Source organism: Vipera ursinii, assembly GCF_947247035.1.
Source record: "Vipera ursinii genome assembly, chromosome: 1".
Taxonomy (NCBI): Eukaryota; Metazoa; Chordata; class Lepidosauria; order Squamata; family Viperidae; genus Vipera; species Vipera ursinii.
In genome coordinates, this window is record NC_139512.1 from 283,561,286 (window position 1) to 283,628,038 (window position 66,753).

Here is a 66,753-nt window from a genome sequence, read left to right on the forward strand (position 1 = left end):
CCTCTCCCTGTTTATAGTCATGTTCTACTTGTGATTAGCACCATGTGAGGCTGTCAAAGTCCCTTGTAAATCTTTGGGTGCAATTCACACATTTGAGTTGAGAATTAGCTTGTCGGTGAAATATTACCAATTCCGTGGATAGCAGTTTCTACGGAAGCTTCTCATATTCATCAAACCAATGAAAGTAGTGTCATGTCACAAGTCCCACCCCTTGGGAATGTGCTAGCAATGTTGTGATACACGTTTTTTTTTTAAAAAAATGGGGCTTGTATGATAGCACCAGTGTTGCTTTCATCATTCTTATCCCCTTTTCCCAGTGGACACCGCTAACTATAGAAACATTTTTGTATTGTCTTGTTAATGGTGGGTAAGATTGAGTTAAAGTTAATTAGAAACACTGTCTTACTATATTTTTTTATAGAAAATGATCTGATTATTGAATATGAAATATAATATGTAGAAGACATAGTAATTTTTAGTGGTAAAACTTCAGCATGTGTTCCCTTTTTTGTAGACCCTTGTGCTGCTTCTACATAAAGGTCACAGCTAGAACTGTTTTCATGCCACACTGTGCTGTATGTTATCACATACATATGGACATACCCATGTAAACACATCAAATACCCAAGTAATGATATAACCAAATATATTTATTTATTATTATTTATTAATTTTATTTGTATACCGCCCTTCTCCCGAAGGACTCAGGGCGGTGAACAGGGCAATACATGTTAAAAGACAAAAGACAAAAATTAAAAGAGAATAAACAAAATGCCCACAACTCTTACAATAGGTTAAAACACATTAAAAGTAATAAAAACCCAACCCCATCCCATCAGGCCAGGCCAGCTTGTTTGAAGAGATACGTCTTTAGATCGTGCCGGAAGAAGCGCAGGTTGGGCGCCATCCGGAGCTCAACCGGAAGACAGTTCCATAAATCTGGCGCGCCCACAGAGAACGCCCTCCCCCTGGGGGCCACCAGTCGGCATTCTTTGACCGGTGGCACCCTGAGGAGGCCCTCTCTGTGCGAGCGTACTGGGTGGAGGGAAGTTGATGCCGGCCGCAGGTGCTCCCCAAGGTATTCCAGACCCATGCCATGTAGGGCTTTGTAGGTCAATACTAGCACCTTGAACCTTCACATTTAAAAATATTTAGCATATCTCTGGGATCTCAATAATTGAAATATATAATTTACTTTCAGTGCAGTCTTTACCTAGAGATCCTACCTTGTATGGAAGAGCATGAGTATGCTTGAAGAGAAACTTGGCTTCGATTGAGCTTATGGCATACATCCCAAAATGTGCCTGACTGTGTGTTTTCAGTACCATGAGGATGTTATTGCAGGTAGCACAATTACAGGTAAGCTTGTCTACACCACTCTTGCTCAAAAGAATTATATGAAAGCCTCAACAAATTAAAGCCATGACAACTTCATGGTCCAAGTCAAACAATACTGAAAGGGACTATTAAATGCTGGACAAGAGAGTGAAGGAATAGGGCTACATTACAAGTACATCACATTACAAGTTATGGACGCGGTGGCTCAGTGGGTTAGGATGCTGAGCTTATCGATCAGAAAGGTCGGCAGTTTGGCGGGTTGAATCCCAAGTGCCGCGTAACAGAGTGAGCGCCTGTTACTTGTCCCAGCTTCTGCCAACCTAGCAGTTCGAAAGCACGTAAAAATGCAAGTAGAAAAATAGGGACCACTACGGTGGGAAGGTAACAGCGTTCCGTGCGCCTTTGGCATCTAGTCATGCCGGCCACATGACCACGGAGACGTCCTCAGACAAGCACTGGCTCTTCGGCTTTGAAACGGAGATGAGCACCGGCCCCTAGAGTCGGAAACGACTAGCACGCATGTGCAGGGGAACCTTTACCTTTTTACAAGTATTGTAGTGGTTCCTTTTCTGAAGGATGTCCTGAGAAAGCAAAGAATTGGCTACCCATACGGGATCCATGGATATGGCTTGGATTCCTGGATATGTGTCTTGAGGTATTCCCAGCAAAAAACCAGGCTGCACCCTACAAGCCTTGGGAAGAATAGAAAGCCAGTTTGGTACAGTGCCGGACTAGAAATGAGAAGACTTTGGGCCAGGGCTTGCTCAGCCCAAATCACCTCATAGGACTATTGTGGGGAAAATAGAATGTGTTGGCATTAGATATGTATGTTGCCTTGATAAAATATAAAGACATGATGTTTGGAAGGTGCCTGGTAAACTCAATGCTAAGGGGTTAAATAAAACGCTGGAGGGAGGAGGTGGAAGAACCCAGAAAATAGAACAAGGTCAAGTATTGAAAATGGGATTGGGAGGAGTAAACAAGATGGAGAGGCACCCAGTGATTAACATGCAAATCCAGGAACATAGATCAAGCTGCACTATTCAAGGGTATACAATGTAGAGAATATGGGAAAGAAAACAGGAAGGAAAGAATGATATAATAGCAGATATTAGTGAAACCTGGGGAAATAAAACTCACAAATGGAATGAAAAGTTTGAAGGAGAAAAAACATTTAAAAAGCAGGGAGGCCTAACATTGTACATACAAGAAGCAGCACATTTATTGGGATCTAATAATTTGAGCATGAATATCCAATAGCATTTGTTTAAAAAGGGAAATAGGCAGAAACTGGGCAGTTTCAAGGGACACATGGCTATGAGTAATCACAGGCACGTCATGATACCATTACCCAAATAATGCAAACTTACTTCATTTGTGCAATGATGTCATAACACATGGCATCACTGTGACTTCGAACAACAGCTATGCATGTTTTGGTACATATTATGCATGTTTCAGTCCATACATAGACTGTACATCAGTGGTTCCAAGCAGAGAACTGCATGTGCATGAAACATTTTGGACATCCTTAATAACCATTTGTGGTGCAGGTAGAATGGAGAGAAGAAAAGAAAAACAAGCAGAGGTGTTTTATTTGAATCTTTTCAATATTAGTATACATGCTGCTGAAGTGAGCATGCAAAGGTGATTTATTTAACTATATGTCATTTGTGTATTTTCCAAGAAAAAGCTACATAGCCTCATGGGCCCATAGATACTGGCCATGCACACAATCAATAGTTTGTAGATCTATGCTTTGCCCATCTCTTTCCACAGACCTAGATAATATATGTAATCTGCTATCCATCCATGGATCATATCCGCCCGTGATCATATCTGGGTGAGCCCTCATGACCTATCTCAGGGGTCTTCAAGCGTGTCCCTTTTATGACTTGTGGACTTCAACTCCCAGAATTCCTCAGCCAGCGTGCCTGGCTGAGGAATTCTGGGAGTTGAAGTCCACCAGTCATAAAAGGGCCATGTTTGAAGACCCCTGACCTATCTCTTCAGGGTTGGACTGATTCATGGAAGTTACAGAGACCAATGACTATTAGCCACAACAACTGTGATATTGTTTCTGAAGGCCATATGTTGGGAGACTGGTGGGCTTCTTTGTGCAGTTAGTTGGCCACTATGAGAACAGTCAGTTGAACTGGATGGGGCAAGAGTAGAAGGGCCTGATCTGGTAGGACACTGTTTATGTTGTGTCCTCCTTTCTACCTAGCAACAGCTAATTTTAAAAGGAAAATACATTACCAACCTTCAGATAGCAAGCATTTACATTCCCCTACAATCCATATTGACTTCTGATTATTTTAATTTATGTAGGTCCAGAGGGAGATTAAAGGTAAACCAGAATTGTGAGGAAAACAAGGTAGGGGAAGAGGTAGTCTCTGCAAAGATTAATGACTTAACTGTGAAGAAGCTTACAAGTAAAAACAAAATTGTTGCCAAGAAGACAAATTGGGAGTCAGAACAAATATTGAAGTTAGCACACAACTAAACTTTCTTAAAAGATGGATTCTGGAATTAAGGTTCTGACTAATGGCAACCATCTGTTCTTTTCAACAGATGGGGCCATCCTTTGAATTAATAAGAATACAGATCCACATATGTAGTCAGCAAACCTCACATCAAAATATGCAGAGTTCTCCTCTAGTGCCTATAAATAGACTGGGCTCCCTTTGTTCTGAGTTTCAATAGAAGCATCCATCTATGAATTTAGCACATTACCAATCATGAAAATAACATTGCTGGTAATGGTCAAACTAATTAAACTCAAGTGGAGAAAATCCAGACAGACTTTTGCTGACATTATGAGAAGACAAGGTTGATTTTATCTTGTCAAGTTAAATTTCTTGGCAACTTTTTAGCTCTCAACAGTGAAAACAGAATTTCCAGCTTAGAGAATAACCTTATTACATTTCTTTTGTGTCCACAATTAGAATGGAAATTTCCATGGCTCCCTGGGAAAGCAGAGACTGCCTAATATTGCAGAAAGTTCTGTATTTGATCACTGGTATGTCTGGGCAGCCAATCAGACTGGTGATAGGTAAGACAACCTCCACTGAGATTTTGAAGATCTAATGCCTATCATATTAAGCAACACTAACCTGAATTCACAATCTAAGCCGTTATAAAGCATTTGCCTTTTATTCCTTATTAAGTATTCTTGGCTTGTATTGATTCAAATCTGTCAATATTTTGCTAATACCTGATTATCTTGAGGACTTTTCTCAACTTCAAACTGAATTTTGCCTCTCTAATGCACAACAGTCTCAATATAGTCATGTCAGGCACATTTTGATGGCTCAATATGGACCAGATGCTTTGGCTATTTCAAAGAAATCTGAGATACTTCCATCTCTAATACAGCTGATATCCCACACTGTATATCAAAAACAAAAGAATGTTTGTCAAATTGTTATTAATAATAATACTTACAATTGATGGACTAAAGAACTGAAACATCCAGCAATGACAATTGCAGGTCTTAAAAGTTCTCAAATTAATTTCCTCAAATTTAAGATTTAAATTTATTCATCAAAAGATTCAATTTTGAGTTCACTGGACATCTCAAAAATGCATTCAAAAGAATGGTCATCAGATTTTCTTTGACGGTGATGTAAAAAAATATGGAGTCATTGAGTCATAGGACTTGGTAAGCCAAACATTCTAGATGGAGATTTACAGCCAAACTTAGATGAGACCACACAGACTCTGAAAGAGCAAGTGCTCTTTGTTAGGGACTCTGTGTTAAATGGAGAAATTCAGGATAAATTTTCCAGCCGGCTAAGGCAGCAAAGCAGCCATACCTCTATTTAGAGACAAGACAGCTAAATGTATTTTACTTTTTCATATATCGGTATGTCTAGGTCAGGGGTCAGCAACCGGAAACAGTGAAAGAGCCACTAGGAACCGGTTCCCTCCGAAAAGGAAAAACTGGGAGCCGCAAAAAATGTGTGCGCATGCGCATATATGCGTGCATGCACAGAACAGGGTTTGACTGAAGAGTGGAGCCAAGGCGAGATATGCACCTACCCTGCATATTTGAATTGATTGGTTGAACTTTTTTAGTCCCTCCTTTTTTTTTTTTTGGACTACACATAGCAGAGGACTGGGAGCCACAGGAGACGGCTGAAAGAGCCGTATGCGGCTCCGGAGCCACGGGTTGCAGACCTGTGGTCTAGGTTCTACTATATCCAGACTTTGTACTCATGTATGTGAGACAAAGAAAAAGAGAGATCTGCCATTACTAGTTTTCCCCATAGCAATAATAATCCTGTTGCCCAGAAAAATCAATGGAGTTTGTAATTCTAAATGTCTTATGTAACTTGGATCTCAGTCATCCAGGTCCTGGTTGTCCCACAGGTGCTTTTTCGAAAGGCAGATGGACTTTCTTGGTTATTTTCTTTGAAAACATTTCATTTTTCAGTTCTGACTGAATGCTGGGAGAGTCATTGAGGCCACAGATAACCCCCCAAGTGATTCTCAGAGAGAGTGCAAACAACCAGATGACCGCAAGGAATATACTGTAAAAGCTTCTATTCCCCACCATTTCATCAGTACTAAAGAAACTTCTTGGAAACCTCTTCCTCTTCAAAGAAAAAAAACAAAGAAAGTCCAGTTGCTTTTCGAAAAAGCACCTGTGGGATAATTCTGGACCTCATAAACTGGACTCCTTTGTATTTGTTCCAGTTTTATACAAAGTAGGAGAGAAGTAAAAGCCAATTTCTTTAGTGGGCAATGTGGTGGAGTGCCAAAAATATAAACACACTAATCTTTTAGGATGTGAATCAGATTAGTTTGCAAATCTAATACTTTTAGGTACCAGACAATGAATTGTCAAGTTTAAATGGAATTTGAAAGGACAATCAGATATCTGTGTTTCAGGGTTAATCAAGAGTAAAGCAATCAAGGTCAATCAAGAGTAAAGAAGAAATGAGGAACTTCATTCTCATCTCCTGGAGCATTATTAGAGCAACGTAGATAATATTAGTAAGTCATAGGCACCAACTTCTCTGCATTGTAAGCTCTCAATAATTTTGTAAATGGATATTTTTTTTTTGCCACTCTGCAAGCAAGTCATACACAAAATCTTCTTCCACGTTGTATTTGCTATTTTTGTCCCTGGAAAAGGAGTGGATTGGGCTATATGTAGTAGATTACGGTAGTCCTCGACTTACGACCACAATCGACTCCAAAATTTATTTTGCTAACTGAGACGGTTGTTAAATGAGTCTTGCCCATTTTACGACCTTTCTTCCCACAGTTCACTGCCGTTGCTACGTTAGTAACAAGGTTGTTAAGTGAATCTGGTTCCCCCATTGCCTTTGCTTGTCAGAAGGTCGCAGAAGCTGATCACGTGACCTCAAGGCATTGCAACCGTCACAAATACGAGTCAGCTGCCAAGTGTCTGAATTTTGATCATATGATCATGGGGATGCTACAACGGTTGTAAGTGTGAAAAACACTCATAAGCCACTTTGTTCAGTGCGACTGTAATTTCAAATGGTCACTAAATGAACTGTTATAAGTCGAGGACTACCTGTATTACACGTAGTAATAATCCCCTTTTATTGCTAAGCTGTGATGATTGCAGCAGAACTCTAGAAAGGAGAAAGGCTTGAAACCTGAGCATTGAGACAAGACGTTCCTCTCTCCACAACTTTAAGGTACAATTGAACTTGCATTCTTCATTTGGATGGAATCCAAGGAAACCTGAGTGATTGCACTGAACGTTTAATGCTCTTGCTACATAGATGTGGAGTCAAACAAGGTTCGTGTATGGTCTCCATAAAGAAACACAAAACATCTAGCAGTGCCAGATGGAGATTCTTTCTCTGTTTAGAAAAAGCAATAGCCAAGCCACTAGGGCTGAAATGATGAGTGAAAGCAGATGAGCTAAAAAGAGCTCCAGATGTACAAAATGTCATATTTAATACTTCTGGAATTAAGGACCTCTCTCAGAACTCAGCAGTCATCTACAGAAGTTAAATGAAGCAAGATGAAAAGCCAGTGAAAAGATGTGCTTCTTTGTAATATACATAAACTCTGGAATTCTCTGGCAATGCCATCATATGAGAAATTGGCCCAGTTTAGATGATTTTAAAGACTAGCTAGAGACAAATAAATAGAAACAAAATGTTTATTGGGAGCCAACTTAATTATGTTAAATCAAAAGACAGTAATTGCTGAGGGCTATTCCCTTATGTCATCTAAACAGTAATTCATTACAGCATGTATTCACATGTGTTGTGCAATATATTCATATACAAATAGAAGTAAATGCAACTGCCTCAGCTTACTGCCCTCCAGATGTTTAGGACTTCAGATCCCATTATCCTTCCATTATCAAGTACTGGCTGGAATAATAGGACTTTAAATCTAGAAAATACTTATTTGTATTTGAGTTCTAAAAGCACATATTCGTGATAGGTGAGTATAAGAAAAAGTTGACAATAGAAACATTCCCTGTAATTTTCAGCAATTTGGGGGAAAGTGTGAACTCGGCTCAGCTCTGAAGCATGTTGGAAGATTGGCTGAAATTCATGTTCAAGGCCTTCAGATGTTCATAGACAAACAGATAAACTAATGAGAAGAGAGAAAGAGAGAAACCAAATGTTACAATTGATACCTTCCAGTTTATCAGGAATTGGAAAACTTCTGCCAATTCATATTTTGAATGAATGACATCTGTGAATGTCTGTTCATGAGAAGCACTGTTGTTATGCAAAGCATTCTCTAGTTGAGGGGTAGGCAACCTTGGCTCTTTTATGACTCATGGACTTCAACGCCCAGAATTCCTGAGCCACAGCTGGCTCAGGAATTCTGGGAGTTGAAGTCCACGAGTCATAAAAGAGCCAAGGTTGGCTACCCCTGCTCTAGTTGAATAGGAAAATAAGTTAGTGCTCTGTCTCAAAATTATATTTATAGGGCACTTTTTTTTCCAGAGAAGCACAAAACTGCATGTATTCCTCCCTAATTTTGTCTTCACATCAAGTTTGTAAGGTAAACTAACAGGTAGTATCAGACCTAAAGTTAGCCTGAAAAACATCATGATCAAGTCGATATTTGAAAATGAGACTTCCAATCCTAGTACAATCCCAAGGCTATTAATACAGCTATTAATAGATTAAATCATTTATTACAAAAATTAAAAAAAAATAATTATGGGAAAATGTTTTTCATTTTGTCATTTATATGTTACTTATATGTAAGGGTGTAGGTCTATACCTATGTTGTATATAGTATGTTTAAATGTGTGTTATGTAGGTGTACACTTTGAAAGCAAGCAACTAAATTTCATTTTTAATGTGCCATTCTGCCCACAGTAAAAAATGACAATAAATGTTATCTATCTATCTATCTATCTATCTATCTTTTTAGTCTGAGAAATGTGAACTCTTTATACATTTTATCACAAACAATCAAGTTTAAAAACTAGATGCAGTGAAATATATCTAATAGACTTTAGTGTCACATTCCTAGTGAAGGAGAAATGACAAGGTGGTGTTCCAGTACCCTACTTGCTTCTATCCCTTCCCATCTAGCTGTGTATATGTGAAGTGTTATAAGATAACTCACACAGCATTGCAGAGGTTCCCAAAGCAAAGTATTAGAATCTAGTTTAAATGCACGCACAAAAAGCAAATATGAGGGGTGACATGATAGCAGTGTTCCAATATCTCAGGGGCTGCCACAAAGAAGAGGGAGCCAGGCTGTTCTCCAGAGCACCTGAGAGCAGGACAAGAAGCAACGGATGGAAACTAGTCAAGGAGAGAAGCAATGTAGAACTAAGGAGAAACTTCCTGACAGTTAGAACAATTAACCGGTGGAACAACCTGCCTCCAGAAGTGGTGAATGCTCCAACACTGGAAGTTTTTAAGAAGAGACTGGACAGCCATTTGTCTGAAATGGTATAGGGTTTCCTGCCTTAGCAGGGGGTTGGACTAGATGACCTCCAAGGTCCCTTCCAACTTTATTATTATTATTATTATTATTATTATTATTATTATTATTATTATTATTATTATTATTATTATTTATGAAAGAGAGGCAAGTGAAGTGGATCAGCCACGGAGGAAACACTGCCAACAGGAGAAACACATGGGGAGTGACCTCCTGAAAGATTGCTAAACATGAGTAGCACCTTCTGCAATGCTGTTTTGGATTCCAGAAGACTGTTGGATGTTGATTTCGTGTGTGTCAAGCATACACCCAGAAGGCTGCTGGACACAGGTTAAAATGCATATCCAGTTTTCAGAAGACTGCATAAAACAAGTGGGAATAAAAGCCTTTGGGGCATGTCAGTGGAAGTTGGGGGAGTGAAGCAGGCAATTTAACTCCTGATTTAATCCCATATATTAAAGAAACAAGCAACTAGGCAATAGAGCACTTGCCCCTTCCTCCTCAATGTCTCCCATGTACTGAGAGTGACTGGTGGGCCTGCAATTGAGGCAGAGTGAGAAGGGAAAAATAAGTTGGACATTCCACTTATCACTGTGCTCAAACTGTCCACAATATAGTTATGTAGACAATACCACTTCATGGCTGCATTGTGGAGGCAGATTATAGCTCAGCTTCAGAGGCCATCTTGCATTTCATGTGACCCTGCTTTTAAGAGACCTCAGGAACCGAACGAATGCACAATAACATATCAAGACATGAAGAACAATCTTAAGGAACCATCTGAAAGAGATTCAGGAAGTCATCTTTTCAGTTGGCTCCATTATGTCCCCGCTATAATATTCCAGTAAAAAGGGAATTGAGGAAAGTAGAAGAGACAAAAGAAAAACTGAAAAATCCTATTCTCAAACTATCTCTACAGACAATGTTTTCCTTTCATTACCTCATTTATTTGGAGGGTAATGAAATCTCTGTTTTCCACACATAATGCCTGGAATACTCCTGCAAGAAGAATTTTAGTGTTATTTTCAGCCACTGAAATATTCAAAACCTCTTTTTTAACAAAATGTCAAACTTAAAGCAAATGTTAATATTTATAGGTAAAATTCCAGAGGTCCCAGTGGGAAACTTTGATGATGTCTGAAAAACTAAAGATTATTTCAGACATTTCTTTATGCCAGGATAAATATTCTTTGTTGCTCAGTGACAAAAATGAAGGTGACATTTGGACATTTTTGAAACAACCTAACATGACTTTCAGTTACCTTGATTAGTGTCAGAATTTTCAAACATTTATCACTGGAACTCTTCTGAACTTATGAATGACAGGTCATCTCACCATTCATCAGGTTTCTATTACTAATTGCAAACATTCTATAAATGGTTCTATAGAACTTGCCTTTCATGAAATGATCTCATATGGATATAAAGTCACATGACATGCACAATGGTTTCTAACTTGTATTTAATATATGTAGACCATCAACGCTATAATCTTGTAGATATTTACTTAAATATATTCATTCTAAATTTACAGAATTGAGGTCCTTTATTTTTTTTATGTAACTTACATTTTTAATTAAGTCCCAAAGAATGCAGGAGGGCTTATTTCTGAGAAGACATGTACAAGATTATATCATTGTTAGGTTTAACTGATTCAACCTCTGATTGATTTTTTTATGAGAAACAGGAAAAAAAACGAAGTCATGATAAATGGTTTTAAAAGATAAGAATAAAAATAAGAGATTATAAGCGAAAACGTAAATGATGCTGTAACCAAAGTAAGAGGTCAACTTATATTTATACTTATAACTGCTGTAAAAGAAAATTGGGAGAAATTTCTTTATAATCCTGTTTTTTCTGCTCTTTGATTTCTCTACTTTTGTCTTTCCCTTTTTCCTTTTTCTTTCAGTGTAAAGTTCTTGTTAGTTTTTATTTCACTAAAATTTTATTTAAATAAAAATGTTTTTTTAAAAAAAGGATTTGATTCATTCCAAAACCAAATTATGAGTGAAGTTACAATAGTTAGAATGATTGTTCATGGTGCATCTACTACTACTACTAAAAATGCCGTCAGAAAAGAAACAAATGGTACTAGCCAGAGATACTCACTGCTTGCATTTTCTAAGCGAATTAGGCAGTTTAAGAAGTCATCAAATTCGATCTGTTGCTGATCATCTGAATATCTTAGCACAATCAGCTGCAGCAGATGGTTATTGAGCTGAAATCCTTAAAGAAAGGTAAATACGAGGTTTTATTTTTTTTTAAAAAAAACTGTTTCAAGTTGGCTAGTCTTCAACCCACTAATCTGAAAACATTCTTTTTAAATGTTATTGTCATAATCCATACAAAGTTTGGCAATCTGAGAAAAATAATTATATTTAAAACATACTTTTGGTCTTATAAGTGAGTGATACAGACCAGCAAGTCAGCCATCTTTTTATCTCACTTAATGCCTGGAGCCATGTTTCTCACCCTTGGAAGTTTTCAGTTGTGTGGACTCCAACTTCCAGTTTTCCCTGGCCACCAAGGTTGAGAAATACTGGCACAGAGAATTATAGGTAAAGGTAAAGGTTCCCCTGCACATGTGTGCTAGTCGTTTCCGACTCTAGGGGCCGGTGCTCATCTCCGTTTCAAAGCCGAAGAGCCAGCGCTTGTCTGAGGACGTCTCCGTGGTCATGTGGCTGGCATGACTAGACGCCAAAGGCGCACAGAACGCTGTTACCTTCCCACCGTAGTGGTCCCTATTTTTCTACTTGCATTTTTACGTGCTTTCGAACTGCTAGGTTGGCAGAAGCTGGGACGAGTAACAGGCGCTCACTCTGTTACGCGGCACTAGGGATTTGACCCACCAAACTGCCGACCTCTTCTGATCGACAAGCTCAGCGTCCTAACCCACTGAGCCACCGCGTCCCCGGGGAGAATTATACATACACACAAATATATTATTTTGAGAAGAGAGAGACAAACGGAGGGGATCCTCTATACTTTCACCATTCTCTCCTATTGTGCATCCTGGTTGATGACCTTTTCATTGCTGGATCAGAAATATGTTAAAAATAATTGACCTTATTCTGGACTTCTTAAGGCCCAAGTCTGAAAGGGATAGCTGAACTGAAGGTACTCCCTTCTCTTCTAATCTCCACCACCGAGATAGGATGCAAGGGTAACTTCTGCAATTGGGGCTGTGGCTGTGTTCAGTATGTGGTCTTTTTATTTTTCTTTGCCTCATTCACAAGGATAGTTGTATTTGTGAAATACATAGTAAAGGGATGTGGAAAAGTCCCCATATTGTCCCTCCAATCTTAATTAGGCCACAGATTGATTTTTCTTTCTCAAGATGTCAAAAATGAAACCAAAACAAATGGTGGGTTTTATAGCCATGATAGCCTTCAAGATGGCTGCACCCCACTGGAGTTGATATAGCTTCCATTGGCTGGCTGTAATAAGCCCCAAGAGATGTTCACCAAGCTATAGGAATGATTATTAAAATGGCAAATGTGGAATGCTTTCCTGCGTCAGCATATGTATGTGTGTAATAAATATAATAGTAATTAACTTCGTCTTCCACCTTCGTATCTCTTCTACAGAACAATGCACAGGATGACTGCAGCCTGGTGGGGAAATTACCCTACTCATTCCATTGAAATCCATTTGTCAGTTGGACAACTTCATTGGATAACTCCATCTGTGACTTCATTGGGCTGTGCCAATGAAGCTGAAGGAGAGGAGATTCAGGACAGAAAAGAAGAAGGGAAGAAGTAAAGAGTAAAAATGTTTGCTCATGCCATAACTGTTATGGGAATTATAGTCCAGTTAAATTGCCTTTAGGGGCCTCAGCAAGTGGCTAAAGTTAATATCTTTCTTCTAAAACCACTATCCCATCTTAATATCAGTGAACATAAGTTTCTATGTTTGAAAACGCAGAAACTTTATTAAATGATTTCAGACTTAATTAATGTAAGGCGGCCAACTGTGCTAGCCTTTTAGTCTGATACTTAGATACCGTATTTGGTTCACTTACACATCATAGAATTTATTCATTGGCATACTCCTGTTGTAGTTTCTCCTTCATTCCGAATTAACTTGAAGGAGAAGGAAGGCGTACTACTGTATGTGGCGTATATTTGCCACCTTGTGGAACTTATAAAGTAATAAAGGTGGGATAAAAATCAAACAAATAATAAATATTCTCCCAGTTTGAGCATCAGAGTGGGTCTTATGCTGTATACGGCGCGCACAAACTGTAGTTTAGAACCAACTTTACTACACAGTTGCCACAAACCCTTCATTTTCATAAAGCAATCTGAAAAGGTGCAGTGACCTTACATTTCTGCTATAATGCTATATCTGGAGATTTGATTTTAATATACAGTAAGTGTACTGTATATGATAAATAAAGTATAGGTGACTTTGTAAAGCTCTGCCTACTTCTCCTGCAGTTATAGCAACATGCATTGGTATAAAATAGCAGATTTGGACTCTATTTTTTACTATATGTCTCAAACAGTGATTATCCTTGAAAAACAAATATTGGCATAGCTGTGTCTTAGTAAAGAAGGGAGGCTTGATACAAAATCTGCCTTAGGGAGAGCAATCTTGGGACACTGGGCCTCACAACCCTCTTTTCCTTATACAGGATATTGTCCTAAATTGTCCAAAATGGCGACCTATTGCAAAAGCCAGTGAGAAAAATTGGTACCTGCTGCTTTTAAAGCAAGACGAAGTTCGTGGGAAGACATTGTGCCACACTGATCAGAATCAAAGTGAAGGTAGAGGCTCTGAATCAAAGACAGAACAATTGAAAGCAAATAATAAAGGGCCAGGATAAATTAAATGAATCATTGAGCTAAACAGATTTTCTTTTGAAGTTGTGAACAAAAACAAGACTTCAGCTTTTTAATAAAACTTGTTAATCTGAAAAACGTACAACTAGATTCTTTCTGATTTTTGAATAAATAGACTAATGTACGTAGCTCTCTGCCTACAATTTCTTTTGAAGTAGTGTTTTTGCCACTTCTTGCAAGTTGGTCTGAACCGCTCTTTATAAGAATCTATGAATATGCAGACTGTTAGATAAAAATATCTAGTATTGGATTTCTATTCAGCATTACACTTTTTAGTAGACTATAACCTTGTTCTCATCCTGCTTATGCATTCAGGTAAGAATACTAATTTAGATTGGAATAATATGGTACAATAAGCCAACTGCATACAATATTTAACCCTTAACAATATTTAACCCTCAACCCCATTGCTTTGATTGAATCTGGAGTAAAAGATGGCAATTAGCAGACAGCACATATTCAGTCAACAGGGATGTAACAGGAACCCAATTATTGCAATTTCCTTAAAAACATGCCCGGAGTTAAAAGAGAAAAACAATGATTTATCATGGTAACCTATTGTTCCTTCAGATTTTAGGGTTAATCTTCCTGTGGATCTAATGGGCCATTTCAAATTACATGTGTTGATAATTGGAGGAGACAGGCATCAAAATCACCAGTATAAATTGAGACACTAAGAAAGTCCTCCCCCCCCTTCTGCTCATGAATCAGCAGGGTTTCTTTTTACAATGTGTCAACAACAAGAGATATTTCACTTGGCCTCATCCAGAGGAACATTTCTGGCATTTATTACTTCAAAAATAGAGTTTTTTATTTAGTCAAAAGTACTGTTAATGTTTCTGCAAGTGGTATGAATAACAGAAAAGAAACACTATTCTGTAGAATGATTGTTTTTTTCTTTTAGAACATTCTCACTAAATTATAGATGTAATGGTAGTTAATCATTTCTCCTCTAAAATACCTTCCCAAACACCTAGTGAAACAGTAGGTTTTGCATCAGTTGTCTGTGCATCAACTTACAATCCACTTTTTCAGACTGTCCCAGAAAATTTTGAATTCATTGAATTCCAGTTTTCCATTCCCACTGGACTGATGCAGTTCCCATTAAGGAAAACAGTAATGGCAGATTAAATCTCATATATAATCTCAGTCTCCTATTTCATGAATTGTTTTTATTTTATACAATTTAACCTGTTCAATTAATAGGCTGTTTCCATAGATAAGCCTTAAGCTGTTCTTTTGTATTAAAGACTCTACCTGTAGAATCATCTTTCCAGTCCAGGGGTCTTCAAACTTGGCCCTTTTATGACTCATGGACTTCAACTCCCAGAATTTCTGAACCAGCATAGCTGACTCAGGAATTCTGGTAGTTGAAGTCCACGAGTCATAAAAGAGCCAAGGTTGCCTACTCCTGTTCTAGTCTTTCTTTTCTTTTCTTCCAAAGCCAGTGTTCTACCACAGAGAAACATTGGATTAAAATTGAGGTGTGGCTCCCAACTCTGGATTCGAGAAATGCCCTACACAATGGAGTGCAATAGGCTATGACTAGACTAGATCAACTTGGGCAGAAGGAAATGCTGAGACTCTTGTGCCATAACTGGGGGCCTCAAGGAATATAAGAGTTTGGAAGCTTGTTGAACTTTGATCCAAAACATCTGCCTAGCATCTTCTCTTGTTCTACCACCCTCTTAAATCTGTTATTTGTCTCAAGGACCTTGGAATCTGTTGAAACACACTCTGCTTCCCCTTATGTTCTGCCTCTATTTTCTCTGGCTCACTACTTCTTTCCCCCTTTTTATACTATATACTGAATATGGTTGACCATGAAAGAAAACGGTGATGAATATGTATCTGTGTATGCTTTGTACTTTACTGTAAAATAGTACCTACTGACTTTAATAATCTGTACTTAGTGAGGAGGAGGAGGAGGCTAGGTCTGTGTTCAGAAAAGGTGCTTATATCTAGCCATGTCCTTTCACCAAATAGCACTGGTGGAATTGATTCCTTCCCCTCTGCATAATCTTCCAAATCTGTTCCAGAAAATCTGGAAACTTTGAAAGAAGATTTAGAAGGGAAATGGAAGATTGCCTTTGGGACAAGTGAAAGAATAAAGGGCGATCATGCAATTGAGTAAAATACCTTACAAGACTTTGGATGAAAACTGTTGGTTCCACCTTCCTTGACCATAATTTCACAAGTGATCTGTGGTTCCTGACTGGCTGTGATTCATGTCCATATTTTTAACAGTGAAAACTGAAAGTCCTAAGAAGCCATTTTGTCTTCCTTCAATATTTGACATATCTTTTACGTTTGAAATGGCAAAATCTCATTGTAGCATTTTCATTACACTCACTCAAAGAAGTCTTCATGCTTTATTTCAAAGGATACATCCATTAAGGAAATGATATTTCTACATGACAGGAGGCTTATTTTCTTGAATTTGATCTTGTCTGTTGGGGGAAAAAATCAGCAGCATAGCATATAAAAACAAATTCTTTGTCTCCAGCAATTTCATCTCAAAGTTCAACAGCACATCTGTGAATATTTTATTTTTCCTCCCCAGGGAAATGCCACAATGTAAAACTGAAAAATGATTGCTTCTGTCCTTCCAATGCAGTGGGATCACAACACAGAAAATGACCAAGTAGTCATTACAATATTAGCTTTATTTAAATATTTTTGGACATTAATCTCTGTATTACTCCCTGTTAGAATTACGTTCTACTAATTATTTGAACCAGGATGCATATTTCCAATTTGATTGGAACATTTGTTCTTGTTGTCCCAATCCTGCCATTATATTGCTTCGTTGATAATACTGATCACTAATAGCATTTACACATCTTTTTTGTATTAATGCTTAATGTGGTGTTGCTGGGGCGAAAATGAATAAATTATCATTAGACCATGTTGGATACTCTGGTTCTGTTGTCAGAGCATTTGGTCCAGAAACATAGCCCTCTTTTCATTATGGTCAAGTTGGTCATAAAAATTATGTATTAATGCTGATTTCCCTCTATATGTGTCATCATTAACTCACAGGGACTCTGCCAGATTCCTTAAGCTATTCTCTTTTTAAAAGAGTTGTTTTCAAAAAGGACAAAGAAAGATAAAATTCAAGCACACAAATTGGTAAGCCTTATATGGAGAGACATTGACAGTCCGTCAGTAACCAAGAGGTTTGGGCCCAGACTGACGAACTGTTCCATCTGCTAGACCAGAGGTTCCCAACCTTTTCTATACCCCGCACCCCTAGGATGCTTCTGATATATTCTCACACCCCTTACAAAAGTTCAAAATAGCAGAACCAATCATGCATATACACTATAATTTTGAAACTTCTATACCCAAGTTTTCTCACCCCCTAGAATATCGTCTCGCACCCCTGGTTGGGAACCCCTGGGCTAGACCATATGTCTATGGCAAGTATTTAGCAAGCAGAACTGCACATGACTTTTTCCTTGAATATCACATCAGTCTTTCTCCTGGCATGAAAGACTGAACTGACAGATTTCAGCCAGACTTATTTCTAAGAAAGAATGCATGGGGTTGGATTGTAAATCCAAGTATTTATTGAACCTGCCACATGCAGATTTGCCCAATTCATCACCATACGGGACATGAGACCATTTGCCAGTTAGGATAGAGGTGCTTTGGTTGTGTTGACACTTACTTTTTTCCAACACAGCATTCAGGATATATTCGAGTTCCTCTGCGCTGATCGCCAAGTCCTGCATTTGAATAAAGGAAATCAGCCTTCTTGGGTTTAAAATGCAATTTAAAAATTATTCTTTTGCTCACCATTTGAAAGATAAAATACCCCCTAAAGCAACAAAAACACCACCACCACGAGAGGACTACAGCAAATGAATTTCATTATCTTTGGTTAACTCTATGATGGAACAATTGTACTTAATTATTTTTGTCATATTTATGTAGCGTGTATCAGAGGTGGTAACCCTTTGAGAGCTGAATGCAATGAAATCTCATTTTAATGTACACCAATTAGTGTACATTCAAAGTGACAATAATGTTATTCTATTCTATTCTATTCTATTCTATTCTATTCTATTCTATTCTATTCTATTCTATTCTATTCTATTCTATTCTATTCTATTCTATTCTATTCTATTCTATTCTATTCTGCAAGAAAATGCATCTAAAGTTTCAATAATATACTGGAAACAAGCATCTCTTATGTTAATTGGATATCAGCATTCAGGTGTTTCGTTTTGTTTTTGTCTGAACCTACAATGTAGAAACATGCTCTTCCAGATGTTGAGGTATTCAGAATCTCACTGGGCTGCATCCATCCTGCACATGTCTGTATCTAATAAGCAAATGTTGTCACCGTTACTTTATTTTCCTATTGGGGTGGAATTGTCTGGGTCAGAAATAGCATTCTTCATTGGTACTTTGGCTCAAGTAGACCCGATTGAATCTGCTCAGGAATAGGACATTTAATGTGTCCAGCCTCCCTAGCAGCTATAAAACAAACCACTATGGAAGAACAGACCACAACAGATGGAGAGGAGACAGTGCTATGGTCATCTGGACACTAGAGGATAGCTGATCTCTGAGGTTTCCTCTTCCATGTGTCCAAGAGTGTCTACAAAAAAAGGTGGACTGCTGCCATGGCAGAGGAAACACTGCTTTTACGCTAGAAATCTTAAATCAGCTTTAATTTGCCTCCACATCAGGTTACTGTTGAGATGGAGGACAAGTTTCGAAGAGAGCCTTGTTGCTGGGGGTATATGTGTGCTCTGGTGAACAGGGCATGTGGATAAGCTAAGAGAGGTGTTTTGTTTTGTTTTTCATTAACCCAGGATTAAACCTAGATGTTTTACATGAAAAGCATACATTCTGCCAGTAAACCATCCAAAATTCTAATAAGATCTATCATTTTTATTAGTTGACTTGCCGGTCCTGAAATCTGCTTAAACAAATCTCGGAATTGCTTTTCTTCTTCTGTTTCTTCTTGGGGTTGTGTTGGCTCAGGAACCTGAAATTGCCCATAGATTATTAATGGAGAAACAAACAAACAAAAGTCCTCATTATTTGTATTACCACACTTCAGATTAGATCCATTTTTAGAAAAAGCATGTATTAATATGCTGTACGATAGATTCTGTCATTCTTTAATTTAACTGGTATTGTACAACTGAAAAGAATAATAATTTAATGATACGATTGAGTTGGTCGTTAATTAGATTTTGGTGACATACCTCTGGCAAATCAATGTTGACATTTCCATCCATCTCCCTATAAAACATGAATCCAGTTTTTAAAAATCTTGTCTTTCCACTGGAATTTTATAAGAGAAATCAGATCACCAGGATTAATTCCAATAGAAAAATACCGGTAGTTGTAACCTTCTATTCTGACATTCAACATTAGGAAGCTATTATGGCCTACATTAAAAGAAATGCTAGCAGCAGATGCCAGGATAATTTCCTGGTAATGACAAGATTGTTCTCCAATGATTTCATAAATCTATATTTTTTTTACATCAGAGAATGCAACTGTGTGCTCATCTTTCTGCATTCTGGAGCAGTGGAACAAGGTCTTAAAAGCAGGTAAAACTTAGTGGACACTGGTATAAGTCACCTTCACTTAGGAGTTGGAGTGGACAAATTATTTTTGGAGCCTTCTCAGTGGTGACCAGTCGCTAAATGGACTTTTGTACTCTGGTTGAGTGACAGCCTTGATATACTTACTTTGTAACTACTCTCTTTTCAGAAAAAACTCTTAGACAGAAATCAGCCTCCTGTTGTGGCTCATATGTAGTTGGAACAATGATGTAGTCCCCAGGTGGTAGTGCAAATCTGTCAGAAACCTCCCTTAAGTTGATATAGGTTTTGCTCCTGGCTTTGGAAGCATGGTAGCGAAAAAAATCCTTTGTCAAGTGTTCATCTTTATTGGGACTCTGAAATTAAATGTTCAGATTATTTAGCAATAGCACTTAGATTTATACATCACTCCATAGTGCCTTAGTTTACAGCATTCTCTGAGCAGTTTACAACGTCAGTATATTGCTCCCAACAATCTGGGACCTCATTTTACTGATCTGGCAAGGATGGAAGATTGAGTCAACTTCAAGCCTCATCAGGATCGAATTCCAGGCTGTAGGCAGAGTTAGCATTCTAACCACTGCGCCACCAGGGCTCAATATGTATTATAACCACTGCATAATCAGGGTTCCTATTTCTTCGTTTGACTAATATGTCTTTTCTTTTCTTCTTTTCTTTTTTCTTTTGTTGGTTGAAGAATATTTTCATGCATTTTGGAGTTCAGCTTCTAAATTCTTATACTATTTATCATCCCACCATTTAGTCATCACTTTATAGATCATTCTATACTTTGACTACATGTGCTGCATTATAGCACTAAATATAGGAGCTGCCGTACATGAAAATCCAATATCGGTTGCCTAATTATTTTGGGGAATTTTTTGTTTCTGTATATTTATTACTTTTATATTTTAAGTAATAAAACAATCAAAAGGAGCTTTAGACAGCATCTCATTGAAGCTTAAGCCAAAGATGCTTATATTTTACTCTCAGCTCATGAATTAATTTGACCTTAAAAGGCCATTGCAACCTCAGATGGTAGAACCAAGCACTTTTATTTTACAACTATTTTTTATGATCACAACTAGGTGAAATAAAGTGTTAGCCAGAGGGGACCCCCATCTTATTTAAGAACTCACTTCAATAAGTGTCTATGGAGATTCTCAATCATCCACTTCATGGTTGTCCCAAAGATGCTTTTCCAAAAGTCAACTGGATTTTCTTGTTTTTTTCCTTGAAATTTTGCTTCTCATCCAAGAAGCTGCTTTAGATCAGAAAGTCCAGTTGTCTTTTGGAAAAATACCTTTGGGATCACTTCAATAAGGTTGAGACAAAGTCAGTATTTGTAAGTATGAAATGCAACCTAACCCTACATGGCTTAGGCCCGGGATATCTGCAGGACCGTCTGCTGCCGGGGACGACTTCCCATCGCCCAGTGTGCTCACACAGAGAGGGCCTCCTCAGGGTGCCATCGGCCAGACAATGTCGGCTGGCGACCCCCAGGGGGGGGCCTTCTCTGTGGGAGCGCCAGCCCTTTGGAATCAACTCCCCCTTGAGCTTCGGATGGCCCCAGACCTCCGGTCCTTTCGCCGCGACCTCAAAATGTTCCTTTTCCATCAGGCTGACCTGGATTGATGATGGGTTTTTAAAAGTTTTAATTTTTAACTGTGTAATTAATATTTGGGGCTGTTATTTAATTTTTTCTTAACTTTTGTAGTTTTTTTTATTGCTGTTAGCCGCCCTGAGTCCTCTGGGAGATAGGGCGGCATATAAGTCCCATAATAAATAAATAAATAAATAAATAAATAAATAAATAAATAAATAAATAAATAAATAAATAAATAAATAAATAAACCCCCCCCCCAAAAAAACCCCTAAGCCACAAATAAAGTGGCTTGGAACCAAGAGCCGCTTAATTGTGGCTTAGTTCTTCGCATTTCATACTTGCAAATATGACTTTGTCTCAACCTTATTGAAGTGGTCCCAAAGGTAATAGGGAAGGAAATACTTTGGGGCCATTATCACCTGCCCTGGAGGGCTCAAATAGTTCCTAAACATTGTAGATCAGCTTTATCCAGCCAGCATAGTTCAGAAAAGTTCTAGGACTTGCAATTTCTGCACATGTGGAAGGGCCCAACTTGGAGAAGGGAGTTCTCCACAGAAATACCTCATAGATAACATATCCTATTGTTAGCAGTGCAGCTCCGACTTTCTTGAGTTTACGGCGATTTTTCTGCATCAGGGCAGCTACAAATGTGCACTCATCTTGATCCTCATCTTTTTCTGTCAATTGGAGCATGAACTGGGGATTGGTCCAAAACGTTTCTGAAATCATCCAGCAAAAGGGAGATTGTGGGTGGTTTATTTTGCAACAGCAAGATACTGGCCCATCACCAGTGCAGTCTACTCATCACACAAGCACAGATAATGTCCTCTTTCTCCCACTCCCAGCCCCCCCTTTTATTTTTTTTCTTGTCCAATTTTGTTATTTCTGCCATCTTTCTTCTGTTTTGTGTTGCTCCATTGTTCCTGTGCTGATATTGTCCAGCTTCAATTGAAAGCTGCCTCTTTACATCAAGGAGTGGTCTTAAGCCGTTTCCAAGTGGTTGTTCTTCAACATTTCATTCCATTCTAATAGCAGCCTCATCTCTGATTAGTTGCAGTGCCAAACACCCCCCCTCCAGCTGTTCTCGGCTGCCAGAGGTTTGTGTTCTCCACTTGTTGGCTGTTGCATTTTTAAAAAATAATCCTGCAATTGATTCAGTAAATGGCCCATTAAGTGAATGAACTATGGTCAACCCTAGAAGCTCATGCTTCATTCAACCCTTACATCTTCCAATAGGCACATTTTTAGTTTCTGTCCAGACTCTCCTTGATTATGAGAATAAATTTCGGGAATGCATTATGGGGAGAGGGGGTAAAAGCAGACAGAATCCATTGTATCTCAGTGTCCATTCTGCTATAGGTCATAGAGCATACATTTTAAAAGTGCTACGACCAAGGAAATGTTTGCTGGCATAGCTATGCATTTTCTTTAAATTTGCACCAAGGGAAATCTAGAAAAGATTACATAAGCAGTTTCAGTTAGAACTAAGTTGCAGGATACCCGTATAACTGGACATGAATTTGAGTTTGGCTCTTGTAAGATGATTATTATATCTATTTGTTGTTTTATAAAATTTTGAAACGTTCATGTACAGTATCAAAGAATTCTACGACAATAATTTTTGCTCACAACAAAAACCTGTTAAAAGTGCCACAGCCTTTCTCTGAAAATATGCAAGTGGGATAAAACAAATGTGCAGACCTATGAAATTTCGGCACCCCCCAGCAGTGGCACCTCTGACCCAACTGCCTTGGTGAATGGAGACCTCCCATTTATGAGCAGCATTGTCTTCAAGGGCATCCGGTGTGAGGTTACAGATCTCCACTTTGTCAAAATGGGACAGAAAATCTTCAAACTTCATCCTACGCATGACAAAAAGAGAAAGAATTCTGTGGATTACTTGAAGCCCAGTCAAAAGTCACATTCAAGCTACTGTTTTATTAAATGAATTAGCTGCAGCTCTTTACAGCGATTTTAAGTATTTTAGGGCAAAATTTTGAGAACTGATTGGGCCCCTTTAATTACGGGCGCATATCTGGATCTCTACCACTAGGTGGCAGTAATGACTTATGGATACGTCGGCGCTGTCTGGGTCTGTTCGTTTGCTGGGTTTGCTCGGTTGTAGCAAACAGCCAAGCTCGAAGAGCATCAACACTTTCTGAGCTGCAGATATCCGCTTCTGTTGGTACTTATGGAGACCTCTGTCTCTGATCTGAGTTGAACTCTAGCTGTGCAGTCTAGTTAAGGCAACTAAGGCATGAGCTGGATGGAGGAGTATCTGTGAGGTTTTGAGCCTGAAAAACTCAAGGAACTGAACAGAGGTTGTGAGTAGGGTCACGTGTTCATTACATCTATTGCCCCCGCCCCATCTCCCCCCCACAACAACAACAACAACAACAACAACAACAACAACAACAACAACAACAACAACAACAATAATAATAATAATAATAATAATAATAATAATAATAATAATAATAATAATTTTATTTGTATACCGCCCTTCTCCCGAAGGACTCAGGGCGGTGAACAGGGCAATAAATACTAATACAAGAATACAAAAATTAAGACAAGATTAAACAAGTGCCCAATCCCTTAAAACAATAAGTTAAAATACATTAAAAGCAATAATAAAACCCAAAACCCATCAGGCCAGGCCGGCTTGTTCAAACAAGTAGGTCTTAGATCCCCTCGGAAGGAGCGAAGGTCAGGCGCCGTCCGGGAGGTGGCATGCGGTAGTGCAGGGGTAGGCAACCTCGGCTCTTTTATGACTCACAGTGGCGTAGCGTGGTGGGTGCAGGGGGGCCGGCTGCACCGGGTGCAACATCTGGGGGGGGGCGCCCATTAAGCTCGCCGGAGGGGGACGATTCTGCTTCGCCGAGGGTCGGAGGAGCGAGCGAGTGGGCGGAGCATAGAAAGCAACCGCATTCGCTGCGCCCAGCCAGAGCGGGATCCCGTCCTCTCGCGGCTGCGGATCGCCTCCTTTCTCGGGTGGGGGTGGGGAGGCTTGGCGGCGTCTCGCCTCCCTCTCTTTCTCCCGCCGCGGCTCTCCTCCGCTTGGCTCTCAACCTGCAAGCCCGCCCCCCCCCAGCTCCCGCCCCCATCTCCTCCTTTCCCGGAGGTAAAGGTAACAACTGCAGCCGCCGCACCTGCGGCTGCTTGCTGCTCCTCCTCCTCCTCCTCCTCCTCCTCCTCCTGCCGTATTGACTCTCTGTGGCCACTCGGTTCCCCCTGCAGGAGGCGATCAGGACGCCCCCCCCGACACACGTCGCCAGCAGCGAGAGTTTCCAGCCAGTCCGGCGAATCTTTGGGGCGAGGTGCCAAAGAGAAGGAGGCGGCTTGGCTTGGATAAGCAGCGTCTGGGCAGAAAATAGGTCAGGTGCCACAGCAAGTATGAACTCCTGGGGTTCAGCCTAAGCAGGCAAAGCTGCAGGGTGGGTTGGTTGGCTTTTCCGGCTTTGGAATAACCTTGGGAAGCTGAGGCATTGTAAGTTGGAAGTCATTGTTTGTCGCCTAACATGTTGGGTCACCCCACACCACATGCTAAGCCATAAACCGTGGTTGGTATCCAGGGTTTAGGACAAGATGGAGAAAACTAGCCAATTGTGGGATCATAAATCTTGATGAAGCCCATCATCGCTCCATGTGATGTATGCACTCAATCTACAAACGTAGTCCAAGCCTATTCACATCTGTTGTAAGGTCATTCTCTCGTGGGGTTTATCTTGACATCCACTAAGAGTGGAACAAACATGCCCCATTAACCATTTTCAACACCATGTCCTCTTTGTCTCATCCTAAATCACAGCTGAGGCACCTTAAAGTTGCCTTGTTTCAGTTTTAAACTAGCATTTTCCCTCTTCTCCAGAGACCCTTTTTTGCCTTGAACCTAACTCAAGGGTAGGCAACCTTGGCTCTTTTATGACTCATGGACTTCAACTCCCAGAATTCCTGAGCTAGTGGAAGAGACTCGAGTGCTAAAATCCACGGGTTAGGGGGCGCAAATTACTTGCCTTGCCCCGGGTGCTGACAACCCACACTACGCCACTGATGACTCATGGACTTCAACTCCCAGAATTCCTGAGTCAGCATACCATAGCTGACTCAGGAATTCTGGGAGTTGAAGTCCATGAGTCATAAAAGAGCCGAGATTGCCTACCCCTGCGGTAGTGGATTCATTCTTGAGCCGGAGGGCGGCTCCTCCAGCTCTTAAAAAGGTGGGAACATGATGTGGTGGGTCTCCTGTTTCTGCTGGAGCTAGTTCAGGTCTGTCAGCCTTGCAAGATAGTGTGAGAAGTAGGCCCTTCTCGCACTACTTCATTGTAAGATTATATTAACAGACTCTTTCAAGTCTGAAAGTAAGCTCTCTCCTGTCACCTTTACAGTCCAAGCGGGACTTATCTGAGTTCTTTGCCATGCCCTCATTCCTTCTTCAGGCTAAGCTGCCTCTCAGCTGAGTGTTGCTGTATCCAAGGTCATTCCCACATACCATTACAAAATCACTGTTCGGGGAGGAGAGACATACAACTCTTAAGCCTAGACTTTCAGGGATCCAGAAGTTGTTCTCCTGTGAGGCTGACAAACTCAGAAACAAGAACCATATGCATTTCTGGAAATATTACTAATAGGACAATGCACCTTTTCTCTGCCAGAAAAAAACCCCCACTTATATCCAACATAATTGAAATGGAATTACTCTGAATCTCTTTCTCATGCTTCCACCTTCACCGGGGCTCAAGAATCTGTTCTGTTATGACTTTGTTTTCTCCCTTGACTGACTTGCTGCCTCCTTTGTGTTCCAAAGGTCTGTTAGCGCTCCCACCACACAGTGTCTGGGGGCTGTGGGAGTCTGAGTGGGGACAAACAAGCCTAGACTCAACCCTGGCAACCCCAAAAAGGCCACGCGTTCTGGGTCTACCCATCTCTGTGATCTTTGATCATTGTTTCTGGATGGAGCTGCACTACACCAGAAGGAACTGGTATACAGTATGGGGGTTTTCCTAGCTGGAAGAGCAAGGGGGTAACTATGGCTTAGGACGGCCTTTGCACAGATCCATTTTGTACACCAATTAGGTCCATTCCTGGATTGGATGGCCCTACTCATGGTCATCCATGCCTTGGTAACCTTCCATTTGGTACACTGCAGTGTGTTCTACATGGAGCTTCCCATGAAGATCAGTCAGGCTGCGATTGGTCCAAAATGTTGCAATGCAATTAGCTGTGTGTTTATGTCCATGCCACACCACTACTCTAATCATTGGTTATCAGTGAGCTTCTGGGTGCAATTTATGGTCACACCTAAAGCTTTTCGTGGTTATTTCTTTGATTGCATCTGCCCCTCCTATACAATTCAGCAAGGCTGATATGCTTCTGTTCCCAATGACCAAAGCCATTTTATGGGACTCAGATTTTGTGACTCCTCTGTGGGTAGCACCTGCCCTATGGAACATCTTGCACTCCCCCCTGAAGTTTGGTTGACCTCCATCCCTCCTGGAGGATTGATTTTTCCACCAATTGCTAGATCAGAATTTAGATTAGTCTGCTGTAAGTATAAGCTGTCTATCCAATCTTTGGCATAATGGCTTTTGCTGTGTTATTATTATTTTGTCATGTTTCTTGTACTGGATGTTTTTAACCTTTGATAGCCACCCTTGGTAGCAACATTTTGCAAGTTTCTCTCTCTCTCTCTCTCTCTCTCTCTCTCTCTCTCTCTCTCTCTCTCTCTCTCTCTCTCTCTCTCTCTCTCTCTCTCTCTCTCTCTCTCTCTCTCTCCCTGTCCCTGTCCCTCTCTCTCCCTTTCTCTCTCTCTCTCCCCCTTATTTGCATTCATTAAAACCAAATTAGATCTACTAATCCACATTTGTAAAGGATTTCCTCAGCACCGATTAAATTATATCCCATATCTTACTTAATTTACTTAATATTGGACTCAATATTCATGGAATATCTCCGCAATATAGTTTCATAATGACAAAAACACATCACACTGTTTTAAGGACTTGTTTCAATTAAAACAAGAATTAGTCACTGCAAGGACATTTGTGCTTGCTTTAATATACTTAGGAGTACAATTAGAAGCTTTATTTACCAGAATTCTCCATCATCTAATGCTGTATGATGTAGCTGCTGTTTCTCTGATGGACTGAGAGAATCCCACTCAGAGGAGCTTCAAGAGAAAGGAGTAATCATCATCATCATCATCATCATCATCATCATCATCCTTAATTGCAAACAGCCAGAAATATATACATATGATCTACAAATATGGATAAAATATGGGTTACAATTTTTTGTTTTTTTTTTCTTTTTTTGCCTGAAAGGACTTCTGTTGCTCTAAGACCTTCAGTAGTTTGGAGTGGAGCCTATATGAATGATATTTTTTATACTCTAATGGTCTGCTGGAAGGCAAGCATTGATTTTTCCATTATGTCCCCTGCTTGTTCTATGCGATTGCCCAGGCCATGACTTTCTGCTTGCTTGAGGACGTGGATATGGGGGTCATATGGAGCTATCTCTACTTGCAATTGAAAATGCGCTCATAAGTGCAGCCCTTCCCACCATTGATTGATTGAGTTAATAATTTGACAGAATTCAATACAGTAGGATTTTGAGTGGCCATGCTCTTCTTTCTTATTAAAAATTATTAAAACAATAGACAAGATAACAAAACAGCAGGACTATAATAGCGAAAACAAGAACAGAAGATTACGAGGAACAAAAACATCCATGTACAATCCAGAATGGGGGCTTCCAAACTAGCTCCCTCTAGAAATGCTGGCAGTGGGAATGCACTGGTAATCTGTGACTTAGGACCACAATTGAAATTAGAATTTCTCTTGCTAAGCAAGGTGGTTGTTAAGTAAGTTGTTGTCAAGGTTGAAACTTTGGCAGCTACGTGCCTCTGCATTTCAACTTACCTTTAGATAAAGAGAGGGGAGGTGTTACTGTCATGTGGGTAGATGGAGAAGTGAAACTTCTTCGATTCAGCTGCCGACCGTGGGAGCATGAAGGACACCAGAACAGGTGTGGATTTGAAGCAGACGGTTCCCATAACAAAGTGAATTGTTGATATGGATTACATAAGAAGTTGGGGGTTTGGCTGGGAAAATTACTGTTTAAGTCTGAATTGGTGTGGGAACCTCAGAGTTAGTTTTGCTTCGACATAACCACCTTACTGTATTGAATAAACAGGGTTTCGGAAATGGAATTATTTTGGAGTTTTATTTGGATTCTTGAGCTGGATGTTGACAGTCATGCCCAATTTTATGATGTTTCCCCGTAGTTCTTAAGCAAATTATTTATTTATTTATTTATTTATTTATTTATTTATTTATTTATTTATTTATTTATTCGGTTTATATACCGCCCTATTCCCAAAGGACTCAGGGCGGTTTACAAGGCAAAATTTAAAAACAATCCAATATAAAATATAAATTAAATTAAATTAAGTCTTGCCGCAAAAATTAAATCACAATTTAAAAACATTAAACCCCTCAGTCCAGACCAGATAGCTCAAAGAGCCAGGTTTTTAGGTCCTGGCGAAATGAACGAAGGTTGGGGGCAGTCCAGAGTTCCGTTGGCAGTTGATTCCATAGGGCAGGCGCACCCACAGAGAATGCCCTCCCCCTGGGGATCGCTCGTCGGCATTCCTTGACCAGCGGTACCCTGAGGAGGCCCTCCCTGTGGGAGCGCACAGGACGATGGGAAATTGACGCTGGCAGCAGGTGTTCCCTTAGATAATCTGGGCCCATGCCATTTAGGGCTTTATAGGTCATCACCAGCACCTTGAATCTCACCCGGAGGGCAACCGGAAGCCAATGCAGCTTGCGGAGAAGAGGTGTTACATGGGAGTATCGGGAGACTCCCATCACAACTCGCGTGGCTGCATTCTGCACCAGCTGAATTAGTGCAGTTGTTAAGTGAATCATGTAGTTATTAAGCGAATCCAGCTTCCCACATTGACTTTGCTTGTCAGATGCTGGCTCAGAAGATCACAAGTGGCAATCACATGATCCTGAGATGCTGCAATCATCCTAAATCCATGCTGGTTGCTAAGCACCCAAACTTTGATCACATGATTGTGGGGATGCTGTGATGGTTAGAAGTGCAAGGACTAGTTGTAAGTCACTCTTTTCAGTGCCGTTGTAAATTCAAACTTCAAACAGTTGTTAAGCAAATGATCGTAAACCAAGGACTACTTTGTTTCCTTATTTTTCTGATATAAATAAATCCCATTCTTTTGTCAGTTTTTTAAAAAATTATTTTCCTGAATTTCAGATATTTAATATTTAAACACTTTCTCATAAACGTTGAACTTAAGGATATTTTTTTTATACTAATGGCAATACTGAACATTTTTTTAAAGTATGATGATTAGTTGTTAATTTGGTATTCTGGATTTTTTTTTTTTTAACATGATTATAAATTCCTAGAACAGGAAATACTAACTTGTCACTCCAGGCACCATTCCATTCCACGTGACCCCATGGATTCCGAACTCGAATGAGCCTCACTGTCTGCCCTTGATAGTTGACCTATTAAGAACCGAAGCAAGCCAAGTTGGGAAAAAAAGTTAGAACAACTCTCCATTTCAAAAAGATTGCACTTAATCTAAATAAAATCTACTAAAAACAGTACCATAATCTTATTGTCTCAATTCTTTTGCCTGTACTGAGAGTCAAATGTACTTTTAATGTCACTACAGCCTCTGAAAGGCATAGACCAAGGGTCTCCAATCCCTGGGCCATGGCCCACTACTAGTCCCTGATCTATTTGGAACCGGGCCATGTGACAGGCGGGCTGGCATGCATGCGCATCCGCACACAGCTTAACTCGCATGAGCAGTGGGCCGGCACGCATATGCGTGCACACACAGCTCAAGTTGCACAAGTGGTGGGCCGGTGCGCACACATGCCCACACAGCTTAACTTGCTGTTGAGCTGCTTGCACACATATGCATGAGCCAGCCTGCCACTCACATGGCCCAGTTCCCCTTCCCCTCCCCCAGCCAGGCTGCCAAGCCACAAAGGTTGAGGACCACTCGCATAGACTGTAAACAGCTATGCACATTTCTATTATACAATTTGATGGACCATAACAATGAAATTAATTTCTGATTAGCATTGTCGCTTTTAATTCATCATTGAACTGTTTGACCTTTCATTGTTAAATGAGCAGCAGAGAACCACAGGACATTTATGCATCTTCTCTCATATTAGTTGATTCTCACTTTAAAATATATTAAGAAATGTGTGGGTGGAAAAAACAACAACGCAACTCACTCCATACTGCATATACATGGATGTATAAATATACACATCTCACACTCACACACACAAATCACAAAACAGAATTGCTAACAGGATAAGGCAGAAAGACAGGAGGTTGAGTTGACTTGAGGACTTGCTGTTGGGAGAACATACAAGAATATAGTATAAGGGACTGCTTCTGACTACTAAGAAGATTCAGGAATGACTAATGCATCAAATCAGTGTTTCTCAACTTCTGCAACTTCAAGAAGTGTGGACTTCAAGTCCCAGAATTCCCCAGCTAGCATGGGAAATTCTGGATATTGAAGTCCACACATTTTAAAGTTGTGAGTAAATGAATAAACCTTTATTATCAAAAGTACAACATGTATACAATGAGATGTGGCAGTTAGAATAATAAGAGTTGGAAGAAGCCTCTGAGGTCTTCTAATTCAACCCCCTGCTCAAGCAGGAGACCCTGGCCTATATCATTTCAGACAAAGGTTTGTCCAGTCTCTTTTTGAAAGCTTTCAGTGATGGAGCACCCACAACTTCTGAAGGCAAGGTATTCCATTGGTCAATTGCTCTCACCATTAGGAAATTTCTCCATAGTTCTAGGTTGCTTCTCTCTTTGGTTAGTTTCCAGGTTGCTTCTTGTCTTGCCTTTTGGTGCCTTGGAAAATAGCTTAACCACCTTGCCTTTGTAAGAGCCCCTCAAATATTGGAACATTGCTATCATGTCCTTCTTTTCGCTAGACTGGACGTACCGGGTTCCTGTAACTATTCTTCAAAACATTGTATTAAATGACTGTATAGGCCACTTGTTTTTACAAACTGCACTGTGGCTTAGGCTGGAGTAGAAGCGTGTCCCCATGTGTTTTCTAATAAGTATGCTGCCACATCTTACCAGCACAACAAAATATCTTCTAACACTTCTGATGCTGAGAATGGAATTAGCAAGTGTGTTCTGTTTCCGAACCTTGATTTTCTTTCCACTGAATTTGAGGTTGGCACATCTGGGCTGCAAAAGGCAGCACCAGCAACCAACAAGGTTTTCTGCATTACTTTGCTGCCATTTAGTGGTGGTGTGGGTTTCTGCCGTTCGGATATGGTAGCTGGGATCTAACTGGGATTAGATTATTTTCTAGCTGTCCACTTTCTGGTGAGAAATAAAATAAGAAGGTGGTTACCTCATCAATATCAGTGACTGAGTATGCGTGACCTTTTATGAGACCAGTTGGAGTTCGAGCTTCTGACTCTGCCGCGTTGCTGATCTAAATAATGGATTTTTTAAAAAATCAACTTTTTTGCTATAATAATAATAAACCTTTATTGTCAAAGTACAACATGTGTACATTGAGATTAGCTGAGCCTCCCCCCCTGCTCTCTCCCCCCAACACACAGTGACAACAAACCCTCCATCCCACCACACCATGTGAACCAACTACACCACACACCGGCCTCCCAAGTCAATTCTGCATAAGATTATGTCCCATTTAAAAGCCTAACAGCCCACGGATAAAAGCTATTTTTCAGCCTGTTGATACGGCTGGCTATATTCCTATATCTCCTACCGGATGGTAGGAGAGTAAAGAGATACCGTCCAGGGTGTGAGTCATCCCTGACAATCTTCCTCACTCTTCCAAGGCAACGAGCCCTGATGTCATCCAGTGGTGTCAGGGAACAGCCCACAATGTCTTGTGCTGTGCTCACTACCCTCTGTAATACTTTCCTGTCCGCGGCTGTCAGACCAGCATACCAAACCACAATACCATACGAGAGGACGCTCTCTATAGTAGACCGGTAAAAGAGGGTCATTAGCCGTTGTTCTACCCTGTTCTTCCGCAAGACCCTAAGAAAGTGAAGCCTCTGTTGGGCCTTTCTAGCCACCTGGGTTGTGTTAACTTTCCAGGTCAGATCTTCACAGAGGTAGACTCCCAGAAATTTAAAGGAGGAAATTCTCTCTACACAGTCCTCCCCGATGTAAAGTGGGGCAGGTTCCTCCTTTTTTCTCCGGAAATCTAATACCATCTCTTTCGTCTTGCCAATGTTTAGGTGCAAGTTGTTGTTACTACACCATATGGATAGTTTTTGTACCTCCGCCCTATATGCTGTCTCATCCCCACCTGTAATAAGACCCACCACAGTTGTATCATCTGCGAACTTGATTATCGCAGTGGATGGGTCAGATGATACACAATCATAAGTGTATAAAGAGTACAGGTAGGGGCTAAGCACACAGCCCTGTGACATGCAAAGCTTCAGAGGGGTGGACAAAGCAGACCTGACCCTCACTGTTTGTAACCGATCCCTAAGAAAGTCTTGAATCCAATTGCAGATGGTGGAGGAGAATTTCAAGTCAGTCAGCTTCTCGATGAGAATGCTCGGCAAAATGGTGTTGAAAGCCGAGCTGTAGTCAACAAAAAGCATCCTGACATAACTTTCAGGTCTCTTGAGATGACTTGCTACAGAGTGTAAAGCAGTAGCTATGGCATCGTCTGTCGACCTATTTCCCCTGTAGGCAAATTGATGTTTATCAAAGTCCAGTGGGAGGCATGTCCTAAGATGTTGGAGAACCAATCTATATTGAAATCATGCTAAGTATATGCAGGAATGTGTGGCCCTTCTTAGAAATAAGATAACCTCTGTTGTTAAAAGGACACTTAAAAATAATTATAGTGCCAGGTTATGCCCAAGTTAATACCCAGCATTGTATTTACAGACTTCCACTTATCCCATTTTTCCTGTAGCATTCCCATTCCCAAATTTGTTTCGCAAGACTCCCAATCCTCAGAGCTGGTTGCGAGGCTACAGAGGAAGTTGCAGAAGAGACTCCTAATGGAAAGGCCTTACTGCAAACCATTTCTAATGCTTGGCTGTGAGAAATGAAAACTCCTGTTCCACTCTTAATCCATTGCTTCCTCTGAACCTCTCTTTCTTCATAAAATCTGTGCAAGTTCCAGAGTTTTAGGGTATGATTCTGAGTTCCTTGTAGGATGAGCAAGCTCTAACTTGCAGGTGTGAATCAATTTAGATGTGGATTGGATCAAGAATGGGAAATAGAAATGATTACAGTTCATTAAGAAGGAGTCAATCGGTGAAAGAGTCAAGAAATTGTCTCACAAAGCCATGGGTGCAATTCCCCCAGATTACCAAATGTGGTTATAATGAATCATGTGATAGAAAGAGAGAAGTGATTAAATTCTTCAACCCTGAGCACTCACATTATTGTACTTATCTGAAAGAAAGACAATGAATCTAAATGTAAGATTACCTATCCTCCAAGGACGATTAGACAGAAAAAACCCTCAGTTGCCTCCATTAATATTTTTTAGTGAATCTAAGATGACATGTCTGCCTTAAAAATTGATTATTTTTCACCCTCAACAAGAGGCTCTTTAGTTCTTCTATTTGGGAAATAGCTTATTGTTGTCTGAGGAAAATTCTATGGTTATCTTTAATTCACTGTAAGGGCAAAAAGAATGAAAATGATTGACCTTCCTTACTACTTTGAGGGAACATGTTCCCTTGGTGTGCAACTCAAAGACCACAGGTGACTTTACTAGAAGGCGTGTGGAATACTGCTGTTACAATTGCTCATACAATAAGTCACACTAAAATAACTAGGATTTCCTACATACTAACATGGTAGGGCACAGTGTGTGTTGTTTAAATTATTGACACTTTCACATTTAGATTCAGTTAATATTAGAAAAAAATAAAATAATGGAATGAACAAAACAGCCAGCGATCTGGCTAACCCTTTGTCCTGAGTCTACATTGTCATAAAAACATTTTCTTCTTAGAATTATGTGGAAATTTGAGAAAGTGAGTTTTCAGCTTTCTTCCCAAGCAAAGCCTGTGAGAAATCAAGAGTTTCTGCCACTGGTTTCTTAAAATATCTGGAGCACAAACAATATGGCCTCCAGGCTAAATTAAGTCATGGCTTATCCAGTTCAGCTCAGAATCTGAACACTATTGGCAGAAGGGATTAACTGAATACAAGCCTCAGTTCCATGATTTAATAAGAGAAATCCTAGGAAAGATTCTCCAGAGGGATAGGGAAAAGGAGCTGAAACTTACATCATCATTATCCACTTGTTCTTTGTTTAACATTAGGGCTAACTTGCTACTCTAATGTTTTCCAGAGGATGCCCATTTAGGAAAGGATGATAGCTGGCTGAGAATTTGGAAGAATCATGTGGAGGCTGCTGTTTTTTATGAACTGGCCCTCAATTAATCAAAGACATCACATGCTCAAGTGAAAGTGACATAACAGTATTCCAAAACACATTCCTACATATTAGGAACATTCCCTGATAATATACTCCAGAAGCAGCCATCTGAAGCTCTCCACATGCTTTGAACTAAAATTTGTATTAAGTATGACAGCTGGAATTGACTGGATCCAAAGCCACTTGAGGACACTATATTCCTGTTCTGTGCCATATTCCATGTCACATGTTAGGTTGCTTTGGGACCTAATAACCTGAGGAAATATCCTGTCAGAAAACTCAAACTCAGATTGATATTTCTACTTACATCGATAGAACAGCCCACCATTGAGCCTCTTTTAAGTGCCCTCTGTAAGAGTTCATAGAAATTTTTTGGAGCCTTTTTAACTTCAAATGTTTCTCCAACTCCTCCAGTGAAGTCTTCCATGGCTTCAATTGAACTTCCTCCTTTTAGAGCTTCATAACTTCCATTCAATCTGAGATTGTCAAAGAAATATACATGCATAAAGACAATGAGGTCATGTCCATCTTACTTCAGATATATTCAAGTGCCATGGTAAATTCCTGTTGTGGCTCACGACATGCAGAAACATCTATAGGACTTAAGTGGCATTAAAAAAATCAAAATATCATCTACTTAAACCACTAGAAGAAAAGTGTTGTAAATAAAATCCAAGATAAGCAAAACTCTGTCATTTTGAGCAGCTTTTCCTATGACTTGTTTGGCTTCCCTTGAAATCTCTCAAATATTTTGGCTCTAACTTATTTCAGTAGATGAGCACTTTCAAACTTATTTGAAATTTCACTTTAGCCCAGGACAAAAAAAGCAAGTTAAATTTAAAATTAAAAAATTAAAAGTTAAATTTGGGCAGCATAGATAAACAAATAAACATACAAACCTTGATCAACTCAGCCTACAATCAAAACACAATATTTATAAAACTCGAATTGTAAATCCATAGATTATAAATCATGACAAATGAGGAAACAAAGGAGAAGATGAAAATCAAATAATCTGCGTACTTGGCGTAGGCTTTTTCCATCAATGCACTCCAGAATTCATTGAGGTCAGCTGAGTGCAGAAAAACCAAGCGGTCTCTGAAAGTGGGCAAGCGGTCATCGATAACAACATCCAGCCATTCATTGTACTGCCAAAACTATTTCAGTAAAGACAGATAAGACAATCATTTAATAGTGGTAATAAACCAGGGGGAAAAATGAAGCAGGACGAGGAAGTTCCAACATAGCTTTAGGCAGTGCTTTTTTTGTAAAAGAAAAAGGTGCTGGAACTCACACATGTCATACAACCCGCCTTGCCTACCCTACAAGGTTCCATCCAAAAAAGGTGCCGGAACTCCGTTCGGAGCGTTCTATGAGGAAAAAAAGGCCTGGCTTTAGGCCTTGGAAGTGAAGGCTACAAGAAGCTTTTAATTTTATGGATGCGATGGAACAGCACAGAAGAAGGACAGCAACACAAGCATCTCTCAGCTGCTGGTCTGAACATGGGGATGATGGGAACGGAGTCATTCCCTGCTAAAAGCGAAACAAAATCCATGCACTTGATAGATACAAAAGCTTATGATCTAAAAACACGTTGCAAGATTTATGCTTTTGTAAATGCATGAAGCAAAATTTTAAAAAGCGAAGGTGGTGACCGTGGGTCACCATTCCAGGAGAATGGTTCTAGTCCCCATCAGCCACGAAATCTCCATGGGCCATTTATTTTCTCTCAGCCTGACTGATCTCCCAGAGTTGGTGCTGTAGGGAAAAATGGGAGGAGGGAACATTATGTACACTACCCTGAGCTCTTGAAGGATAGGCAGGATATGAATCTAATAAATAATTAGGTACGTTTCACTCTAGGCTTGATTTCTGATGTAGGTAGGCAACAAATATTGTCAGATAGTGAAGCTATTGCAATATAAATCTCAAAGAGTATTAAAGTTCAGACCTGTCAGAGATAATAAAATGGCAGGAAGTTCATGTTTCCCAGATGTGCCTGAATCACAGTTTCCAGCCACGTCAAGTAGAATTAAATATAATGGATGCCGACAGTTATAATTCAGTAACATCTGGACTTCCCAGTTCCCGGGATATTCAACATTCATTTATTCATTCATTCATGCAAGGATGTGTGGAGGAGTTACCTGGAAGTGAAATATTCCGGCATAACCTGGCCCAAAATCTTGATTTAGTGGCACAACTCTGGCTAGTACTTTTTCATTAAGGGTAAGAGATGCTATAGCTGCTAACAGCCAACAATCACCTGAAAAATTGCACAGAACAATATACAGGTTATACTTTCGATCGAACATAACTAAGATAAATATTTCCCACCGAACAATTCCTGCTTGTTCTGCTTGGAACTCCTAGCTGTAATTCCTAAAGGAAATCAACCCTGACTGCTGTTTGGAGGGACAGATACTGAAGCTGAAGTTCCAATATTTTGGTCATCAAACGAGAAATGAGGACTCATTGGAGAAGACCCTGATGTTGGGAAAGATTGAAGGAAAAAGGAGAAGGCGATGGCAGAGGAGGAGATGGTTAGAGAGTGTCATTGACCCAGTGGGCCTGAATTTGGGCAAACACTGGGAGAAAATGGAAGACAGGGGACCTGGCATGTCATGGTCCATGGGGTTGCAAAGAGTCAGACATGACTTAGTGACTGAACAACAACAACTTAGTTCTAATCTGGTAGCTGCACATTTCAAAGGGCATCTTAGCTCTTTTGGTGGATCTGCAATATGGAGACCTTGTATGGTATAGTTAGTAAGATGTTGGACAAGGATAGAAAGACTGATATTCCAGTCTATCATCAGCCATGGAAATTCACTGGATTAATTTGGGCCAATCCCTCCCTCTCCCTCTCTCTCTCTCTCTCTCTCAGACCAATCCACCTCAAATACTGTAAATTGTTGGGAAAATAGCCAGAGAATGTGCTACCCATGCTGTTTTGAACTCCTGAGTAAAAGATGGGATACATAAATCAATAAATGTTGCATAATATAGCAAAAAGTCAATTTGCATCTTATTTTGATTTCTATTTTCATCTTTACTACCCAGGAATGAATTCAATAAACCTTGTTCCTAGTACATTGGACCGAACTGCTAATTTCCGTTGTTTTTTTTTGTTCTTTGGGGTGGGGGGGTGTCTCCATTTTTTATACTTCTGATTCTTCCAGTCGTCCTTGTTGCACAGGAGAGGAACTATGTTCTAAAGCAATTGCTGCACATGTAAACACAACATGTATCTCACAAGGTGAAAAGAGCAAATTATGAAATCTGTTTAGTGTCTGCATAAGGCTTATTGCTGGATGAGGCTGTTGAAGTGCAAACATTGCCTTGGGCCTTTTAAATGGAATCCTGTATTTAGCAGATAATGAGATTAGAGGACCTCCAAGATCTTTTTCAGTTTTAAATTTCTGGGATTCTATTAGATTGGTGTGCATGTGGTGTTGCATATGGTTTTGGCCCATAGTGGACTAACAATGTTTTTCTCACAATCAGTTGCCTCCTTTAGCCAGTCAGTTGAAGGTCTGATTTGACAAGAAGAGAGATGCATATTGGCCCTCCTTTTTCTTCCCATGCCTCCATTGCTTCAGCTAGATATCTGAAGGAGACTTTCAATACAAACGTCATTAGGTTTTTGGGAACACAAGTCAACCTGTGTTCATCTAGCCTTCAGTGCTCCAGTTGAGCACAGGGAGATTAGGGAGGTACCTGGATCCATCCACTGGGAAGCCTGCACACATTTTACACAATGTCTTGACAGGACTACCTAACACCTTGTATCAAACAGGGCAGAAATCATTCCAGTGGAAAAATACTCACCAAGGTCTCCTTGGCAAATGTCAGTTCTTGTGGCTCCTCCAAGAATAAACTGTGGGTCTTTAATGATTTCCTTGAAGAAGACAGGAAAACAAAACCAGTGACCTGATTAGAAGATAGTCTGCTGTGACCTTCTCATAATTTTACATCTCTCTGGAGGCAGTTTGACAATTAACAAATGTGAACTTTCTGTCAAAGCTGTAATGTACAGTTTATTCAAATCTGACCTTATAGTATTATGAAATTGCTGAGCTAGAGCTACGTGTTCCTCCTTTGCCCAGAAAATTGAAAAAAACAACCACCTTCTCTGATGAAGATGATAAAGTAGACCACAACCTATTCCTTGGTAAGCTAGAAAAAAGGTGGAATAGACAACATCACCACCAGATGGATCTGTAGCTGGCTGACAAACCGTACTCAATGAGTAGTCCTCAACGGCACTACATCCACATGGAGAGAAGTAAGCAGTGGGGTACCACAAGGTTCCGTCTTAGGCCCAGTACTCTTTAATATCTTCATTAATGACTTGGATGGGGGAATAGAAGGGGAACTCATCAGATGACATCAAACTGGCAGGAATAGCCAACACCCCAGATGACAAACTCAGGATCCAAAAAGATCTTGACAAATTTGAACAATGGGCCCTATCCAACAAAATTAGTTTCAATGTGGAGAAAAGCAAAGTTTTACATTTAGGCAGGAAAAATCAAAGGTACAAGTACAGATTGGGCAAGACCTGGCTTAAACACAGTAACTGTGAGAGGGACCTTGGAGTCCTAGTGGATGATCACTTGACTATGAGCCAGCAGTGTGCATCAGCAGCCAAAAAAGCTAATACAATCCTGGGTTGTATAAACAGAGGCATAGAATCAAGATCACATGAAGTATTAGTACCGCTTTATAAAACCCTAGTAAGACCCCACCTGGAATACTGCAGCCAGTTTTGGTCACCATATCACAAAAAAGATGTTGAGAGTCTGGAAAAAATTCAGAGAACAGCAACTAAGATGATCAAAGGCCTGGAGACTAAAACATACAAAGAATGGCTGCAGGACTGGGATTTGGCTAGTCTAAAGGAAAGAAGAAATAGGGAAGACATGATAGCGGTATTCTAGTATTTGAGGGGCTGCCACAAAGAAGAGGGGGTCACGTTATTCACCAAAGCACCAGAGGGCAGGACAAGAAACAATGGTTGGAAACTGACCAAAGAGAAAAGCAATCTGGAATTAAGGAGAAACTTCCTGACAGTGAGGACAGTCAACCAGTGGAACAGTTTGCCTCCAGAAATCATGAGCACTCCATCATTGGAGATTTTTAAGAAGAGACTAGACAATCACCTGTCTGAGATGGTATAGCACAAATAGCAGTAATGTTACTTGGGTGACTCATGGGCCACACAAAACTGCACCTGCTACATCATTCCAAACCAATTGCAGCTTTCAGATAGTATTCAAGGGCAGCCCCATGTAGAGTGCATTGCAGTTATCCAATATGAGATAACTAAGGCATGAGTGACTACAGGGTCCAGCAGTTGGGTACAATTTGCATATAAGATGGATTTGTGCAAGGGCTTCTCTGGCCATGGCTGCTACCTGGTCTTCCAGCAGGAGTCAGGAGTCCAAGAGGAATGCCAAATTCACACCAGAATTTGGTGTGATCTGGGGGGAGTGTTACCCCATCCAGAGTCAGAAATTGCAAAAAATACAAAAACCAGCAACCACTCCATCTTGCTCTGATTTAGTCACAGCCAGTTTCACCCCCTCCAAATTTTTAACAACCTCCAGGCCCTGAAAAGCATAACTTTCCCAGAATGGGGCAGAGATCTCTCAATGTATGCATGGGATACACTATCTCAACACAAGAATATTAAGAAAAGCATTAAAAAGTATTTAAGTGTGGTTTAAATTGTCACATTTCATTCTGAGTATTCATTACAGATAACTGAATAGAGAGAAACTGTTTCTTTTGCTCTTTCTTCCATATAAAAACAAGCAATACTTCTAAATAATATACACTCTTAAGTATGATAATATTTCCCTTTGTTAAATTTAAATACATTGTCATGACAAATTTTACTTGGTTCTATCATGGCAAGGTAAGGTTAATGCTAATCTTAGAACAGAGAAAAGTTGATAGGTTGAAATCCAAAAGTTTACGAAATATATATGTTGAGTTTCCGATTACTTCCAGATCCAGCTATCAACTTACAGTATCTAAGAATGGGTGTAGTGTTCTTTTATTTCTATTTATTTTACATCGGGTGTAAGCCAGCCACTTCATATGACTCAGAGTAGTTCACAAAAGTAAAATTCCTTTGCTAATTCTTATCTAGTTTTTTTTTTAAAAAAACCTTGCCTTCTCAAGGAGTAGAGTTGACAAAAGAACAGGTAGAGAAAGATATTCTTATCTCATTACCTGTTGAACATGGGAATTCAACATTTACTTACTTACCAAGATTTAGGGGCCAAGTTACCAGGAGTAACTCTAGGTATTTGATAGAAGTAGTAAACAAGTTGAAAACATATAGAAAAACATTTTTTTAAAAAAAAATAATCCTGTGTGTCCAGAATAACATGCTGGCCAGATCTGTTTCCAAAATGTTGAGGAGAAAAACATGGCTTAAGTCCAAAACAAACAGAAAGTGTATGTGTAAGCGACTGAGAGAAACCTTCCTGATCCACATAGGTATAAAAGAAAGGAAGCACAGAACAATAAGACTTGAAAGATTCTTTTATTATAGCCACCCTCAGTAAAAATAATCTTAGCCTTGCGGTGTTGATTCTCAGTCTGGGATTGACAATAGGAAACAACCAATGATGGGAATCAAATACGTGAACAACAGGTTCTCTGTGTGGATGCCGCTTCCGGAAGTCCATTCTGGGCTTGGACAACAAAAAATTAGCTAGCGGTTCTGCCAAAATGGTGCAAACTGGCTGAATCCCACCTGTTCTGTACCAGCCTGCTACCGGCCCTGCAGAAAAGGCAGGGACAACCCCTTTACAAATGGCAAGAGGTTGGAATGACGCCTGCCAAATTTATAGCTACAAAAACAAACAAGACACGAACCAAGAAACAGGAGCTTTAAGAAACACGAACTATCCAAGTGGTTGCCTTCAGCAAACCAGCCCTCCCCACACATTCCCGTTATATAGAGTTCAGGGCGTGGCTTCTCTCTGCCTCCTTCCGAGAAGCCCCATTGCCTTCCTCTGTTTACTCCTAATTGACTGCCTCCTGCATCGGGAGTCCTTGAACAGGGCCAGCTGTGGGTCATCTTCATCCACGCTGTCAGGCTCACACAGCTGGGTCTCCGTGTTGACCAAGTGGGAGGGGCCTGGCTGAGGGCTCTCATCAGCAAGATCTTCAACCCCCTCAGCAAGGTCTTCAACACCCCCCTCCTCCTCCTCTGAGTCGTCCGACCCAACTGCCGAACCCACAGGCTGACCCTGAATCACAACACCACCACTGGAAACAACCCATGCTGCACCAGAAGCCTACTCCCAAGCCTGAGAGGATGGCCACGTTTTTTAAGACTTTCAGAATTAGGACAAGAGTCAAACAAATAAATTACTTTATTGTTTCTGGCTGTACTACAACAAACCAGAGACCAATTTATAGGTCCCCAGAGCACATCCTCATCCGTGAAGTCCATATGTCCCCACCCCTCTAGTGAGTTTAAAAACATGCTTCTTTCAGCAGGCCCCAGACCAGGGTAACTTGTGAACTCCTAGGAGAAATTCTCTTTGTATTTACATGACTTTCTCTTCATGCTTGCCTATTTTTAATGGCTTTTTACAATCCAAGATGATTTCCAATTGATATCAAACTCTATGCCTAATATAGTTTTTAAATACAAGGTTATCCTAGATATCAAGGCATACCCCCCCCCACAATTTAGTTAGGTATTCTTCCAAAGAGAGAAAAGTTATTTTTCAAACATGTATAAGCTTCTTGTAGCCCTTAACATGTCTTGAATTACATGTGACTTAGCAACTTGCAATCATTGTCAATGTTATCCTCAGTCATTGCCTCTTCATCATGTGAAGTGTTAATGCCACTTTATAATGCCTTGGTAATGCCACACTTGGAGTACTGCATCCAGTTTTGGTCACCACAATGAAAAAAAGATGTTGAGACTCTAGAAAGAGTACAGAGAAGAGCAACAAAGGTGATTAAGGGACTGGAGGCTAAAACATATAAGGAATGGTTGTGGGAATTGGGTATGTCTAGTCTGGGGGTAGGCAACCTTGGCTCTTTTATGACTTGTGGACTTGAATACCCAGAATTCCTGAACCAGCCTTGCTGACTCAGGAATTCTGTGAGCTGAAATCCACAAGCGGTAAAAGAGCCAAGGTTGCCTACCCCTGGTCTAGTCTAATGAAGAGAAGGACAAGGGGTGACATGATAGCAGTGTTCCAATGTTTCAGGGGTTGCCACAAAGAAGAGAGAGTCAAGCTATTCTCCAAAGCACCTGAAGGCAGGACAAGAACGAACAGATGGGAATTAATCAAAGAGAGAAGCAACCTTGAACGAAGGAGAAATTTGAAATTAGAACAATTAATCAGTGGAACAACCTGCCTCCAGAAGCAGTGAATGCTCCAATACTGGAAGCTTTTAAGAAGAGATTGGACAACCATTTGTCTGAAATAGCATAGGGTTTCCTGAGCAGGGGGTGGACTAGAAGACTTCAAAGGTCCCTTTGAACTCTATTATTGTTATTATAGTTGTTATTATTGTTATCATAGCAGATGTCTAAGTCAAAATTTGACAAGTTTCGTGGCTTATATCTTTCTGGGCCTCTGTTCCAATATGAACTGCTCTGCTTTGTTATATCTCTACCTATTGTCACATAGGAATAAATGAGAAGTAGGGATGTTGGCTCCAGTTCACATTCCACAAACAGATTCCCTTCAAATGTGTTTGATTAACATTTCAGCCAATATAGGTAGTGCACCAGGCTGGCTAAGGCTCATGGGAAGGGTTGTCAAAACATCTAGTATAATTAAAGTGAGAAAAAGTGAACCTAGATTGTCAGACTTCATTCCAGAAATATTGGCTTTCTTTGCTGTCTAATTTGGGGTGATTGCTTTGAATACTTTTATTTCAGCTGCTTTTATAAGGATTTGAACTCTTGAATGTCAAGATTTCTTCTGTCTCCTATTCTTAAACAATGCAAATATTTTTTCCAAAAAGCTCATGTTGTTTTGTTTTTATTCTTACTTTACATTAACGTGCTGGTATATTTATTATTAATGTCGTCTCCTACTTTTCATGTATTATGTAAACCACTCTGCTAGTTTTTTTTAAAAAAAGATAAACACCATTAGATAAGTTAGAAACTAAGAGTTGCCCCTCAATTATTGTTCTTGTCCAATAAATATACCTACATTTTACTTCTTTGGCTTCAGTCAGACTTTTTTGTGCATGCAAGTATTCTGCAGTGTACTGTGTTGACATAAAACCGGTTCCAGAACTCAGAATTCAAAGAATTTGAGGACCTGAAGTCAAGTGTCACTTTCTAGCTTAGTAAAATGCAGGAAGGGGATACAGTTTTGGGGGAGTGGACCTTTTACCTCTCTCGCTGATTAACAGAAAGCAACTAGCAAATTATAGGCATGTAAATTCACCTTCTGCTTTGGATGCATGGGCAGATACATGATGAATAGATGGCACAGTTTTGTTAAAGCAGAGTTATTCTATTCCTCACTTGGTTCTTTCAGCACAGTGGATTTGTTTACATGCCCCTATTAAAGGAAACTACATAGTAGTTGTTGTGATTCAGGGTCAGCCTGTGGGTTCGGCAGTTGGGTCGGACGACTCAGAGGAGGAGGAGGGAGGGTGTTGAAGAGCTTGCTGATGATGGCCTTGAGGTTCCGCAGAGCCCTCAACCAGGCCCCTCCCACCTGGTCACGACGGAGACCCAGCTGTGTGAGCCTGACAGCGTGGATGAAGATGACCCACAGCTGGCCCTGTTCAAGGACGCCCGACGCAGGAGGCAGTCAATCAGGAGTAAACAGAGGAAGGCAATGGGGCACCTCGGAAGGAGGCAGAGAGAAGCCACGCCCTGAACTGTATAAAAGGGGAATGTGTGGGAGGGCTGGTTTGCTGAAGGCAACCGCTTGAATAGTTCCTGTTTCATAGCTCCTGTTTCATGGTTGGTGTCTGTTTTATGTTAATAAATTTGGCAGGCTTTATTCCAGCCTCTTGCCGTTTGTAAAGGGGTTGTCCCTGCTTTTTCTGCGGGGCCGGTAGCAGGCTGGTACAGAACAGTAGTCTGTCGCTTCCCCACAAGTGTCTTATGTTAGACGCTATAAAAATACAAAATTACCATTGCCAAAGAATTCCTTCTTTATCCTGAGCTTTGTGGTTTTGATGTTGTAATTTGAGCAGCAGTTGAACGCAGGGGCCTAAACCATTCCACTGGGCTGGCCATGTTTCCAGTGTTACAATATTCTGTGGGTGAATCAATGCATCCATCTATCACAGAAAGTGCAAAACCTGAGAGTTGAATAAGATGGTAGCACTGGTGAGAACGTGTCTTTTGTTCTCACTACTCATGACACAGTGGAAAGACAGAGATGTTGGTAACCAGATCATCCACTCTGAGATATTTCCTCTGAAACACGTGAAATGTTTGTGATGTGGAAGAGGGGAGAAAGGAAAGGAACAGGCAGGTTATTACCCAACACTGAATTTTTAAACTGCCCATAGTTATTGCAAGCCTTGCAATCTCAATAACCAGCTTTTGACGCCAGTCATCCTTTCCAAATGTCATCATAAGTGACTTCCTGAACATTTCTCTGGAAGGAGGTTTTGCTATAGAAGCATGTTCCTCTGTTAGCTTCTGTCTGCAGAAACATATCTGGCATTTTCGATCTTGCTTTTTCTGTCCTCTGTCGTTGCTTGTCATGTCAACGGCGGCTTCTGAATAGATAATTTCAACAGGGTTTTAAAAAAAATCAGCAGCATGCTTGGCCTGTTAAAAAGCAGCCTTTTCCCACAAGTTGTCTCTTCATGTCCCATAATTGGATTTCATTCCCCACAGTTCTAAGTTAACCTAGTAGAGATTGTGGGAATTGTACAATATACAGTATATGAAAAGTATGAAATTGGGAAAACCTGGAGGTAATTATTTAAGGAAAGGATTATATGGTGCAAGTGGAATTGCTGCTTTATTGTATTAAAATAAGTTTAATTGATCAGGAAATTATTGTTTTCAAACTGAACATGTTATCTTTTTCTTTTACTAGACAGTATAACACAAGCAGCCTAACATACTGTCAGCTGGTAAAAAATGGGTACTGTTATTTCAAGACTTTCAGGTAGGACTGAATCCACGGGTTCATTTTCCCCCTTTTATATATATAAAAAAGGCAGCTTCATTTGACTTGATATGACTTTGAAAAGGCATTTGGACTCAGTTTGAGAAGACTGTTCAGATCCAAATGCACAGTGGATAGAAGCAAATTCACTCAACTTCACAAACTGTCTCTTGTCCGCCTTTCTTACCCCATCATCAATAGGACAAAAGGCATCATTTTTTATGGAGAGTTGGCATCTCCTCTATGCTGACAATCTTAGCTTGGCTGCTGAGAGACCAGCACAAGTTCAACAGGTAGCATCAACCAGGTTTTTGGTGCTGAAAACTGGGCATTTTATTTTATCCTTCCTGTACATTTAATTATCCATGGAAATCCTATGGTCCACACACACACCCTCCACAAGTTTTCAGATCTCCCTGAAAGCACACACTAGCCTCTCCATAAAAGATACCCTCCAGATCTTTCTGCTTCCCAGAACAGGCATTATTCTCTGTGGGTCAGTCATCCAGAAAACAGTTTTAAATATAGTTGAAATGCTTGTTGAAAAGGGATGGATAGATGAAAGATGGATAGATAGATAGATAAAGTGCTTTTTTGTAAAAAAAAAAAAAAAGGTGCCAGAACTCACACACGTCATACAACCCACCTTGCCTACCCTACAAGGTTCCATCCAAAAAAAGGTGCTGGAACTCCGTTCTGGGCATTCTATGACAAAAAAAGCCCTGGATAGATAGATGATAGATAGATAGATAGATAGATAGATAGATAGATAGATAGATAGATAGATAGATAGATAGATAGATAGATAGATAGATGAGAGAATACATTGAGATAGAATATGACTTCCTACTCTGTAGGTAACTCTCTAGTTTGAGTAGTTTTACACACGGTTTACGTGCCCTGGCCCTACTGAGCCCACAAAGTGTCCAAAATCTTTACAGTAAGTGTGATCAGAGGAGCCCTGCAACCTGCAACGGAATCCTGACTAGTAAGGATGATAATTGGAGGTTATAATTAGTGGAAGAAGATTGGGCTGTCTCCACTGGCTACATGCAACAAGAAACTGGTTGATCCTGCTCTCTAATTTTGGACACCCTTTTACTTTGGCCAGGTGAGCTCTGCTCATGATGTGGCTTTTTGTTTGGGGGCGGGGGGGGGGGGCAAATCATGCTAAAATTAGTTGTATGCAGCGCTTTTTTGTAAGAAAAATGGTGCCGGAACTCACATCTTGTTAATCTTTTATTTTAAAAAAATTATATATTCAGTTCTTAGCAGGACCGGTGGTTGAGAAGTAATTAGTATTTTTTTTTTCATTTTAAAATTTGGGGTCACACTTTTTACACTAAAAGTGTAAAAAAGATGTTCAATTCACCAACAATTTTTTAAAATAAAGAAATTATTTACCTTTCGTACGTAGTCAGTAATTGTACACACACCCACACGTCAGTTGTGTAATGAAACATAACATTAGCCATAACCACTCAGCGCGTGCTCACGCAACCAATCCCAAGCCAAGCAGCGCCATCACAACCAGCGCAGACAAAGTACGCATGCATCGGACTCAACACACAAGCAGCCCGCATGAACCGTTTTAATGATTTTGCCTGCCGACCTGCTATGCTCGACAGGGCGATTCAAGTCCACGTGGACCAAACATCAAATTTTCAAGTTACTTTTAAAACTTGGAAAATTCATCGAAAAAAGGTGCCAGAACTCTGTTCCGGTGCGTTCTATGGCAAAAAAAGCACTGGTTACACGTGATGGTTTTAAACTTTACATACAACCCAGAGTCACTGCATTGAGATGAGTGGGTTTATAAATCATTTAAATAAATACATAAATAAGCAAATCCTGTACTGATTGCTAAAATTGCTTTCTTTCCTTTACCCTGACTTCCCTTCCTATACTCATCTATGAGTTGCTGTTTTGGTATACCAAACTGTTCTCTGCGTAGGTCTGCATTCCTGGAACATCTACTAGTGTACGCTAAATACCTACTTGTCAGGTGTACTTTAAAACTTTATATAAATGCATTAGTGACATGAACATTAATTTATTAATTAAGAAAGCAACCATTTGAAAGCACTGCATTCCAAAACTTGCTCTTCAACCTCTTATTTTAGAAGCTGTCTTGTCTGGGATACGAGACAGAATCCTTTTACCATATTCCCTAAGAGATCTAAGGTTATTTAGCTTCCATTAAGGACAGATGTAGCACCTTATGAACTGAATTAAACTGTTTGCTTTAGTATGAAATGCAGCCTTGAGCCTGCATTAATCGCAGCACTTTGATAGCGGCAGCACCAAACCAGGATGAGTTCTGCCAAGGCTGCATTAGGTGGGCAGATGGCCTCATTTTACAGATCTTACCTACAGGTAGTCCTCGTCTTACAATCACAATTTCTGTTGATAAGTGAGACATTTGTTAAGTGAATTTTGCCCCATTTTACCACCTTTTTTTTGCCACAGTTGTGAATTGCTGCAGTTGTCACATTAGTGACACGGTTGTTAAATAAATCTGGCTTCCCCATTGACTTTGCTTGCCAGAAAGTCTCAAAAAGTGGTCACATAAACCCGCCCCCCCCCCCCAGAACACTGTAACTGTCATAAAAATGAGTGAGTTACCAACCATCTGAATTTTGATCATGTGAGCACAGGGATGCTGCAACGGTCATAAGGGTGAAAAACAGTCATAAGTCACTTTTATCAGTGCTGTTTTAACTTCGAGTGGTCACTAAATAAACTGTTGTAAGTCAAGGACCACCTGTATTTTTGTATCACAGTCATGCTGCATCCCCTTTACCAAAGAACAGTTGATATGCCCAGTAGAAAAATCTGATAATTTGAGGATAGAATAGAATAGAATAGAATAGAATAGAATAGAATAGAATAGAATAGAACAGAACAGAACAGAACAGAACAGAACAGAACAGAACAGAATAGAATAGAATAGAATAGAATAGAATAGGACCTTGGAGGTCTTCTAATCAACCTATACCAGTGGTGGTGAACCTATGGCACATGTGCCAGAGGCGGCATGTAGAGCCCTCTCTCTGGGCACACACGCTGTCGCCCCAGCACAGATTTCGCCAGAGTAGCTCCTTCAGTGGTAGCGAGGCCTGTGGGGTGATGGCGGTTGTACAGGGCCTCCATATTGCAGTGAAGGCGACCAAGCTGGAGCCCATGGAAGTGGAAGAGGGTGAGCTGTTTCTTCAGACCGAGCCCCCACTACCCTCTTGCCTGTGTTAGGGCATCAGCAGAGGAACTAGCCGTACTGGTGGGGGACTCACTGAGGGAGCTGCTGGTGGTAATGGAGCCAGGGAAACAGGCCGGGGGGGGGGGAAGCTGCCTGTGCTGCTTCCATGAGGCGAAGCCAGTGGGGGAAGGGAGATCGGACCCATGTGCCCCGCTTCCTGGTATCCTGCTGCACCCATGATGCATTGACGAAATCATCCGCAGCACCAGTGGGGTGGTGTGAGAGGCTGCAACAGGATACCAGGAAGTGGGCACGTGGGTCTGATCCCTCTTTCCCCACCAGCTTCGCCTCATGGCAGCAGCACTGGCACCTGCCCCCCAACCTTTTCACTCTGCTTCTGAGCCCTCTTCGCAGCTCTGCCCACACAGCCACCGAAGAGGCAGGTGGAGCACCTCTGCCAATGCAGAGCGGGAGAAATTGCCCCACCCACCACTGTCCAGATGCCCCCGCTTCCCAAACCATTTCTTTTCTGACCTTCTTTCTTCATCACATGCCTCCCCCCTCCCCTACTCCACCTGTTGCTGGAGGGCTGGCCTGGTATTCACAGTGGGCTGCGGGGCCCCAGAGTGCACTGGTTGAGAGGCCGGCAGGCTGTGGCTGATGATGGACACCGTCAGCCCGTGTGCGCTCACTGACCTCTGGTGTTAAGGTGGCCCCTGCCTCGCCTTGCCTTGCCCCATGGCAGTGGCACCCCACCCTGCCCCCTGCCTCTCCTCACCCTGCAGGATGAGCCTCCTCTCCACTTCCCCACCCTCCAGAGACCCCCTGGATCTCCCCCAACCCTGCCCGGCCCCCACAGGCGTCCCTCCCCACGAGCAACATCAAAGTGGCCACGCCCACCCAGTCTGCCATGGCCACCGCAGCCACGCCCACCCAGCAATAAATAAGTGGCTTTTGGGTTACAGTTTGGGCACTCGGTCTCTGAAAGGTTCGCCATCACTGTGCTACACTGACTCCCAGTTGCTTTCCAGGTGCACAATTCAAAATGATAGTTATCACTTTTAAAGTCCTACATAGCACTGGGTCAGGTTACTTGTAGACCGTCTCTCTTTGAGGCCCATTGGCTCATCCTACTACTGGTAGGATAGGGTGGGTGCATCCAAGGTCCCCTCCCTTAAATGTTGCCACCTTATGGGACCTTGGAAACATCCCTTCTCAGCCCTTTGGAACCTGAGATCTGAGAGATTCCTAAACTTTTAGCTTTCCAGAAGGTCTCAAATACCTGGCATTTTCCCCAAGCATTGGGCTAGGATGAACTGGGAGGCTGTTTGATTGGTGCCTGGCAGTGGAGGAAGGGAACCTTTGTTTTTAGGGATGCTTTTATAGATCATTAGTCACTAAAGTCATTATATGAGTTGGGTGGTTATATCAGTCCAGTAAGTAAATAAGCAAACAAAAATGTATGAAAGTAATTCAAGTCAAATTTTTTGTTTGCCTAACTCCTATAAAGTGATTCATAAGGAAGTAAAAATATTACAAAAATAGAGTTTTAAACAATACAGTACATTCAAATAAAATACATCATCACTGACAATATTCTTGGAGGGTTTTTTATTATGGTTGTTAAAAGTGTGATTCAAAGGTTTTTAATTTTTGTACCTAGAAGAATTACAAGCCATGAATCAAAAGTAATTTATTTACTGAACATAGCACAGATTTACTCATGTAAGCGTATCGAGTAAGAAATCACTTTGGTGTATTAATTAGGTTTATAAGAGTGTATTTTTCAAAAGTTGCCATTTAGGTAAGATGTCCTCTTATTATAAATCATAGGGAGAATAAGACTGTGTTCTGAATCCAAATTGTACCTGATGGGAAGGAGAAAATCAAATACCTTTTCACTACAACTTGCGATGACCCCTTGGAGAAATAGTTATTTTATTCATCTGTATTAGGAATTCAGACTGAATGACCCTATTGCCATTATATTCTCACAGTATTCCTGTTTACAATTCAAGGTGCTGGTTGTCACCTTTAAAGCCCTATATGGCTTAGGACCAAGTTGCCTGAGGGACCATCTTTTTCCAAGAGTCTCTACCCATCTAATTCAATCCAGCAAACTGGGCATGTTGCATATCCTGTCAGCCAAAGAGTGTCAACTGGAAGGAACTAGAAGGCAGCCTTTTTCTGCTGTAGCCCCTTACAGAATATTTTCTCCTCAGAGATTAGAATGGCCTCAATCCTGTTGCCTTTTCACAAGGCTTTTAAAACTTGGCTGTGAACCCAGTCCTGTGTAAAGGCCCGGTTAGTTGGCTTTACTTTTAGTTGATTAATCATTTTGGCTGCTCACTGTATTTATTTTCTGAATATTTTTTTTACTATTTATTGTTTTTAATTGTTTTATAATTGTAAGCCACCCAGAGTCACTTGGTTGAGCTGGGCACTCTAGAAATTGAATGACTTAATGAATGAATACAAAGAGATTTGGGGATTGATTCAAGATAAGGGTTGTAAGCATTAGGACTCGGAGGAATTTCCATTTTGAAGTTCTTCACAGACCTTAGAAGGAACACCTTACACAGAAAGCATGATACATGAAACAGTAGGCTGGTGGGCTAACTGCAACCAAATATGCACCCAATAAAACTACATTCTAGTGTAAAAGTAGTTATGCTCATTAAGCGAGCTAGCAGACATTTGAAATTCCAGTTGGGCATTACTACTGGAGAAGAGATTTGCTCCTTGGTAGCATGACAACATTGTTCCTCCATCATCCTTCAACTGGATAGTTAGGACTGCAGAAAAAACAATTGCAACCAGCCTGCCTTCCATAGAAGACCAGTATATTGTGCAGGTCAGAAGAAGGGCTGAGAAAATATCTACAGACCCCTCACATCCTGGACATAAACTGTTTCAACTCCTCCCCTTGGGACACCACTATAGGGCATTGCATGCCAAAACAACTAGATACAGGGACAGTAGTTTTTCCTCATGCCATCTCTCTGCTGATCACCTAATCCTCACAGCACTTTCTTATGCCTAAGCTTATTTAGCCATGTTGTATGGCTGAAGTATTAATATCCTTTCCATTTTCTTTAGTACCCCCTCTTATTGGTATCATTATCATGATTAACACAGAGCTTTTACACCAGAGACAAATTCCTTGTGTGTCTAGGCACCTTTGACCAAATAAATTATTCTATTCTATTCTATTCTATTCTATTCTATTCTATTCTATTCTATTCTATTCTATTCTATTCTATTCTATTCTATTCTATTCTATTCTATTCTTATTCTTATTCTTATTCTTATTCTTATTCTTATTCTTATTCTTATTCTTTTCCATTCCATTCCATTCCATTCTTTCTTTTTGGGTCTTTTTGCACCCCAGGTAAATGAAAATCAAGTAATAGCCAAAGAGGATAATGAAAGACAGTGAATTATGGAGCAGAAATAAATGAAATGTGACAATTGCATTAGACTGGCTTTTATTCATGCATGCCCGGGTTCCCCCCCCCTCTACCTCTTGATACTTTCTTGAGCATTTGCAGATACAGTCAATGCCATTTTCATCCAAAATTCATAACTACTGCCAGGAAAACTCAAATTCTGCACTTTATCTTATGTGGGTCAATCTGATCCAAAAACAAAATAGCAGGGCATCTTCAATAAGAACACAGAGCGTACATTTAGCCAGAAGAGAGGGTTGGAGGGGAAAAGGGCAAGGGGAAACCCAGGAGTCCTGTAGTAAAGCAAATTGTGAGCCACTCAAGAAACATTAGCCTCCTGATGGAGCTAGTGAAGCTGACATCTCTGATATTGGCCAAATGTAATACCAGTTGGAAGTCCTTTTGGACTTTTTGCGGGAAGTTAAAAGAAATTAAATCATGACTTATGAATTTAATGAGTAGTGATATTTATAGATTATTTTAAAAATGGATGTTACATTGTAATTATAAAGCAAGAGCTGAACTCAAGTTTTATCTGTATCTGCTCTTCAAGAAGTCAGAAGTCATTCTTTTCTTTTCTTTTTGCATATCTTTGTTTCTGCCTTAATGTTTTTTATTTTATTGCACTTTCTTTAGTCTGTCTTCTCTCTCCTGACCATTAGGCTTTTGTTAGTTTTTTCCTTTAAACTTTTTAATAAAATTTAATAATAAAAAAGAAACATCAGCCACTTCTTCTGAAATGTATGATATATTACATGTTTCCCAATCAGCCTGAGGGAGAGACGTTTTTTCTGATTTTATACAAATTACAGCGCAAAGAAAATGCATTCTTGATTTAAACTTAAAGGTAAAGGTAAAGATTCCCCCGCACATGCGTGCTAGTCGTTTCCGACTCTAGGGGCCAGTGCTCATCTCCGTTTCAAAGCCGAAGAGCCAGCGCTTGTCTGAGGACGTCTCCGTGGTCATGTGGCTGGCATGACTAGACGCCAAAGGTGCACGGAATGCTGTTACCTTCCCACCGTAGTGGTCCCTATTTTTCTACTTGCATTTTTACATGCTTTCGAACTGCTAGGTTGGCAGAAGCTGGGACAAGTAACAGGCGCTCACTCTGTTACGTGGTACTCGAGATTCGACCCACCAAACTGCTGACCTTCTGATCGACAAGCTCAGTGTCCTAACCCACTGAGCCACCGCATCCCTTGTGATTTAAACTTACCCCTGGTCTTTTCCACACAAAAGGGACTGGCGGTTTCTCACTGTAGAACAGGGAAGAGTCATTGGCTGGGAAATCACAGTCTTCAAAGAGGGTCCCCTTCTGCTGACATTCAAGCTTCAGTTCCTGGTAGGTTTGGCCACTGGAGTGTGTGGCACAAGCATTTTGGGGCAGAGGAGGAGCCCGTGTGCTGGTGTCCCGGTGGGTATAAGGCATGGCTCTGCTTCTATCTGAGAAGAAGAGGAAGTGAATAGCTAAAGGGGAAATTCTACAAATTCTACAAATGGCTACCATGAAAATGACAGCAAAAAAAAGAGGGAGCAAATCGCATTGCCCTTACAAGAATACCTTTACCTGCAGGAAAGAGTTTAGAGGGGAGAAAACTACCTTTCTTCTTTCCTAAATGGCAGCTTCACAACCTTGCACACTGATGTTTAAAAAAGCAACACCCAGAGAATAAACAATAAACTTGTTTGGCTTCTTCATGTACTTCTCCAGCTACCGATTACCTGCCCTCTGGTATAAGACGTACAGAGGGTGGTTGAGAAAGTAGTTGGGGACTGACCAGGTAGTAGGGAATCTGCTGCCACCAGGAAGGGAAGGGCTGAAAGCTAAAGGGAAGCATGGGGCCTTCCTTTGCTGCAGGGCTGAATCTGAAAAATGTTGCGGGGCAGGAAGACCTCATGGCATACATATCCATGCCTTTCTTGCAGCTTTTTGTTTTCTGTCAGATGCACCATCTAGAGGAATCTATGGCAGAAACAGCTCACCAGCATCAGAAAATATGGTTCTGGACTAAGTATGATGCATATTTGAACTGGGTCGCTTCAAAAGGAAAAAAAATAAAAAATAAAACTTCCATATAAAACGATGCAACCAAATTCCTTTCACATGAACGTCTCAATGCACTCTAGCCATTGTTCTTATACAATAAAAGTAGCTTGTGTTTTTATACATATGAAATGTAAATGCGCGCACGCACACACACACATTTTATCTATAGGCAGACACACATACCTATATACACACATTCTCTTAATTTTTGTATTAAATTAAAATAAGAATATCCCATTTTTTTCAACTTTCTGCACTAGTGTGTACCAGATAGCAAAGTTAGTAAAATGAAGTATTATTCTAAACTGCAATTAAAGGCAATAACAGTACAGAAAACTGATGCAGTCTGACACATCTCTGCCTCTGATGCATTAAGCAATCCTGAGGACAGCTTATTCCAGTGTCTGGAGAGTATGAGGGTCTGGATGCTCAACTGAACCCTGGCAAGACTGAGTGAACCTGGGTTTTGGGATCTTCTGGTTCTGGGACTATGTATCTTTGATGCTGGATAGGGTTACATTGTTCCAAATGGACCCTGTGCACAACAAGGGGTCTTCCTGGACTCAGCATTCTTACTCAAGGAACAGTGACAGTTGTGAGTAGGGGGACCTTATCACAATTTCATATTGTGCACCATTTGCACCCAGTCCTAGATCGAAGGGCCCTGCTCGTGGTCACTCATGCCCTAGTCACCTCCCAATTGGACTATTGCATTGTGCTTTACATGGGAATGCCCTTGAAGAGTATCTGGAAACTTCAGCTGATACAAAATGCATGGGTTAAATGACTGGGTTATTTGAGGGACCATCTCTTTCCATTCCACCAGGTCTAGTAGAGAGGGCATGCTGCAGGATTTGTTATTTATGCAGGGGTCCATGGAGTGGCCAATATTCTTAGGAAAATAATTGGCTTAGTACTATAACTCCTTCAAGATGAGAAAGACAGTCATTGTTGGGTATATCTCAAAACAACTGGGGGAACCTTCTTATATCTGGTCAGACAGGGAAAGTATATTACTGACCCCATCAGTTAAAGAACATTTGACTGGTGGGGTCCAAGAAGAGAGCCTTCTCTGTCATTACTCCTACCCTCTAGAATATTCTTCCCCCTCCCCCTGGCCTTTCGGAAAGAGGTGAAGACCTGGCTCTGCCAACTCATGTGGGGCTCATAGTCTGGCATACAACCCCTGTGTCTGGCTACCTCCCCTTTTAAATTTATACCGTCTTTATTTTTACTTGGTTCCTGTAGATTAACCCAGGGTGACTCTGAGAGTGAATTGGATAGTAAATCAATCAATCAATCAATCAATTTACTAACTTTATTAGCTATTAGTTACCTCACCATCAGGTAACTCTGGGCGGCTTACAGACATGATATATAAATATAAATTAATTTTAAAAAGAAATTAAAAATGAATACATTAAAACCAAAGATTAAAACCAAGGACACATGTGGAGGGCAGGGGCAGAATGGGGGGAGGGGGGGGAATCTATTGTTACTTGTTAATTGATCAACCACCTCCACCGTGCTGTTCCCCCATTGGGGCACCCCAGGCCAGCTGGCAAAGCCAGGTATTTAGGCCTTTACGAAAGGATAGGAGGGTTTGGGCCAACCTCACAACGGGAAAAAAGGTGTTCCAGAGGGTAGGAGCAACAGCAGAGAAATTTGATAAATAAATAAATCAAAATTAATATATAACAATACCAGTTTTGATAACATCATAATAGATACTATTTGAGAGTAATCCTTCAAAAATATGTAAAGGACAAGGCAAAGCTGCAGTCATGTCACTGCATCCTACAAAATGTTTGTCTTTCTTTTAACTGTTTGACCAACCAGTCCTGTATATCTACATTCTGAGTTGAAAGGTGAATGTATCGTACCTGACTCATATCTTTTTATGACTTCATGGGGAACCCAGTTTTAAACTCAGAGGTTAATATTTTTTGAACTACATACCTGCAGTGGTGGGATTCAACCGGTTTGCACCACTTCGGCAGAACCAGTAGCTAATTTTTTGTTGCCCAGGCCCAGAATAGACTTCCGGAAGCAGCATCCACACAGAGAACCGGTTGTTCACATATTTGAATCCCACCACTGCATATCTGGCATTTGGAATTTGAGAACTCGACAATGTAAATAGATTTTCTGTATCCTATCATGGTCAAAATACTGATATTGCAGCATTAGAAAGATGGCCTCATTCACTCAGTGGACTGAGGACCGATTGTACCTGCCACCTATGAGTGAAGTGCCTATAGATGTAAGCTTTTTATGGACAAATATAATGCAATTTGGGAGTCATTTATACGAAATACCTTAGGTTAAAAGAATGATTATTATGTAAATATCTTAGATATGTATATGTCCTTGAATAATAATTGCATTAGATAACAACATATAGAATTGTAATTATTTACTGCTAAAATGATATATTTTTCCTTTGTTGTACTTTTTTCACTTCCCTTGTGCTTTTTTCTTTGTCAGTATATGTATCTTTTTCCATTTTTTTTTGATTTGATTTTTTTGTCACTATGTTAAAATCAATAAAAGAATAAATAAATGAATAAATAAAAGAAGAGTGGCATTTATATGATGAAGTTCCGGTACAGTTAATTCTGCTGTATGTGTTCATTACCGAAGGTAACGGTGGATGTGACCTAAGTGTTTTTAGGTTAGCTAAACATCTTCATCAGTTACATTTAGCTCATACACTTAAATTTTATTTTTTTACACCTTTTGTTTAACCTTACATTCATGAATACAACTGTATTTCAAAGTTCTCTTAATATTTTTTTTGGGGTTTACAGTGCTTTTGGTCTGTAATCTGTTCATTTTTCAAAATTATTATATAATTGCCTTCTTGCTTTTAATCCATAGGCATCTTTCCGTAAGAACTTTATATAACTGAATGAATCCATGGTCCTAAACCTATTTAATTTGCTAATACCTGCAAATTATCACTATACCAGAAATGAAATGATTTCTAATCAGATTATGGTTTGGGAAATTTCTCATTTTGAGTATTTAGAAAGATAGGAAATTAGTTTTTGTGGCAGGTACGGGATTAATATACATTAGGGCAGTAAATATATCAGTACTAGAGTATGCTGCAAATCATAAGCATAATAGTGAGTAGGATTCTCCTCCCAGAAAATTGCTAGGGATTTGATTTCTTTGTAATACTTAACATGATAAAGCAAGACAATCCTATTTGTAAAACACTGAAAGTCATTCAGTACTTTGAAACACTGCTAGTATCGGTAAAGGAGAATTTTTGTAGCTCAGGGGTGGAATGAGGGGTCCTTGATGCTCTCTGAGCTTGCTTGTTTTCTTGCAGACGTTTCATTACCCAAACTAGGTAACATCATCTGTGCTGCTATGGAGTGTGGTTTGCTGTCAGTTTATATTCTGGTGACTTGCCCTGTCAGGCCACCAAACCACCAGAATTTAAACTGACAAGAAACCACACTCCTTACTAGCACTGATGATGTTATCTAGTTTGGGTAATGAAATGTCTGCAAGAAAACAAGCAAGCTCAGAGAGCACCAAGAAATAATATGATTATTACAATACATTTAATATAATGAGAAATGTAAAAAAGTAATAATTTGAAGACTTTTGTGGATTTTAGAGATGTCCATAACGGACCTTGAATGGCGGTGAAAGCTAGCCACATGTGCCAATTTTGGAATACTGGTACAATATATAATAATAGATTATACCTATGTTTACCATTCATGATCACAAGGGGGCACTAACACCTAAGAGGAAGGATTAAAACCTTCCCACTCCCAATGGAACAAAAGAAATAATTACTTTTCCTCTATGAATTCAACTTCCAGTTTGTACAAAGTGGGGAGGGGTGGTGGATCAATGAACCTGTTCAGATGCTGGGCTTAACCTCTCTCAAATATTTTTGTTCAGTAAAGTGCCATATTTTGTGAATTTTTGCCATATTTCGGGTTTTATTTAAATAGAGAAATAAAACTGATTTGAGATGTAATTTATTTTTCTAACCAAACCCTTTTTTCTCTTTTGTTAGTGGATGACTAACCCAAATTGGCAAACAAGGTGGGATGTAGGATTAAAAAAAACTGCAAGATCCGGTTACAATTGCCTTGCTTGTAATGCAGTCCTGAGGTACAACAGGCTGATCCAGTACCAACCATTTGATAGTAAACTAGTAGAATATAGGAACCCTGCAGACAACATTTTAATAGGTGAAGTTTTTCTCTGTCAAATATTCCTTTACCCACTTTTTCCATTCCATGTCATGCTTATTTGATTACATGAAATAGCCTTGATGAATCAGTTCAAAAATCCATTTATTCCACTATTCCACTATGGCTAGTCTAAAAACAAAAAGAAGAAATAGGGGAGACATGATAGCAGTATTTCAGTATCTTAGGGGCTGCCACAAGAAAGAGGGGGTCACATTGTTCACTAGAGCACCAGAGGGAAGGATGAGAAACAATGGTTAGAAACTGATCAAAGAGAGAAGCAACCTGGAATTAAGGAGAAACTTCCTGACATTGAGGACAATCAACCAGTAGAACAGCTTACCTCCAGAAATCGTGGATGCTCCATCACTGGAGATTTTTAAGAAGAGACTAGACAATCACCTGTCTGAGATGGTATAGGTTCTGCTTGAGCAGGGGGCTGGACTAGAAAACCTCCAAGGTCCCTTCCAACTCCTATTCTATTCTATTCTATTCTATTCTATTCTATTCTATTCTATTCTATTCTATTCTATTCTATTCTATTCTATTCTATTCTATTCTATTCTATTCTATTCTATTCTATTCTACTCTACTCTACTCTACTCTACTCTACTCTACTCTACTCCGTTCCATTTCTATTCTATTCTATTCTATTCTATTCTATTCTATTCTATTCTATTCTATTCTATTCTATTCTATTCTATTCTATTCTATTCTATTCTATTCTATTCTACTCTACTCTACTCTACTCTACTCTACTCTACTCTACTCTACTCTACTCTACTCTACTCTACTCTACTCTACTCCGTTCCATTTCTATTCTATTCTATTCTATTCTATTCTATTCTATTCTATTCTATTCTATTCTATTCTATTCTATTCTATTCTATTCTATTCTATTCTATTCTACTCTACTCTACTCTACTCTACTCTACTCTACTCTACTCTACTCTACTCTACTCTACTCTACTCCGTTCCATTTCTATTCTATTCTATTCTATTCTATTCTATTCTATTCTATTCTATTCTATTCTATTCTATTCTATTCTATTCTATTCTATTCTATTCTATTCTATTCTATTCTACTCTACTCTACTCTACTCTACTCTACTCTACTCTACTCTACTCTACTCTACTCTACTCTACTCTACTCCGTTCCATTTCTATTCTATTCTATTCTATTCTATTCTATTCTATTCTATTCTATTCTATTCTATTCTATTCTATTCTATTCTATTCTATTCTACTCTACTCTACTCTACTCTACTCTACTCTACTCTACTCTACTCTACTCTACTCTACTCTACTCTACTCCGTTCCATTTCTATTCTATTCTATTCTATTCTATTCTATTCTATTCTATTCTATTCTATTCTATTCTATTCTATTCTATTCTATTCTATTCTATTCTATTCTATTCTATTCTATTCTATTCTATTCTATTCTATTCAACTAGCCTTCAAAATTTTACATGACTGTAGCTCCTTCGCATTGGGCTAATACAGTTATGTCTGTGCAATGTTCATATTGTTCTATGTTAGTGGAATTCCCTTTTCTGAGGGCACAATGCCTAATTCAAAGGAGGAGTGGGGTGGAACTACATTATAAAAAGAGGAGAAAAGAAGAAAAAGATTTACTTTGAAGACTTCTCAGAGAGCAATTTGCTCTTGGAAACAATTGCTGAGGAAAGCTGGGTACAGGTAAGGTATAATGTATAGCCTGCCCATTACGGTCATAGGTTGTGATAATTATAAAACAGATCATTATGTGATTGGACCTGATTTTACATCCTTTTTTGAGGTGGTTGTTAAATGAACCACACATTCATTAAGCAAATCCATTGTTCACTATGGGATGCATTTGCCCCAAACCAGAAGTAAACCCTGGTTTTCGGCAAAAACATCGTAATCATGGTCATATGACTGAGGGACATTGCAAATGGCTGTAAATGGTACCTGTACATGGATATTTGTCATCCAAAGTTAGCACCTGGTCAAAAGAACCGAGAAGTCCTTGCTCTCAGTTTTCTCCTCTATAACACCTCAAAGGATTCGTTTTTGCTTAATTTCGTTTAATGTAAATATATTGCTGTCAATATCTAAACCTATCATTCATACTTCTTTTTGTTTCTTTTCTTGTTTTTAATCTGCAAAAATTGTCCTGCAGGGATTATTGTTTATGGAATTTCCTGCAATCTCCAATTTGTTTGTGTTGGAGAATGACCTCTCAGGCCAACTTTACTACAGTGGAGGTAGAATAATGGAAGGACTAGGACTGGAGAGCAGACAGGAGTCTGATGAAATGATCACCTGGGTCAATGTTTGCTCTTCTCCTTGGGAAACAAATGGAAAAAAGCTGTAATCGCCAATACGTGGAAAAACATATTTCCCAGAACATTGTCCATCACAGAGAGCAGAGGGGACAGCTAATGTATAACTGAGGTTAGGCAATCTGGAGAATAAAATAGGAGTCCAAGTGCTCACTTGTGATTCGATCCTGAGCACAGAAAAACAGTGTGAGGTTCTTGCCCAAGGGACAGAGATGTGAGTAAGGATTTTCTGTTGTTATTGATGGTGACAGAAAAGAATACTTTTTAAAAATCCTGTTGTGAAAGAGTATTTTATTCTCTTTTTTCCTCCAAATCATTGAAGTTGTGGTACGGTTGGCTTGCTTTTCCTCTTTTTCCCCCAAAGATAAAACACAACAGCAGTTGGATTCTTATGTTGCATGAGATGGCTTGCCTATTTCTTTTTTGACATGGTATATTATGGTTATAGATACTCTGGTTTGGTAAATAATAAAGCTACCTGATCTATTAAACCTAGATACCTGCAATATGGCAACAAAGAGGTACAGAAAACCCTAAATCCTGGCTGTCTGCCATTGGTAGTCCAATTTTTGGTCACACAGTTGAAGCAGCTCTACTAAATCATGGTATAACAAGCTAGTCTGACCTAGTGGCTAAGGCACCAGGTTAGAAAGCTGGAGACCATGAGTTCTAGTTTCTCCATAGCCTGAAATCCAGCTGGGTGACCTTAGGACAGTCATTCTCTCTCTCATCTGCCAGGGTTGTTGTTGTTGTGTGTGTGTGTGTGGGGGAATAGGAGGAAGAAGGTGTGTTGAATATGTTCATTGCCTTGAGTTATTTGTATAAACAGCAACGGTGGGATGCAAATAAATAAAAATAAATAAATTATATATATATATATATATATATATATATATATATATATATATATATATATATATATATATATATATAACCTTGGGTACTATAGCATATTCAGAAAGCCTGTTGAAATTAACTATAGTTTAGTGTGATACATGAAACTCAGTTCATATGCAGCTTTTATCACCTAAGCTTAAGTTTTAATAAGAAACAAATTAACTACATGCATATAAGTAAAAAATGAGATTTCACACAAACAATTTATAGAGTCACTAACCATCAGATGGCAGTATAAAATCTGTTGTCATTAGCTGGACCGCCAAAGTACTGGTGGAACAATGCTGTAAGCCCTCATTTTACAAAATGTACAGTGTACATTAACCACTGGAATAATTTCAGATTTCCCAGATTGCAAATACGTATAAAGGGAGAGTAAGTAAAGATGCAAAAGGAGAAAATAAATAATGAAGATAAGCAGATTTGGACTATAAAACACTAAATAATCTGATAGCCCTACATTTAATGGATGAATGGGAGACAGAGTACCTGTTTAAGCAGAATATCCATTAAATCCAAATAGGATTTAATGCACATACAAAATGGCCCATGGGGCGTGCCAAAGCAAACAACATAGAGCAGATTTGGCCTATTGTGTTCAAAGTCCACTAAACAGAAGCCATAAAACTGAACATTTCATGTAATTGTATAACTTTATGAGAACCAGATAAAATGTCAACAGAGAGCAAATGCTGGTCCTTTAAATATTTGCAGTAGAAGTGGTTTCTGGGGAGATAATTCCAAGAGCTACTAACTGAAAAAAGGAAGCCTGAGTTTTCTATGAATAAATTATGATAATTGAGATACTCAGTCCTCTTGCAAGAATAATAGGCAATAATACAGGTAGAAGTCTTTCCCTCACTATTGCTTTTTATCTATGTGCAAATAAAAAGAGTAAGAAAATTAGTGGAGAAAATATATGAATATGGATGAAAGCCCATTCTGTTTGGGAAATTCTGTGAACAAGGAAGTGTGAGCATCTCATGCAGAATAGTCAAGAAATAGTGTCGAAAGAAAGAAAAAGATATTTGTGGGCAGGATGAAAACTCCCAGTCATAGGTAACTGGTAAAGTGGGAAGTCAGCCCCTCCCCCAAGAAGGAAACATTAAAAACGGAGAATATTGTGTTTCCTCAAAGAATCTTATAAGAGGCAGAAAAGCATGCCCAGTTTTCTTAATAGCTCAAGTCTCCTTCTCCAAGCAGAAACCAGCTCTGTAGAAATGCAGATGTAAATAATCCAGGAAGGTTGGAGGCCCCCAGCTAGGAGTTTAGGAAGACAAAGAGACCTAAAATTTACATACACCACCCAAAATCTAAAACAGGACATAATAGGATTAACCCACAGATGCCAAAGGGGCACACTCATCAGGTCAAAATACATGACACAGGAAATACAAAGCCTCAAACAGGAAACACCCTCAAGAGCCCCAGAGGGTATAAAAACCCGCTCCCTACATGTGCTCTCTTTTCTTCCAGAGCCATATTTCTGTCTGGCTCTCCTCTTCAATAAACTGCAACCTTCTTCCTAAAGCAGTCGCCATGTTGTTTATTCCCGGCTTGGACTGAACCATGATAAAGACTTTTCCCTCAACAATTTGGCGACCCAGATGGGACTCCAATCTAACCTCTCCAATGGACTGGTAAGTCCCATCTTGCCGGCAGCAGACCCCTTGTGTCTGTGGATGGGTTTCCCAGGTCCTGCCCATGTGGAACCAGGGTAGTAAAGGGAGTTTTGAGTTTAAGCTCAAGGGCTGCTTTGGAAAGAAGGTGAAGGTGAGTGCCTCTAAATTTTAACTTTAAAGCTGAGGGGAGTGAGAGAAATGTGTGTATGTCTCTGTGTGTATGAGTGAGAAGACGCTTTTCCCAATCACAGTTGGATTTTGCTCCCTCTGGCCTTTCCTAACTGCAGAAAGGATCTGTTCAAGTGGCAGACCCTGGAAAGCATGGGGGTTTGGCCAGAGTACAGGACATTTTGTTAGGAAAAAGGGAGAGGATGTGTGCAAATGGAATGAGTGAATGAGAGAATTGGATTTGGGCAACCAGCTGGTAATGCCCTATAAGCAAAGCCCATCTGTAGGAGGGGCTCATACTAGTGCACAAAGCACAGGTCCTCCCAGACATCTCCTGAGTCTGAAAACTGAAGGCTGTGAGGTAGAAGGAGGCCGCGTACCTGTCTGAGCCAAGGGCGACAGGTCCGCCCAAGAACCTTTTTTGGTTTACAAAGTGATGGCAGGGAGTTCCCTAAGTAGGAGGGGGCCATACTTCATTAGGGAACCAAAGTACTTCTGGGCAATTATTTTGTGTGCCCAAAAACTGACAGGCAGGGCAGCAGGGATAGTGTTGCTAAGAGTGGCTGGGAAGTGCTGCTTGGACCCAACTAACCCAATTGAACCCCACATTGTAAGGGGAACATGGGTAGCTGTAGTTCTAGGGTCAGAATTAGGACACCTATTGGAGATTTGCTCAAGGTGTGCGATGAGAGGTGAGTGCCCATCCTGGATGGCATGAAAAAGAAATGGGCTTACTGGCTAACCTCAGTTGGATATCACAAACCTAGATGCACTGAACTAAGAGCTAAAGCAGGAAACAACCCTTGAAAATGGGCAGTCGGTGGTTATGTGAAGAATTTTGTGTGGAATGTGCATACCTGTCTGGAAGCTCATTTGACATCCAACATTTGAAAATGATTGGCACAGAATATTGGACACTATAAATTTCTTTTCCATCTAACAGAACTTTTGCTCTGACTTTTAGACCTTTAGGGGTTGGAAGCTCCCCTTTTGGGAGCCACTGCAGGGATCTTTTTCTGTTGCCTCCATTAGTGTCTTCCCCCCTTTGTTGGCTTAACAATTTAAAGCTTGTTTACCAAGTCTCCCTGACCAGATCAATTTTAATCTTGTGCCAATAAGTGTATCATTCACACACTTATGGCACAAAGGGGGGATTTGTGAGCAGTCAGCCCCCCCAGAAGGAAACATTAAAAAGGGAGAATATTATTGTTATGTTTCAGGTTCGGATGAGCAGGAAAGACACCAGGCAGATGAGTACAGAAGAATAGTTGCTTTATTCATAATTGTAACTGTACTGAGGGTTAGGGGTATCCATGCAGTCTTTATATAGTCTCCCATAGTCTGAACAACCAATCAGATTGAACCCATCATTCCCGCCAAGTTGACTGCAGCCTGGACTGGAAAGTCCTATCTGTGTTACTGGAGAACTGTTAGCTTTCCAATGTACACGTGATAAGGTCTTCCCAAAAGCTCAGTACATAACACCCCTTCCCCTTTTAAGGAACAGACATTATAACCCTTGATATTTAAGGATTATGATTCACTCCCAACCTCCAGTGTTTAATTGAATGTTTGACCCCATTCAAGGTAGGATAACCATAATGCAACCTTCTAGGATGTGCTGTGTATAGGTTGCATGCAATGAGACTAAAGACAGCTTTGCTGTTCTGCCAGTAGCATTACACCACCTAAAGTACAAGTGGACTACAACTAAGTTAAAGAATGATTTCTTGAGAGATTTTCTTTCTGTTAATCCCTTTTCAGTATGCAATGCAACCTATTATATGTTGATTAACAAAATCCAAAAAACAATGGGCATGCTCACAAGCTGGTAAACCATTTACAATACTTTGTCTTATTTGACAACATAGTCAGCAAGGTATGCAGGTGGCCTGTGAGGCCGTGAGGAACGTCTTTGAGTTCCGCCACTTGGTGTTCTACCAACTTATCTGGCACGCCAGGTGCATTCATGCTCTCCTGTGCTGAAAAATTCGAGGATGGAGGATTGCTCTGGCTGGCCTCCCCCGGTAGGCCCACCCCAGAGTCAAAACTTGAAGCAGAGTGAGCGCAGTGGTCACTGGTGTTTGGATGATCTGTTCATATATGGGAGGCAACTCACACGCCCTGGTCCAGGATTCATATTGATTACACTGGGCCTTTTCGAGGACAGCTATTCTTAGTTGTAGTGGATAGCCACTCAAAATGGCTATCCACTACAAATGGCTGGAAGTAGTTCTTCTTCTTCAGACTCTAAACCTGCTGTGTGCTGAAAATGCTGATAGGGAGGACGGGGACAATAGCTGACGAACCCCCTCCCAGATCATCCAACCACTGTCCAGATAAAAACACCAGGTCGGGAGTGTGACCCCCCCACATGAGTCAGGCCCTGAATTACTTGGGTCAGGTGCATGGCCGTCATGGAAGCCATGAACTCCCGAGCTAACTCCAATGACCCTCCCAGGGAAGGCAGGTTGAAGTCACCCAGAACTATAAGCCTGGGGAACTCCACCGCCAGCCCTGAGAGGGTGTCAAGCAGCCTGGGCAGGGCTGCTGCCACACAGCTGGGTGCCAGGTATTTAAGCAACAAGCCCATCTGAACCCGATGGCCACATCTCAGGAGGAGGGACTCACTCCCGCCTATCTGGACAATGGTGGTCTCCCGCGGACATAGAGTCTCCCGAATGACCACCGCCACCCCTCCACCCCTACCCTGAGCCCATGGCCGGTGTAACACACAGAAACCTGGAGGGCATAACTCAGTCAGAGGGACCCCTCCCTCCGAGCCCAACCAGGTTTCCGTAATGCATGCCAGATCCGCGCATTCCTCCTTGATCAAATCACGAATGAGGGGAGCCTTGTTAACAACGGATCTGGCATTACAATACACCAGCCTAAGCTCAGGGACCTGATCACCCTCATC

The 66,753-nt window shown here is 40.3% G+C and overlaps 1 protein-coding gene and 1 long non-coding RNA gene across 2 annotated transcripts; one reads left to right on the forward strand and one right to left on the reverse strand.

The window, feature by feature from the left end:
- Nucleotides 1–4,364: 4,364 nt before the first annotated feature.
- LOC310639600 lies at nucleotides 4,365–14,086 on the forward strand. Its single transcript, XR_014492352.1, has 3 exons — nucleotides 4,365–4,393; nucleotides 12,840–13,010; nucleotides 13,889–14,086. It is a non-coding gene; the product is annotated as an uncharacterized lncRNA (long non-coding RNA).
- CAPN9 (calpain 9) lies at nucleotides 7,837–53,976 on the reverse strand (the record flags this gene model as incomplete). Its single annotated transcript, XM_083361257.1, has 20 exons — nucleotides 7,837–7,932; nucleotides 10,193–10,251; nucleotides 11,362–11,478; nucleotides 13,952–14,030; nucleotides 15,117–15,185; nucleotides 16,485–16,546; nucleotides 17,770–17,827; nucleotides 19,018–19,098; nucleotides 19,322–19,358; nucleotides 19,814–20,022; nucleotides 21,834–21,991; nucleotides 22,974–23,134; nucleotides 27,361–27,438; nucleotides 29,721–29,806; nucleotides 31,711–31,794; nucleotides 35,063–35,231; nucleotides 35,779–35,912; nucleotides 36,903–37,021; nucleotides 38,587–38,656; nucleotides 53,764–53,976. The coding sequence occupies 20 exons, from the start codon at nucleotides 53,974–53,976 to the stop codon at nucleotides 7,906–7,908; spliced, it is 2,070 nt and encodes a 689-aa protein (XP_083217383.1). The 3' UTR covers nucleotides 7,837–7,905.
- Nucleotides 53,977–66,753: the final 12,777 nt, after the last annotated feature.